We start from the raw sequence: 62,638 nt of genomic DNA on the forward strand, positions 1-62,638 counted from the left end.
CACCGGGCCTTTCTATCCTTCACTATCTCTTGAAGGCATATTCATTGTCAAAAATCTCTCTTAGTCACAGACTCTCAGGGCCTTTTGAGGGATAAGGTATATTTAGTGCAGAGGGGATTCTTTGTCAAGTCCAGGTTGGACTAGATGGCCCCCAAGGCCCCTTCCAACTCAGAGCTTCCGTGATCCTTTTTTGATTCTGGCACTCTTGGTGAATTCCCTCATCCCCCCGGACTATTCCTTCCATTGTTCACGTCTTTCCCTCTCATTGCTAGTTTCCCAGTGTCTGTGTTTTACCCATTCCTTTCTACAGATATCCTTTGGCATCATAGCCTTGGCATCATGCTCCTTCTCAGGTAGGAAGCCCTTCTAGAGGGAAATTGGTTAGCTTGGCACGTTACGTGCCCATTAAAGCTGTAGTCATGTTCAAAGATGCAGAGATAACCATCTGGTATTTGTTCTTTTCTGAAGATTTGTCAAGTTAGTAACACTTGGTAAGTTTTTATGATGGTCTCAAGAACTGAGTGCAATTGGGTTCATGATTGACTCATTTGGATGCATTTCTTTTCAAGAAGGTAGCACAGAGTTCTTTTATATAAATATGATCTTCCTGGAACTTTCCCAATAGCAAAGGTATTTAGTGAGAGATGAGAGAGCAAGAAAAGGGTGGGAGAGCACTTAAAGAAACAAGTTCCTGAAGGAGCTAAGATGGGATGGGATCAGTGGCATAAGTAGAGGGTTTGGTCTGGACAAAGAGAAGAGCCGCCTCTTTGCCAGATACTGGGCCAAAAGAGGAAAGAAGCCAGAATGGTTACAGAGGGGTTCTGAGAGATCGGTGTAAAGTCTTATACTTAGATTGAAATAATCAACATCCAAAGTTCAAGATAGAGGAGATGTGGTGGTGTATTTCAGTCATTTCAGTTGTGTCTGACTTCTTATGACCCCATCTGGGGTGGTCCTGGTAAAAATACTGGAGCGGTTTGCCATTTCCTTCTCTAGCTCATTTGATAGCTGAGGAAACTGAGGCAAATGGGCTTAAATGACTTGCCTAAGATCACACAACTAGTGTCTGAGGCCAGAATGGAACTCAGGAAGATGAGTCTTTCTGACTCCAGGCCTGGCACTCTACCCATTGCACCGCCCAGCAGAGGAGATGTACCTTTTGTAAAAACTAAGTTTTATGTGAACCAAACAGAACTCCCTGAACTTCTCTATTATAGTCTGCCCAGTCAGCCAAGCTCACAACCTCAGTGTCACTCTTGGCTCCCTACTCTCAGCCCACATATCCAATCCATTGCCAAATCTTGCTTCTCCCTCAGAACATCTTTCCAATACAGTATGTTCCCTTACTTCCACTCATCCTACTTCAGGCCTTCATTTCCTCTCATCTAGACTGTTATAATAAGCCAATTGGTCTCCCTATGTCAAACACATCCCTTCTCCAATCCATTTTCCACTTCATTGTCAAGGTGCCTTTTCTAAAGGTGGATGTCTGCCCGGCGTTGACCCTCTGCTCCTGAATCTTTGGTAGCTCCCTATTGTCCTCAGGAGAAAATGCAAACGTCTCTTTTGGGTATCTAAAGGCCCTCGAAGGCCAGCTCCCACTTGCCTTCCCAGACACCCCCATTTCAGCCATACTGGCCCACTTGCTGCTTGTGCCTATGCCCATGTCGCCCCTAAACCAGGAATGTATGACATATTCCCTCTTCACCTGGGCCTCTTAGAAACCTGAGTTCATTTCAAGGCTCACCTCAGGTGCCTCCTAGAGGAAGCCTTTCCTAAACCTTCTAGTTGCTAGGCTTCTCTTCCTCAAATAATATTGCATTTACTTCTCTGTTCAAATGTTATATACCCCAGGAGAATGTAAGCTCCCTGTAGTCAGGGACTGTTTGGGGGTTTTGTTATGCAGTTCCCACAACAGACAGCTCATTGGGCCACTTGCCTGGGCATCTCTTGGATCTCCAGTCTGGTGGTTTATTGGAAAGAGCACTGGATTCGTAATTGGAAGAACTGAGGCTGAATCTTACAGTACTTGTGTGACCTGGGTTAAGCCAATGTGCTTCTCTGGGTTTGAGTTTCCCCCTCAGTAAAATGAGGGGGACTGGAATAGATGAACAACAAGGTTTATTCTGGCTCTAATGCTGACGATCCCTTGCTCTTGGCTCAGTAAAGGTAGTAGAATCGAATAGAATAGAAATCAAATCGAATAGAATGGTAATAGAATAGAATCATACAAAGTTAGAATTGGAAAGTGCCAACCCTCTCATTTTACAGAAAAGGAAACCAAGGCCCAGGGAAGAGAAGAGACTCACTCAAGGTCATACACGTAGACCCTCTGCTACCCCATGAAATACATAGAATGGTCTGTATGTTTCTCCCACTATCCTATGAACACCACTGTCCAATGACATCTATTTCCTACAGTGTCAGCTTGGCTCCACCTCCTGGAATGGTGCCCAAAGACACAGAGCTTCAGGAGACCATTTCTCCCTGCCAATAGCCCAGCATTCTCAGATCCCAGCCCTGGAAGTGGCAGAAGCTCTCCACACCTGGAAAAATGTAGCCAGTGGGCAGGTATTGCAGAGTGCAGCTTCAGATCCTGTTCTGAACAGAGGAGGCCAACCAGAAGGGTTCCCTGACCAAACGGCAGCTATGGAGGCATGGTGGTGCTGCCTAATTTAGCTGGTGGCACTGGCATCTATCCTCCGCCTTCAGAGATTGGATTGTACCCCTCCACTCCTACATAGCAGCACCTTAAGGGATGAGTTCCCTGGGCAGGCCCAGAAAGAAGGAAGGATGGTGCTGTGGAAATCAATCGACAAGCATGTATTAAGCACCTACTATGTGTCAGGCACTTGTGCTGGGAATAAAGAGACAAAAATAAAATCCCTGCCCTCAAGGAGTTTACACTCTGTTGGGGAAGTGGAAATAGCAATGGTTTTTGAGTTGGAGGACATGGGTTCAAATCCTCCCTCTGACACTTACTACCTGTGTGATCTTGGGCAAATCACTTACCCTCCCTGAGCCTGTTCCCTCAACTACATAATGAAGGGGTTGGACAAGATGGCCTCCAGGATCCTTTCCAGCTCAAGATCTACAATCCTATGATTTGGTGTATTCACTAATACCTAGAGGAAAACAAAAAAGCCCTCATGTAAGAGAAGGCACTGGAGCTAAGCTCTAAAGGAAGCTAGGGATTCTAAGATGTGGGGGTCGGCACATCACCGAGCATGAGCCAGGCCCTGTGCTAAGTGTGGGGGATACAAAGAAAGGCAAAAAACAGTCTCTGTTCTCAGGGAGCTCACAGTCTAATGGGAGAGATAATAAGCAAATAACTATATGCAAATAAGATATATGCAGGACAATTTGGAGAGAATTAACGGAGGAAGGGGGCAGCTAGGTGGTACAGAGTGCCAGCCCTGGAGTCAGGAAGACTCATCTTCCTGAATTCAAATCTGGCCTCAGATACTTCCCTAGCTGTGTGATCCTGGGCAAGTCACTTCACTCTGTTGGCCTCAGTTTCCTCATCTGTCAAATCATCTGGAGAAGGAAATGGCAAACCAGTCCAGTATCTTTGCCAAGAAAACCCCAAATGGGGGTCACAGAGTCAGACACAACTGACTCAAGAACAATAAGAAGGGGAAGGCACTAGAATTAAGAGGGATTGGGATAGACTTCCTACAGATGGTAGGATTTTAGCTGGGATGTGAAGAAAGCCAAGGAATTCAGGGGGCAGAGGAGAGGAGGGAGAGTATTCCAGGCATGAGAGATAGCCATCAGGAGATGGAGTGTCCTGAGTGATGAACTGCCAGGATCCAGTATCACTAGATCACAGACTAGTGGAAGGGAGGAAGGTGTAAAAAGGCTGGAAAGGTAGACAGGGCCAGATTCTGAAGGATGTCAAATGCCAAACAGGATTTCATATTGGATTCTGGAGGTAAAGGGGAGGAATTGAATTTACTTATTGTTTATTGAATGGAGGGAAGGGTGACATGATCAAACCTATACTTTAGGAAGGTCAGTGCAATAGCTGGGGGGAGAATGGATTGGAGTGGGGACAGACTTGAGGCAAAGAAGCCAACAAGAAGGCTATTGCAATAGTCCAAGCAAAAGGTAGTGAGAAAATACTTTTCATGTACAGAAGACAGACCATGAAAAGTTATGGAGATGGGAGACAGAATATTGTGTATGAGAAACAGCAAGCAGGTCAGTTTGGCTGGACAATAGAGCTCTCAGAAGAGGGTAATGTGTAATAAGCCTTGAAGGGTAGGCTGGAGTCAGGTTTGTCTTTACATGTCTAAGGAGCTGGTATTTGATCAGAGGCAACCGGAAGCCATTGAAGTTGCTTGAGCATGGGAGTGACTTGGGCAGCCTGTGATTTAGGAATATCACTTTGGCAACTGCGTGGAAGATGGACTGGATAGAGAAGAAATTGGGGACAAGGAAATCAATGAGAATGTTGCAATAGACCAGGCAAAAGGTGATACGGTTTTGACCAGGGTTCTGGCCACCACGGAGAGAAAAGGTCAGAAGCTAGAGATGTAATGGAGTTAGGAGTCAATAAAATTTGGAAACTGATTGGATATGGGGGAGGATTTGGAATCAAGACTGACTCCACAACAAGCTTGTGAACCTGGGTGACCAGAAGGATGGTTGTACCCTTGACAGAAATAGGGAAGTTCAGAAGTGGGTTTGAAGAGGAAAAGAATGAGTTCTATTTAGGATATGTTGAGTTTGGAGATGTTTTGGGGATATTCATTTTGAAATGTCCAACAGGTAGCTGGCGGTGTGACTGTGGAGCCTGGGAGCAAGAGCAGGCCTGGATATATAAATCTGGAACTCATTTGCACAGAGATGGTAATTGAACTTACAGGAGCTAATGAAGTCATCAGGAGGGTATAGGGAGAAAAGAGCACCTAGGAAGGGGGTTGGTCAACAGTGCCAAATGCTACAAAGAGGTCAAGAAGGACGGTGACTGAGAAAAGGTTGTTGGGTTTAGCATTTAGGAGATAACCAGTTACTTTGGAGAGGGTAATTTCTGTTGAGTGATGAAAAAGTATTTGGTTTAAAATTCAGAGACCTCACTTCAAATCCTACCAGGTCCATTACTTATTAGCCAGGTGAGCTTGGACTAAAGCAGGGGTGGGGACCTGCCGCCTCGAGGGCACCTACAGCCCTCTAGATCCTCAAGTGGAGCCTTTGACTGAATTCAAATTTCACAGAACAATTCCTTTTACTAAGGGCATTTGTTCTTTGAAGTTTGGATTCAGTCAAAGGACCACACTTGAGGATCTAGAGGGCCTCGGGTGGCCTTGAGGCCACAGGTTCCCCACCCCTGCACTAGAGGTTCTTTAGTCCCTTCTAGCATGAATATTCTTTGGTTCTAATCATAATACATGATCTCTGCCTCTAAGGAGCTTAGACAAGCAACTATAATTCAATGTAGTCTGTTAATGGCATCAACAGGTCACAGAAAGTGCTGTGTGTTCAGCTAGGAGGGCTCACCTGGACTAGAGGCAAGGACCTAGGAAGGGAAGGGGGAGGTGGCACTGGAGCTAGGTGTTAAAGGATGGGCCAGGGGAGATGGGAGGGCAGGGGCTGTGTTCTTGTTCTACTTTTCAATCCTGTGAAGTGGGGCACAAGTGGTTGAATAGGAAAAAAAAATCTGTTGTAGGCCTAGAGCACAAAGAGCAATTTAACACACCAATTAATGTGTGAACCAAGGTATCTGTTGACCCGAGCCTTTCCCCACCCTCTCACTCAGTTTCCTCATCTGCCAATTGAAGATATTAGCCTAGGTGATTTTTAAAGTACCTTCCGGCTCTAAATCCCAAGATGTATTTGTTGAAGAAACCAACCATGCCTTCATAAATCAGGAGTAACCTTACTAGAACAAAGCATTGCCCAATCATGGCATCATGGTCATTCTGAAACTTGTCTGTTTTATTAAGGCCCGCTGAGCAGACTTTATCTCAAAGTGAAATGCCTGGCCTAGGGAGGGGAAAGATGGGTTGTTTTTTTGAGGAGCCTGCTGATCACCGGGTCAGATCCCAGAGGCTCACATGATTGCACCAGCTCTTTCCAATGGCCAGATCTCCACCCTGTTCCTCCTTTCTGGTGCCGTAACAAATAACTCTTGGGAAGTGGCTGCTCTGAGGAGCCAAATCAGCCTGGTGGCGAAGCATTCTAATATCTTGCAATCAAATGCACTCAACCTCCCTCCGAGCCCCAGTTGTGACTCAGTGCCTGGAACAGACCAAAGGCCCTTGTTATTCTTAAAGACCCAAGCCAATGGTAACAGTTAGCTTTCAGGCCTGAGCTCCGTGGGGGTCCAAAGGAAAAACAAATTGCCCTTCTTTTCTGCCAGCACGCAGCTGAAATGCTAATCAATTGAAATAACTGTGACAGAGACACCCAGGAGGCGGAGAGGAGAACAGGGCTGGAATTCAGACAACCTGCACAATGTCATTACAGAATGTTTACTACACCTCCACGGAAGGCTCAGTTTAGAAAATGTGCATAACACATTGTGCAGAGGATGCGCAAAGGCTAGGCACATTTCCCAAAAAAGAAGATATGAATGGGATTAAATGCTGTATTTCCACAAGGTTTCCCATATGTGCTGCAGCCACCCCCCATCCCTAATCACCAAAACAAGGAGAAGGGCTCCTGATAAATCATGTCCACAGCACCCAAAGCAATAAACCCATATTAGTGGCTTGGCATTAACCAAGCTGTGGTTACATTAGACCCACTGTGTACATCCCATGCCAGAGGACTAAGATTTCATTGACAACAAAGGTGGTGATTCCTTTACCTCAAAAACCCTTGGAGGGCCCCTCTTCCAGTTCCTTCTCTTCTCAGGGTCCTAGTGTCCTTGCATGATGTTCTAGTCATCTGTAAAGAGAATGTTAAAGATGGAAGACCCATGGAATCTGGAAGGGTCTTGGGTATATGGAATGTCAGTGCTAGAAGGGACCTTAGAATACAGAATACTAGAACTGGAAGAGAACTCTTCACATGAAATAGTTCAGTTCCATTTCCAAACATGCTGGGAAACCCTAACTACAGGGTCTTTCATTCAGTTTGCTGCACCTTTGACATTGCTGATGGGTTAAAAAAACCTCCAGATGATGATTTATTTGCCTGATACTGTTTTCACATGTTCAGTCAGGTTGAGTGGTAAATCAAGTAGATGGTGTTAATCCTTGACTTCTTCATACACCCACTGTGGAGCACCAGGCTCTCTAGAAGAGTAGATTCCCCCCTCTTTCAACAAAGCAGTAGCATTTGAGTCTTATGTTCAACTAGGCCTAGTTACACCTGGTTGCTTGTCTTTCCTGTTCAATTCCACAGTGAAAAGGTAGTGCTCTGGGTCAAGAGCAAAGTCATCTGAAATCACCTCCCTTCTTGGAGGAGTTCCAAAGCACAAACACAACTCAAAGTACCTAACAGCCAATATCAGGCATGAATCCATCATGGACTCACAGAGGATTGATAACATGCCAAAGTAAAGCTGGAGAAGAGAACCCCGAGTATCTACTTTGAAAGGATTAGTACAGAGAGGAGGGAAAGATACCCACAAAAAAACAGGATTTAAAATGACTATCACTGGTTTGCATTTGACTTTAATTTTGCAATCCTGAGATAATCAATTTTACATCTGACAAATGAACAAAGACAAAAGCAGCACTGAAAGTCTCATAAAAGCATGTTTCTTCAGTTTTGGCACAGCTATATAAGAAGAGTTCTTCTGGGGGTAGGAGGAGGGTTACTACATTCTACAGGAGGGAAAAAGAGAATTCAACAGGTTACATAACATTTGAAGGTCCAGGAGAATTCTTGGTTTGGATAGAAACGATTATCATTCTCTGCTGGTAAAGCTGTTCCAACAAGAGTCCTCTGCCACGAAACAGAAAGAGTGGGCAGCTCAACAGAGTGTCTTGTGAAATGACCCCTCTCTGGCTTTTTGGCCTTGCTCTTCGTCATTGTTCCAGGAAACACCTTGGAATCTTCTGATGCCTCTTGTTTGGTAAATAACTAGGGGTGCCAAGTGAGCTTGGTGATTACACTTCATTTTACACATTGATAATTAGTTTAAAAGCTTCATCTAGTTTAAAACACTACATTTATTGAGGAGACAACAAATAAAATCAAGTTTAAAAGAATTTTTTCCCAAATAAACCAAAAGGATGAGAACACAAATAACACTCGAGACATTATTGCTTTAAGTTGCTGTTTATGTTAAGTTCCCAAGCTGAAGGGACCTTAGTTGAAGATACTTGGGAATTCAGAGTCCCATGCTGGAGCATAACAGCATAACATTCTCAACATCTGCAGTACTTTGTATATACACTAAATGAAGTCATTTAAATATTTCTGTCTCAAGCGGAAGCAAATGCTAACCTGAAGCTACAATACATCCCCAGTGCAGCAAAAACAGACCAAGAGTTTGTCATGCAAGACAACACTTAAAACCTGTAGAAACGGGGGGAGAAAACCCTGTGTGTTTAAAATCAAAGGGCATCTCTGTCACCAAACCAAGTCTAATAAGAAGCAAAAGGATAATACGGACACATAAGAATGTGTGAAGTCTAATCTGCCAGGGGAACTCCCAAACCACAAGTGTTTGTCTAACAGGTAGAAAGCTACAGACATAGAGAACCTCAGAGCTGCCCTAAGCCAAGCTGCGGCATTAACCTTGTGTGGTTCAACTAATAAACCAAAGATGGATCTAAAGGGATCACTTCCAAAACATGCACAATGGTGACGTTCAGAATGTCTGTCAGTAGTCATCCAGAACACTAATGTATGAAATGAGCCTCAATTCCCCTGTGAGGTAGGTCCAGATTTGTTATCCTACAAGGACATGAGGTACAGAGGAATTAAGTCACTTATCGAAGAGAACTCAGCAGAGCCCTGAATTCGGCCAGGAATGACTTGCATTTGGATTTCTAAACCACTTGACTTTCCATGTCTCTGTAGCACCCATCCCATTCCTATGATCCGTAGGGTGTGGTTCTTTGAAAAAGTGAGCCAGATGCTAAGATGTGAAATTCTTACCCTATAAAATGTCCAAATGGGTCTTCCCTCCCACCCCCATCTGCCCCTGTCATCATAGTTGGGATTCTTGCCTGGATAGTAATTGGCAGCTGTGAATTCAGATCCCAAAGACTCAAGGAGCCAGAGTCCCTCAGGGCCTTAGCCCCTCCCTGGTGATGAGGCCCCTCTAAAAGAGGTATTAGAGCTTACCACTAGGGAGGGGCCCAGGATGAGGGGGAGGGAGGTAAGGGGATGGAGAGGAACTTCAGCTTCCTCGGGTCTTTGGAATCTAAATGTGCAGCAGCCACTGTACACTTAGTTGATCACCAAATATCTATCTACTCAGTGGCTACTAAGTGGGAGGCATTGACAACTGAAGCTATGGGTGGCAGAATTAGGGAGGACCCAGGTGGTGGTGATGGTTCTTACTCTTCTTCCTCTAGGGTAAGAATTCAGAATGAAGTATTCCACTCCTGAATTTCCTATGATCTGGGGGACTGGAACCAACAAAACAGAAAATGTGTGCTCAGAGTCAGGAGGTGGAAAACTAGAGGGAAAAACATAAAAACTCCCTTCCCTTTCATCTGCAGAGCACAGATCCCAACCAGTCTCTCCCTTCTCTGTGGAGAAGTCTTACAATCCACCCAAGCTGTGCACAGTCCTTGATAAAGGCCAAAAGGCACCTGCCTGCCAGGCTATCAGAGGCCCTCCCTCAGGCGAGTTTCACATCTGAAACTTAAATGAATTAAAAAATAGCCCCATGGGTCAAAGTGCTCCAATTAACTAGCTGGGAGTAAAGTTCTGCCTCCCTGGCCTGGCCCAGGCAGGTTAATGCAGTAAAATCTCAAGACAACACGCTTTTATGATTTTAAGCTCAAGTAGTAAGGGGCTACTTTATTTAAAGTGTCTTTTTTTACTTGTAAACAAAAGTGTTAAGAACTGGGAAAAATAAAAACTATTTTCTGAAATGTACAAATCTTACAGCCTTTTTCATTAGGAGAAAAAAAATACCCCTCAGACCTTAAAAACAACTTCAAACACAGCTCAGTAGAAATGGTGAAGATTGCTGATCACAACTAACAACGATGGGAGTTATTGCTTGAAGCTGGGTGATGTAGCCACAAGTGACTTGTTAGGGGTCACTCATATGAGGCTCGATTTCCCAGGGCTTCTCTTTCTTCCAAAAGGAAGTGAAATGCCATTCTTCCATGCTCAAGAATTGGCCTGAACACTGGTTTATTGGGCACATGGAAATGAAACTTCCTTGAGTAGATGGCAAATATTAGTGAATTGCCAATATTTTCTGACACTAACATTCACCATATGATTGAACTTTCCCCTCAAAAAAACCTCCCAGAGAAGGGACCTTAAAGAAGAAAAGAATAATCTATAGCTCTTTGAGGAAGGTGATTTTTTTAGCCTATCTGTATATAGTCCTATTGACCAATCTGTTTTGCTTCTTCCCCAGCCCCCAGCTTTAGCCTAATATCTTTATTCAAGATAGACAAGGCACTTTTCCAGCAACACCTTTAATACCTCTACTGGTGGACTCTTATGGTTGCAATCCTAATCTAGTACAGGGAGGGGAAGATGGGAGAAGGGAGGTATGAAGCACCTGACCCCTGACCAGGAGAACTATAACCTCGGAATGAATGAACATTTGCCTGTTTTGGTTTGTAAAACCATATAAATGGTTTCCCTTGCACCAAAACTGAAATATAACCAGGTGTGCCAAACGATCCACCCAGGGCTGGGGGAGGGAGAGATGGGCAAGGACATCCATCCATCCTGTCCTCACTGTCCATGAAGACATGAATCTCACTGAGTAGAGAAGCACACACAGTGTGGAGCCTCAACTACTGTTTCAAAGTGGGGAAGGGGGTGTTCAAGGGAGAAAGGAGAGAGGGGTTTGGAAAAAAAAGAAAAGTGATAGGAAGGCAGGAAAGATAAGCTTGGGGAAGGACAAATATCATACACCCTCTTGGACAAACCAAACATTACTTTGTCCTTTCTCCTCACACTGTTTTGTGAAAAGAGCAGCTAGCTGTGTGAGCAGGGAGTTCCTTTGGAATTCCATCAAGCTGGCTCCACTTTCCACAAAACATGTGACAAACCCAAAGGCTAGATCCTGGTACAATCAATGAGAACTGGATTCTAACTCACTCTGAGGGAGCAACCAGCAGCCACAGTGCTCCGGTGTCATCATCAATCAATAAACCATCATGACAATGTCACTGAAAAGAAAACAAAATCCCTAAATGCTTGACTACACCTAACTTTTTTGGCTGACTACTCAAAAGCCATTTAAAAACACAAAGAAACACAAAAAGGAGAGAGAGAAAGAGGGTAGTGTCTGGATAACTTCAGAAAATGAGCTGAGCATGACTAATGAATTAGGCAATTCTAATGTAATGAACAGCAGCATTAGAAATACTTTTATAAAGCCATCAAAGTCTTTACAATTACTTCTGCACCCCACACTCGCCCCTTCCTTGCAACAGGCTTCCCTCACCCTGGATGACTTCTGCTCCTGGTTATCTACATTTATGTGTTCCAGGTTTCATGGAAACAATTCCAAACTTGCTGTCATTGTTCAAACAAAATCAAGGGGGGGAGGGGACTTCTAAAAATGACAACCAAAGGGACTGACCAAATTTCAATTCCTCAAGGAAAATGAGACTTGTGGGGTTAACCCTCAACAGCTATTATTATATTAATGAGAACCAGACATTTAACACTAGGCTGGAAACCAATTTTTGGTATTCAAATGTCACAGTCCCAAAAAGTGGCATTTGGATGATGCTGGTTGGAAATGAAACCACAGATGTCATTTTCCCTAACCCCCATAGGAAAACAAAACATGTTAGGTGAATTTTCAGAGGTATCCACCTTATTACCTTGGCAAATGAACCTCTGATTTTGCAGCAGGCAAACATGTAATAATTAGCAGGCACACGTAAGCATATTTTTTGTTTTGCTTTTTGTTTTTTTGAGGGGGGAAGGAAGAGAATAGAGCAGAAAGGCAGGAGGGTGTCTAAACAAAATATTTGTAACATAAAAACAGTTGGATGCAAAAATCTTGGCCTTTTACAGTCTCTAATAGAAAGTGTGCCTAAAGGGCTCCTGATGGCCACTATTATGAACATCATGGACCAAATAATGCTGTTCAATTCTAGATGTTTGTTCCTTATCACTGTGCATCTCCTTATGCAACCCTATTAACTTGATCTGGGCCTCCCAATATTTCATTTTTAAACTTCAGAAGAGTTGGGGAACAGGGTTCCTTCCTCTCACACTTACTGGTGTCCCAAGTACAGCCCAACCAAGTACCCTGACATGGAGGATGCAGAAGCTACAAAAAGCTTCAGCTAAACATATGCCTCAAATTACTGATATTATCCAAATGTTGAAAACAATTTTCTAATTTCTTCTTTGGGGTAGTTTGAAAAAAATGGCCTTAAACAAGGATTTGGGACACTCAATCAGTTCTGAATCAGCTACTGCCTAATCTTAAACTGTAGCTTCTCCATTTCAGGCTAAGCAGAGCACCGAAAGAGGAGGGGTCAGTGGCTCACAATGGTGCCTTCCTAACTCCCCCAGACACTGTCATGAGGCAGCACATATATAGGGGAGGCCTTGGGGTTTTGTTTTCTTTTTTCCTGGTAGGGGGAAGGCAGAGAGAAAGAGGCAGGGACATGGCTGATATCATTTGGGGAAGGGAAATTTGTGTGGGGAAAAAAAGAGAGCAAGCTAGAAAGGAGGCCGCAAAATGTCCTGGATGGCACAGGGATGTGTGTGTGTGTGTGTGTGTGTGTGTGTGTGTGTGTAAACATGTAGTCCAACCTTTCCCAACAACTAAGGTTTTTGTTTCAGAAATGTGTGTGTGTGTGTGTGTGTGTGTGTGTGTGTAAACATGTAGTCCAACCTTTCCCAACAACTAAGGTTTTTGTTTCAGAAATGTGTGTGTGTGTGTGTGTGTGTGTGTGTGTGTAAACATGTAGTCCAACCTTTCCCAACAACTAAGGTTTTTGTTTCAGAAATGTGTGTGTGTGTGTGTGTGTGTGTGTGTGTGTGTGTGTGTGTAAACATGTAGTCCAACCTTTCCCAACAACTAAGGTTTTTGTTTCAGAAACAGTGCAGAACATCAGTACAATTATGCATTTTAAGTCGACTTCTTACACAGACAACTTAAGATTGACAGCTGAACAATCCCAAGACAATTTGTTATGGCTTGGCCATAAGCTGGCATACACGGGTCTGTACAATCAAGAGGATGCTTCCAAATGTCATTCAGAGTTTACAAATCTATGCAGACTCATTGGCAACGCAGTAAAAGCAGTTTTACATTCTGGAAACCATGGCATATCACAGTTTAGATTAAGCAAGGAGGCAATATTTACAAGTCCTAGGTTAGGGCTTAAAGAGCCGACTCACTAACACAGGCGATGATTTTGCAAAGTGCAGGACCAAACCAGTGCTATTGATTGCATGCCCTTTCCAAGCAGGGTAGCGTAAAATGAGCTCTAGTTTCCAAAAGCTTATCTGTAAGGGTTTACGGGAACACGGTGCTTTGAAAGAATGTCCTAGACAAATGAAACATATTGAGAAACAGACAAGGGCTATACAAATGAAAAGGCAGCATGCTCAGAACAAGCTCTGTTTGTTTTAAATCAGCACTGATGTTAGATCCTTAGTGGAAACTATTGTTTATGTTAAAAACTCTGAGTGCAAAACACAAACCTCATTTAACAGGGGAAAAAATGTGCAAATTGCTTTCTTCTTAAACCAACAAAAATAACTGAGTAAGGAGACTATTCTAGCTAGCATTGTAACATTCTAAACACAACAAAATAGACCATCTCCTTTCCAAAATCATCTAACAAGGCACTAAGGGTAGAAAATGACAGGTAATGTGAAAGTGATCGGATTATGATGCTTTAGTCAGGTCGGAATATGGGATACTTTGGTAGGAATTCTATTAGGATTACCTGCAAAACAACCAAAAAAGAACACAGTGAAAAAATGATTTCCCATTTAAACATAGACATCTATCCTAATTTGGACTCAGTTATAAATACAATGCAAACCCAAGTCGATTTGAATCAGTCTCTCACAAATGAGTTTGTCTCTAAAGAGTAAAGTCAATGATCATCACCGTAGAGTACATGTGGTACAATTACAAGGGCACACAGCCAAATCATCCCCCCTTCTCTCCAGACCATAGTTTTCTCACCTGGTTTCTCAGGCCCCTTACAACTCAAACTCTCTATAATACTATCAATACTGAAAGTCTTAATTGTCTAACTAGATGTTTGTTTACACTCATCAAAACAACACCTTTAATGTGATTGCTGCTCTTTGGGGGAGGGGGGAAGGCACTACAGAGGGGCTCAATATCGACAAGGAGAAAAATGTGCTTTTTACAAGGTAGACTGGTTTGTTAAATCTTTTCTTAAATGAAGATTCAAATGGACCGGTCCCAAGTCTGAACAGGAGATATGACAAGGCAATAATACAGCCCAAGATACTCAACTGGGGAGCTGTTTATACCACAGCTGTGATCCTAGGTGAAGTCTCATCCTACAGTGAATTTTGGATTTATGATCTTGGGTGGTTTTTTTTTGGTTCAAAAGGGCTCAAGGGAGGGAGATTATAGAATTATTAAGAGCTGGAAGGAATTTTAGAGACCATGTAGCACAGGGTATTTTTAACCTGATGAATGAACTTTTTAAAAAATATTCTGAAAACTGCATTCCAATAGAATTGGTTTGCTTTGTAATCCCATGTGTTTTATTTTATGCAGATAAAACCTGGATTCTGAGAAAGGGTCCACCAGCTTCCCAAGGGGACCATAACAGAAAAAAAGTTCAGAATTCCTTCTAGTCCAACATCCAAATTTTACAGAAAAGGGATCTGGTGGGGCCCAAGAAGTAAAATATCCAAGGTGACAAGAGCTAGAAATTGCAAAAAGGGCACCCAAACCTTGGGACTTCAGACTTCGTGGCCAGTGGTCCTTTTTCCTCCACCACACCTTTTCATAATTCACTTTAAAGTCCTCATAAAAATCGATTTTTATTAAAACATACACTGAAGGATAGCAATTTGCTGTTCTGGACATAGGAAACCTAATACTTCAAATGTAGTTAAATGGCTCTTGTGTCTCTATGTAACTGACACTGGGGTTTCACAAGTTGACCATATGTGGGGATCAGTGGTTTATGAATTAAGAACACTTAAGCCCATCTTCAAGTCAAAAACCCAATTCACAATCTGTTTTCCTCTGCTTTAATCAAAGCTAGATAGCCAAAAGAAGAAAGGGCCCCCTCCACAAAGACTCCAAGTCCAATAGGTATTTTTCATGCATGTTTGCACAAGATGCCATTCCCAAATTCTGCGTCAGGCCGCAGCAGCTGTTGCTGTCACATCGACTTTGTTGCTATGGCTTGGGAATGTTTCACAAGTGGATTAAACTGGTACAACACTGTTTGTACCAGCAGAGACTTTTCTAAGGCATAACAATTGGTTGTAACTTTCAGGATAATTATGTTATTACCCATAACTCTAAAAGGGAAGACTGATGTTTACAGTAAGCAGTTCAAAGTAAAAGGAAAATGGGGTAGTCAACAATATCTGCTGAATTACACATTTTAAAATGGACACCCTCAAAGTAATGGGGAAAAAAAACCTATTTTTATACATACTTACATATTCCACCATATTACTACTTTCACATTTCCGTTTACTCAACTTCCAGTGCAGACCAAGCTAGGAAAATAAAATTGGTTAAAGGTGATCTCAGTTTCCTTCTGCAGCAATTTGGTCAGGTGACCTCTCTCAAAACTCTTCAGGGGCTCCCTAGTCCTCCCTGAGTAGAGGAAACCCCTCCGCCCAGCTTGTGGGGTGCTCCCTAATCTGGTATTCTGCCTTACCACCCTTACCTCGTTCTACTCCCATGACTGCAGCTGTGCTCTTGGCCCCAGTGGCTCCACCATCCAAATAAACCTCTGGATTCCTCCTCATCCAACCCAATGCAACTCAAATGCCCTCCCTTCTAGTCAGTGGAGAAGCACTTGTTAAACTCTTACTATGTTCCAGGCCTTGGGCTAAGCACTGCAGTTAAGAAACGCAAAAAGTCTTTTAGTGGTGAGGTTTTATTCTTCTACTAGACTCTAAGCTCCATGAGGCCAGGTATTATGTCTTATCTCAGAAGTTCTTCTATACAGAATGTTTGGCAACACACTAAGAGCAGGCTTACATTCTGGAAACCACAGGATACCACATTTTTCACTATGCAAAGAGGCAGTATTTACAAGTGGGGGGGAGGACCCTAAGTAACTTAACCATTAACAGAAGTAAAATGATTTTGCAGAATACAGGGCCAAGCCAGTGCAGTTAAATTGTGAGTCCTTTCTAAACAGGTTTGAATAAAAATATATCTAACTACCAAAAGCTTACGGGAATGGAAGCAGTAAGGGTTTACAGGAACATGATGCTTTGGGCTAAAAAATCCCACTCACCATTTCTTACCTTGTGGTATAATCTGTTATTTTCCCATTCCAACAACTTCTGAATCGACCTTCTTGTCTATAGGAGGAGAGAGAGGGAGAAAAAAAGAGCCAAGAGCGTTTTAGAATGTGGTTTACATACATTTTAATCCACTTAGGAAACTGTATTGTTTAATGTTTTCTACCTATCTAGAAGAACCCACTGCCCCCTTCCTCCCATTATCCCTCCCCCTCCCATAATGCTAAGTCAGAAAAATGCTAAAATAGTTGGTGCTTTTGGAAAGATCGTATTTACATGAAAAAGCTCTGTTCTACCTTCTCAAAAAGAAATGCATCCAAATGAGTCAATCATGAACTCGAATGCACTCAGTTCTTGAGACCATCATAAAAACTTAACCAAGTGTTTCAAACTGATAAACAAATCTTTAAAAAAGAACAAATCCAAGATGGTTATCTCTGTATCTTTGAACATGACCGCAGCTTTAATGGGCACGTCACATGCCAAGCTAACCAGTTTCCCTCTAGAAAGGCTTCTACCTGAGAAGGAGCATGATGCCAAGGGTATGATGCCAAAGGATATCCGTATCAAGGAGTGGGTAAAATACAGCCACTGAGAAACTAGCAGTGATAGCGAAAGTCATGAATGATGGAAGGAATGGACCTGGGAGATGAGGGAATTCACTGAATTTCCATCTAGGAAAACGGAGAGATTTGGCAAAAGTACCAGAATCAAAAAAGGGTCATGGAAGCACCGAGTTGGAAGGGGCCTCAGGGGCCATCTAGTCCAACCTGAACTTGACAAAGAATCCACTCTGCATTAAATACACCTTAAACCTCTAAAGCCTCTACTGCTTCCTTCTTTGGCTCAGTATGCCAAAGACAAGAACTTGCCTGTTCAATCATCTGTTCTTTCTCTCTCCTCTTCAATCTCTCCCTACCTAATGGCTCCCCTGCCACTGCCTACAGACATGCTCAGGTCCCCCCAACCTGAAAAAAACTTCACTTGACCCTATCATCCCCTCAAGTTGGCCTCTCCTCCAGAACAAACTTCACACTTCCTCTTCTTCCACTCCCTTCTAAACCCTCAACAGTCTGGCTTCTGGCTTCAGCGTCCAAGGTTACCAAGGACATCTTCATTGCTAACCCTGCTGGTCTTTCTTAGTCTTTGTCCTTCATGATCTCTGTGCAGCATTTAACATTAGAGGCCACCCCTTCCACTGGGATACTCCCTTTGCTCTCAGGTTTTCAACAGTGCTCTCTCCAGTCTCCTCTCTGGTCATCCCTTCAGAACACCATCCTCCTCTGGCCCACTAACTGTAGACGTCCCCCAAGGCTCTCTTCTGGGGCCTCTTTTCTCCTTCTACACCCTTTCTCTTGGTGATTTCCTAGGGTCCCTGGGGGCTCAATAATTATGCCTATGGTGGATGATTCCCAGATCTATAGATTTAGTCCCTGTCTCTGCCCTGAACTCCAGACTCCTATTACCAACTATCAGACAGCTACAGGCAGATGTCCTGTAAACATCTCAAACCGACACACACACCGACTTCCCTACTTCTGTCCAGGGCACCATCATCCTTCCCGTCACCCAGGTTTGTAACCTAAGAATCGTCCCTGACTCTTCATCCCACCTCATGAGCTCAACCCTCACCAATCAGTTTTCATCTTAATAATTCAACCTTCACCACATCATTCACACCCATTCATACCACAAGCACCCCAGTTTAGGCCTTCCTTACTTCTACTCTGCACTGTTGCACTAGCTTCTTCATTGGTCTCCTCTATTAACACTCTGTCTAATCTATCCTCCATCCAGCTTCCAAAGTGCTATTTCTGAAGCAGATGTCTGACCCTGTCACTCCCCCACTCATGAAGCTTTGGGAATTCCTTATTGTCTCTGGCCTAAACTACAAACTGCTTTTTGGGGCCCTTCAAACCCTTCCCAGTTTGACTGCCAGTGACTTTTCCTGACTAATTTCACATTACTTCCACTCCAGTAGTACTGAGCCCCAGCTATGCTAGCCTGCCTGCTCCTTCCTCTACTGGCTCTGATGGGCCGCAGTGCCATGCCTTCCTGGCCTGCCCCTCTCACAAGCCCTAGCTTTCTAGCTCAGCCATAGCATAGCTTACTCCAGGCGGCCTTTCTTGAGCCCCCAGCTGTGAGGCATCTGCCCACCAACATGACTTGCTACTGACGTGGCATCTATTTTAGACTGACTTATATGCTCTTTATCTCTAACAGAATGTAAGTTTCTTGAGAACAGGGGCTACTTCAGTTTTGTCCCAGTACGCCCAGTGCTTGGCACAGAGCAGGTATTAATAAATATTGGTTGAATGAATATGGTAACAGACCCTGGAATCTTGAAAGAAGTAATAGCTCTCATTTCCCAATTTACTTACAAAGTTACAGATGAGCAAAGGGAGGCTTCAGGAAGTGAGGTGACTTATACCCCCTATCACTGTCTTTTATGCGCCCAAGGTTTATGATGACAGGTGTGAGCTGGCTCTGACAACCAAAACACCCCCCAGAGCAGAGTATGTGGGGCCCTAACCCTCCAAAACCCTCCGTCTGAAGCTCCTTCTTGACTCTAAGTACCCTGGGTCACTTCCGCTCTGTCAGAGGAGCACTAGCGCCAGCCAGGCACTGGGGTGGGGAGTGGAGGTGGCACAGCGTGCTCCTGATCATCTCTTCTAGCCTAAACCAGTGAGGGGACTCCAACAGACAAAGACAGGTCTCTGCCAACTGTGTATGGGTAGGGGAATCTCCCAGAGGCAATCTAGGTGGCAGTCAACATATGTGGGATTCAGAGTTACTAGTGGCATGGGACAAAGAGCCCCATGAGGCAGAAGGCCTGGATCTGGGTGGCAACCCTGACACTTAGCAACTCAGTGAGCTGTCTAGGGAGCAGCTAGGTGGTGCCACAGTGCACAGAGTGCTGAAGTCAGGAAAACTCATCTTCCCAAGTTCAAATGTGGCCTCATACACTTATTGGCTGTGTGACCCTGGGCAAGTCACTACACCCTGTTTGCTTCAGTTTCCTCATCTGTAAAATGAGCTGAAGAAAGAAATGGCAAACCAAGCCAGTATCTTTTGCCAAGAAAATCCCAAATGGGGTCACAAAGAGTTTGATACAACTAAAACGACTGAATGACAACACCCCAGGGAAGGTTATGTGGAAGATGTCTGGCTCTTGTTATGTTATATAAACATAGCTACAGTTCTAAGCCCAGCAAAGGGACAGACAATTCATTCCTTCAGTTGCTTGACAGCTATTTATTATGTGCAGGGCACTGTGCTCAAAGCTGGGGGATATCAAGATTAATAATGAAGAGGGAGGTATTTCATGGAGCTAACACAGGGATGGGGAGACTAGATGAGAAAGGCTAGCTAAGGAAACTAGGGTTTGTTTGTTTCTTTTGTCTAGACCTGTGCTTCATCCATTCAGGGAACTTTGGGTGTGGAAATTCCCTCCACTGGTGCAGATGAGCAACTCCCTTACAAGCCAGGCGACTGCCAAGAGCATGGGGTATGACAGGACCCGTCACCTAAGGAGTATGTGGCAGAAGCATGAGTTGGCCTCACTGGCCATTGTTCCCCTTCCCCCTCCCTGGCCCTCTCCCCTCCCCCAGTCAGGCCTTCTTTCTCTTCTTCACTTGCGATGCTCCAGCCAGCATTTCCATGCACTCTTTCCCTCTCTCCTTAGCTCAGGCTCACTGAGTCCCTGTCTTTCTTTAAGGTGCTGCTTAGGTACCATTTTCTATATGAAGTCACTCCTGAGCCTTGCAACTTTTCAATGTCTTCCCTCCCAAACTGCCTTGTATTCAAATGCTCTGTGTATGCATGGGCACATATGTATGGAGATACACCTGCATTCACTAACTTTATATCTATATAATATCTATATCTAATAATATCTATATTAACTTTGTATCTACGCTGTATATATACTTGCATTATTTACACATGTGCACGCGCGCACACACACACACACACACACACACACACACACGAATGCAAGCTCCTTGTGAGAGAACAAATGGTTTCCTTCTTTGTCCCTGATGGAGCTTTATTGATGTCAAGGCTTTAGCCCATAGCACTAGTTTGTAGCCTTTGACTATTCTGCCCAAAAGGATGAAACATGCTCTGTAAGGCAAGACTATAGAACATACTTAACTCTAGGCAGAACTATTTGTCTCTCATTTCAAAGACTGAAGGTGGGGGGTCCAAGGGTTTTTTTCTTTCTTTTTGGACTTTAATCATGCCAACAGGACCAGAGCTAGACCATCCTATCTATACTTAAAGGGTCAATCTCCTCCATCTGCATGTGTACATGCAGATCCATTCTCTCTGTCTGCCTCCCTCTGTATCTCTTTCTTTCCCTCCTTCCATCTCTCCCTCTCTAAAACTTAGTCATGATAAATGAAGACAAGTTAAGAATAGGTGACATAATTAGGTCTAGAAACAGACCTATAACCACGAGTAATGGAAAATGTCTCAGTTTAGGCAATAATCGCAGGCTGACTGACTTAGAGCTAGACGAAGAAGTCCAAACCCCTCACTGCGCAGACAGGGAAGCTAAGGGACTTGGTAAACATCAGCCGTGTGGTCCATGGAGAAGCCAGGATTCTTGGCCAAATCCTCACTCCAAATCTCGTGCCCTTTCCACCACGCCATGCTGCCCTGGATTGGAGATTTAGGAAAAGGCCCAGGCACGGCTTGCTGCCAGTCAAGGCGGCTAATGACAGGCTTTCAGCAGGAGTCACACATTAAAGAGTGTTGTGTCCTCAATAAAACCTTAGTTACTCGATACAAGAAATTCATTTAGGCATGTTAATGAACAGAAGCATGTAACCCTAAGAGCCTTTCTATTTTAAATCACTAAGTACTTAAGTTTATGTATTAGGACATTTATGCTGCAGGTTAAGAGAGAAGGCCCAATATGTTTAACTTGGACTACCATTGGTAAAAAGTATGGAGCAATGGGCAAAGTTTGTAGTACACCCCAGGGAGTCATTGTGTTTGTCCTTCTGCTGCAGCCTAGGAACTGTGATTCCTGCAGTGGTGGGATTCAGCTGGTTAGCACCGGTTCGGTAGAACCGGTACCTAATTTTAGGTTGTGTTCGGCCAACCGGTTGTTAGCAGGGACAGGGCCTGCGCCCACCATGTCAGCAGCAGCAGCGGTGCCTCTGCTTGGTTCCATGGAGAACTGGTTGTTAATTTATTTGAATCCCACCACCGGATTCCTGCCCAAAGAGCAGACGGATCTCAGGGACAATGAAATATTCTTTTAAGAAACTAAAGAGCTTCAAATTGCAAACCAAGAAAAAGGCTCTGAAGAGGCAGAGAGAACCCTTGCCCTGGGTCTGAAGCCTGGAGGGTAAAAGACTATGACACAGAGAAAGAGGGAAAAGGTCTACAGAACACCAGAAGATTGACAAAAGAGTCCCCCCCCAACCCCAAGGGAGTCTGGGAGGAAGTATGCTGCTTGTTCTTCAAGGAAAGATGCTGTGGAGCTCACCCGCAAAGGGCCAGGGGAGAAAGAACTAAGCAATGGTGGTTGGTGACTCCCTAACCTGACAACAAGAGAGAGATCTCTCTTTCTGGGGAGTGAACCAGAACAGGAGTGAGTCCTCAAGGTTTGTTAAAACAGATGACTACTACTCATTCCTGGCAACTGTACAAGGAGTCATCTACAAGGAGGTATGGCACAGCTGGCCTCAAAGTCAGGAAAGCCTGGGTTTGAGTTCCTCTTCTAACACATGCACCAGCTAAGTGACCCCTCAGGGCATCAGATGATACCCTGAGATTCTAAGGGGCAGAGAAAGTGCCAAGCTGCACTGGTAGAGCTTCCCATACCAATGACATTCCTTGCCCTCTGGAAGACAGTGGGCTTGGAGCAGGGCTAGAACCAAGAAAGGCAGGAGCTGCTCCATTTTTATGTGGACACTGTTTTCTCTGTCAAGAATGATTTTTGGATTGGAAAGGACAGGCAAACAATGGCAAGTCAAGAGGGGAAGGCAAAGATACATAGGAAAAGAATAAGCGAACATTTCCCTTGTCAGCAGGCCATACCCTGGGGGTAAGTCCCAGAGCACTGAAAGAACAGGAGTACATAACTGTTGTGGTGGTTGTCCAGTCATTTCAATCGGGCCTGACTGTCCAGTCATTTCAATTGGGCCTGACTTTTTGTGACCCCATTTTGGGTTTTCTTGGCAGAGATACTGGAGTGGTTTGCCATTTCCTTCTTCAGCTCATTTGACAGATGAGGAAACTGAGGCAAACTGGGTGAAGTGACTTGCCTAGGGTCAAATGCCTAGGAAATGTCTGAGGCCAGATTTGAACTCACTAAAAGGAGTCTTCCTGACTCCAAGCCTGGCACTCTGTCCACTGAGCCACCTAGCTGCCCTAAGCCGCTCTCAGGGACCTATGAACCATCATGAAGAGCAGCAGAGGGATCACAGACCTGGAAAAGGGCACATATTTCCCAATTTTCAGAAGACAGAATAGACTGAATTCAGCAAACCAGAAGTCAATGAATTTGACTGCAATTTCTGGCCATTGGCCATCTGTGTGATCATGGCCAAGTCGCTTCCCCTCTGGGCCTGATCTTTTTCATCTGGAAAAGAGGAAGGGGGTGGGAGTGGTTGATCGCTAAGGACTCTTCCAGGTCTAAACCCCTTGATTGTTCCTAGGATTAAAAACTCTTTAACTTAGCATTTCCAACCCTCTACCATCTGACTCCAACATACCTTGCATGACCAACTTCCTATTATTTTGCTTCCATACTCTATGACATTATGGCTGAACTAACCCAGTGGTGGGGAACCTGTGGCCAGGTGTGATCACATGTGGCCTCGAAGCCACAGGTCCCTCACTCCTGATCTAGCCTATTCTCTCATCCCCCCAGGTCGTGTTCCATTCCTTCATGTTGGCCCACATTACCCTCCCAGGATAGAGTGCACTTACTCCTTGCTTCCACTTCAAGGCTCAGCTCAGGCGCCACCTCCTAGGGGAGGCCTTCCCCAATGGCCCCCAGATGTTAGTGTTCTCTTCCCCTTGGCACTATTTTGTATTTATGTTCCTGGGCACATTTGCCATCCCCTAGTAGACCGGAATCTCCCAGAAGGCAGAGGCTAATTCATTTGTCTTTGTGTCTCCAATGCCCAGTACAGAACAGAAACTTCATACATACTTGGTGGCTTGTTCTGAATAACTGCGGAGACTGATAACTCACAGAAGCCCTACCGAGGCTCAGACTAGTGGCAGAGTGCTTTAGGGAAACTACAGTTGTGTCCAAGGAATAACTGTACTGGGATTAAAATGAGGCCCAAGAGGGCCCCAAAGGTGGACACACACCTCTGCTGTAACAAGTTGTACTCACTCTTTTATTAAGACAAACCACAGGCCATAGGCTGCACCCCAGGGTGCAGCAGCAACACAGGCAGCCGCACAGTAGCCACTTGACGCTGACCGGAAGGTTCTTTTGTAAGCATCCGTTCACGCGGCCGATACTGGTCTTGAATTCTTCGGGGGCCACCTGCGGGAGAAGCAGAGCTCTTGAGTGATTTGCAGATGATGAGTTCCCAAACCAAAGTCTGTCACCAAGGCTCAACACGATTATTTTAATCACATGCAAAACAAATGTGTCTAGTGGCCTCTTCCATCTCCCACATAATTATAGACAAGACTCTTAGAGGATGTTAAAAAGTAAAAGGATCTAAGGCCATTTCCACAGAAGTTAGTCAACTCTTCCAATAATGGAGGAATGAAAAGCAAGCCAGAAGAAGAAAAGTAACCATTAGTGATATTTATAGTAAATAATAATATTAAATAACCCCCTTCAGATCCCAGGAAATGGGCATATGCCTGTTTTCTTACCATTTGTCCTCACAAATAAGAATCTTTTTTGTAGCATTCATTGATTCTAATTCAATATGCCAGACACTGCCAAAGGAACAGGAGTAATAACTGAAAAAAAAATCAAGCTTTTGGTGGTCTCTCAAAATTCAGGGGGAGAGGCAGCCTGACACAGAGGAAAGAAAACTGAACCAGAAAATAAGACAGGAATCCAAGCTTCACTCTACTGCTGAACAGGCAACGCTGAGCAAGTCACAGGGACATAGAGTTACATATTCCAAGCTGGAAAAGACCTCGAAGGTAAAGTCCAACAACCTCCTAATTTTGCAGAGGTGGAAACTGAGTCATGTTATCTCTCTTCAAACTGAAAGGGGAATGTCTTTAAAGTCCAGAACACAGATATCACTGATAGGTATTAAACTATAGGCAAAATTCTCTGTGGGAACCTAATGAAACTTACAGTACCTATGAACAGCTGTCAATTTTCTCGTCTCTGAACTGTAGATTACAGTTACCTGCCTATCTCATAGGTTTGGTTTGATAATCAAATGAGATTAATGGAGAAGAATACAGTGCCTTGTAAAATGTGTTATATAGATGCCAGCTAGAATTATTATTAATGTTGTTTGTAGGCTGCCTCAAAAATAAGGTGCTCCTAGGAAACATTTTCTCCCCCCAGAAAACCTCTGCCATGCCAAGTAAACAGTGCTAAGCATTCGCCGAGGATTAAATCCATGCATGTTTTGTTAATATGTAACGTGAGAAGCTGCTGCTTTGGGTCTGGTAAAGGACACTGAATCCAGAACCCAGAGAAGCAGGTTTGAAGGCTGGCCAAATGAACCCGTCACCTGCCTTCTGTGGGCCTCAGTTGCCTCTGAGTGGGTTAGACTAGATATAAGAGCTACATCCTATGAACCACAACATGGTTTCAAATTCTTAGGCCTCAAATTTCTCTAATCACTCTCCTCTTCCTTTCTTGCAGATAACCTCTGGGGGTCTCACCACTGACAAGAACAGAAGCAATTTAAAAGTGGTAGGCACTACTGGTTTCATTAGATTTGCGTGGAAAATGTAACCTCACGTTTATGCAAGTTAGGGGTACGCTGAAAGCCAGGCACCTCAAGGTGAAATCTTTATTCTGGACTTGAGAACCAATTCCCTTTCAGTGGCAACTTGTCCGTCTTTGTGAGTTTGGGGCCCAAAAATCCCACGCCTAACTATGGAATGAACAAGTGGTGAAATGATGCCTTTGGAAAAGGAAAGGCACAAAAAGACAAATCAAGGAAGGTAATTTTGGTGTCAAAAGGGATTTACTAGCCCTCCAAACATTGTCCTACCACTTGGTACATTTCCATCATTAAGCATCAAGATCACAGGCCCGGTATGAATTAAGAGGATGGCAGAGACAGATAATTGCCATAGAACCTAGCACCATAATTTGCAGTTGTGGGGCCATCTAGGATATTAAGTATATAAATAATCAGACAAATTGTTTTGACTAGCTCATAACAACCAATTTGCTTAATTGCTTTGACTATGATTTGGTACACTGTCTACTGAATCAACTGCCTGCTGCTATGACAGGTAGGTAAGAGCTTGAAGCTTTATTTGCAGAAGAAATTTCAAACAAGACATCCTTTGGATTTTCAGCAACATTTGCAGAGCTAAATGTCTTAAAAACATTGAGCTTAAGTGTCCATTAAAAAAATAAGGTTCATAAAAGTACATTTTTATATAAACACAAAATCTGGAATTGTTCATACAAACACATGTAATTTAATTTACACAAGTGTTAGACCAGCTGAAGACCTGTAATCCTGTAATTTAATATAAAACTGGAACCAGCTTGGAGTGATTTTAATATTCTAAGTACTAATTAGAAAGTACAGTCAAAATCAAATTACAATAAAACCAATCTTGGTAGAATTTTTATTTTAGGTAATATTATGGTGATCAGAAAACACTCTACTTACTTGAGTTGTACTTACTTAAAAAGGGCTGTGCTTTCAGTGGTACGGATACTCCTGCCATGCCTTCGACTCTGGTCTTCATGAACTTCCTCCCCCCACCCGTCTCTCTCATCAGTAGGGAGCCAGCCCTGGTGGCCAGCCTCTGCTGCTGGGCATGTCCAACCTTTGACTGGCCCCATTCCCCAGGCTTCCTAGCTTTCTCCCTTGTCGGAATACAATCAAGTTTGTGCTCTATCAGCTCAGCTTTTAGGAACCCAGACAGTCATGATAAGACTTAAATAGCATCATGTGTTTTCAGTTTGTGTAAGGCAAAATACATTGCCAACCTCCAATTGAGAAAGTGGATTCCTATACCTTGAAGAAGAAAATGTTTAGAAAGTACTTAATATTTCAAGTACATGAAAAGGTCTTCTCTCTGCGGGAAGCACTATTGTCACAAAAGGAAAGCATTAGGCTAGGGAGTCTAAAAAAGATCTGCGTTCTCATCCTCAACCTGTCATTAACTAGCTGGGTGACTATGGGCAAATCACTTCATTTTTCCAAGATTCACTTTAAGAAACAAGAGTCTATAAAGTAAGTATCTGCGCATCCATCTTATCTACCCTAGAAGACTGGGAAAACCCAACAGTTAGGTATGGGAAAGTGTTTTGCACAAAATGATATAAACATATAGGCTTCCGACTACTATTATCTCCTGGAAAGAGAACAAAAGAGGGATGAGCTTCCATTACAGCTTGAGGGCTAAGGAGCTGGATGGTAGGAAGAGTGCAAAGTCTCTCTGTAGATAGTCAAGGGAAGGAAAAGCAAGGTTATCTTCTGTGGGTGCTTTGCATCCAGTCTCACCCGGAAGCACACAAATGGCAATACACTGTGGAGGCAAATACAGCACTAAACCTGGAATCATGAGGACCTATGGTTGAATCCCATTTCTAACACTTATTAATTATGTAACCATGGGCAAATCACTTTAATTCTTTGAGTCTCCATTTCTTCATCTGTAAAATGGGAATAATAAATATCTAAAGTATCTACATTTACAGAGTTTTGTAAGGTTCAAATGAGATAATCTACAAAGTACTCTATAAACTTTAAAGGACTTCATTACCAATCTAGGTTTAAAAGGAGCTAGATAAATGTGGACAAGACCCAAATAATCTAGGTCTAGACTGAATGAAGGGAGAAAGGATCGGGACTAGATAGCTCATATTATTAGCGTTGATTTTACTCTCTTTCCCCACTTTTTCTTCCTTTTAAAGAAAGGCATGGGCGACAAAGAGAAGAAAGAATGGAATATATAAGAGGGAGGGAAAAACAAAACTAATAATCATATCCGTGAATATGAATGCAATGAATTAGCCCATAAAGCAGAAACTAGAAGCTTGTTATTTACAAGAAACATATTTACAACATAAAGAGTCACAAAGAGTAAAAATGAGGGATTGGTCTAGAATCTATTATATCACTACTGAATCGTGGCTACCATCATCTCAAACGAGGCTACAGTGAAAACAGATGTAGTTAAATGAGATAAACAGGAAAGAAGCTACACTACACTTAAAGGCATCATAGAATGTGAAACAACATAAATGCTAAATATACATGCACCAAATGGCATGGCATTGAAGTTCTCAAAGAAAAAGTCAATTTAATTACAGGAAGAGATAGACAACAAAACAATAATTGTTGCGGGATTTCAGATCCACGAAAATCTAATAAACAAGTTAAGGACCTAAACAGAATTTTTGAAAAATTAAATATTCTAGATTATTGAATGGATTCATAAGGAATAGACCAATTTCAGAGCTCTGCGTAATGTTACCTTTATAAAACCTGACCATGTGCTAAGATACAAACAACTCATAAACAAGGGAAGAAAAATTAAATGTCCTTTACAGGCCAAAGTGAAAAAAATTACATTAAAATCAATAAGGGGAATATGAAGAAATGAGTCAGACTTAAATGGAGACTAAATAATATAATCCTACAGAATGAGTGGAGCAAAGAACAAATTATGCAAACAATAAACAATTTTATCAAAGAAAATAACAATGAGACAACATACAGCCCAGGCAATCCTTAAGGAAAAACTTCTACCTCTAAACACGTTCATCAATAAAATAAAGAAGTCTATTAATTGAGCTTGTAAGTAATGCTTTTAAAGCCTAAAAAAATCAAGAAAGGATAAACCTCTGAATAAAGAGAAAAACAGAAACTCTGGAAATCAAGGAAGAGAGAAACAAAATTGAAAAAAAAACTATTGTATTGATAAATAAAGGTAAGGGCTGTTTTTCCTAAAACAATAATAAACTTAGCTAATTTGATTTCTTAAACCATAAAGCACTATAAATGTTGGTTATTCTTTTCATCATCAAGAAATTGACATAATCCCTTTTACAATGAGAAACACATATTAAACAGAACTATGCTGGCTGCATTACAGTTAATTCTTGGCTTTTCAGGGATAATAACATAATTGGAAATAACATCTGGGACCACGAATACAAAGCAACAGTTCTAATAATAATGCTAACTCATATTTCTATAACATTTTAAGATTTACAAGCATTTTCTTTACAACAGTCCCGTGAGGTCAGGAGTATAAGTATATAAAGAAACTGAGGCTCAGAGTAGAAGTAACCTAGACGTATGGAAGTAGGAATTTGAACCCCAGCACCTTTTTTTCCTACACAGCTACTCAAAGCAAATAGAAACTGAAATGTGGTAAAGGGGATGAATGCTGAAATCTGGAGTCAAGAGATTTAGGTTCAAACCCTAGCTAATTAAATGTGATTTTCTTTCTCATGAACTCTACGTTCTAGTAGAGACCACTTGTCATCACCCATACATGGTATTCCGTTCCTTTGCACAGGCTGTCCCTGGGACAGAAGGGAATGTTCTCCCTTCCTCACCTTCACCTCTTGAAATCTGCTCCCTTAAGGGCTCCACCCAAGCATCTCCTCCTACAAGAAACTTTCCCTATTTTCCCCAGTTGTTTACACCGCCCCTTTTCCCATGGAAATTTATTTCTCTCTCAATAGAAATAGCTATAGATAGAAATGAAAATATTTATCAGTTTATCTGCAAAGACTCATATACCTGCAGAAGAAAGTAAGTTCCTTGATTTCAGGGACTCATTTCTGGCACATGATAAGTGCCTAATAAATGCTTTCTGAGTGAATGAAATGAAAATAAAAGTTTCCAAAGAGGAGGTCAATGCTGGAGACAACCCAACTGCGAGGGTATCGAGAAATCGATTCTCAAGGTATTTGAAGGCAGGGAAGAAGCCAAAGGCATAGAAAAAAATCTCACATATTATTCTTTAAAGGCAACTGAGAGAGCATTACTAACTGCTGACCCATGTACCTATTTGCAATCTATATAAAATTTTTCTAAGAATAGTCTCCACGTTTGAATGCATCTTTGATGAGAGAACTGGAGGGGATCAGGCAGGTTTTTGCTAGGCATAAGACACAGCAAACAACATCTTGACCATCACACAACTGACTAAAAGATGTAGAGAATGCAAGATCCCAAGATCCCACTGTGTTTATTGTTTGCTGGCTACAAGAAAGCTCTTGATTCAGCACAGCAAAGCCACCTTAGAGCTAGGCTCTCCTCCAATCATGTGTCTCCCAAGCAGATGCCAAAAATGATGCAAGATTCCTTCAAAGAGATAACAAAAGAGAAAACTTTGCTCATTGAAATGTGGTTTTAAGTGAAAAATGAAAGAGTAAAATAAATAAGTCAAGTTCCAAACACTCTTCTTAAGTCTCTCTGGCTAGATTCTCCAGAAGAAGCCTGGCACAAAGTGACTAGACTGAAGTCAGGGTGCTGAGGTTTAAATCCTTGTTCTCTTACTTCCTACACAGATGCCCATAAATAGATCCCTGCCTCTCCAGGCATCTGTTTCTCTATGTGTAAAATGAAGAAGATGGACTAGGTGATCTCTCAGGTTCCTTTCAGCTCTGAATTCTATGAATTAGGCTTTCAGATTCAAAGTTCTTTGAAAATAACAGATTCGTCACTTCAGGTTTGGGGGTGGCATGACATCATAGTAAAAACAAGCCACTAATATCAGCAGACAAACTTGGTCTCCAGAGGCCTCCATGTGCTACTAGGTCGGAAGGAACTGGGAATTCAAAGGGACAGGAAATGACTGAAAGTAGCAGCTCCAGCCTTGGCTGCCTCTATATGGCAGATTGTCTACATTTCTCTCTGAGATCTTGTAACAATCTCAAAACAACGTTTTAATTCACATTAATTTACAATACAAATATATGCTATAAAAAACTTTCAGGAGAAAAGAAGACCAGTTCAAAGTCAATATTTCTGTAGCCCTTTAAAGGTTTACACCACGCTTTGTGCACACACACACACACACACACTCTGCAAGATAGTTCCTATCAATCATGTAATTTAGTGCGGGAAGGAGCCTGGTGAGTGACCCGGTTCAATAAGCAAGGATTATTAATTCCATTTTACAGATGAAGAAACTGAGGCTCAGACAAATTGCTCCTTGCCTTCACAGTGTTAGCACTAAGATTTGAGACCAATTCTCCTAAGTCCCAGCAATCCAATGCTCTTTCTACTACACAGCACCCTCAGGTGCAAAAACAATAACTGACATTTTTATGGTGATCTAAGGTTTGCAAAGCACTTTTCATACATCATCTCATTTGAATCTTCCAATACCCTTATGAGTTAGATGCTATTATCAGTTCCATTTGACAGATGAGGAAACTGAGGCTCAGATAAGTTAAGGGACTTGCCCATGATCACACAGCTAGTACGTGTCCAAGGCAGGATTCAAACCCAGATTTCTCTTGATTACTGGTCCAGCACAACAATCTATATATCCATTGCTACACAAAAAACCAGATTAGCTCAGAGAATGGATCTGTATGAGGGAAAGGGGAAGGGGGGTGGGTCTGGTCACATGATAATGTTCTAAAGATAAAGAAATGATGGCTGCGGAAAAGGGGGATTTAGGCACAATAACTGGTCAAGGGACAGCTGTTGCTAGAACATAGACATTCAATGTGTTTGTTCAGTCTGAGTTTATAAGCAGCGGGCCGAGACATTTCTGAAATGGCCATCTTCTTACTTTAGTTTGATAGTCCTTGGCATTAAAATGTTGATACTTTTAATTTTATATCATAACTCATTTCTCCTTTAACCATTTACCCCTTCATTCTCTCTCTGTCTCTGTCTCTCTCTCTCACACACACACACCTACACCCAATACCACCCCCTCCCCTCAAACTTCCACCCACCCACAAGCCCCCCCCGCACCCCTACCCATACCCATAAGCACACACACAACTGAACTCTCCCTTGTAACAAAGACAACCATTTCAGCACAAGCCAAAGGCCCAGCACACGCTACATTTCACACCCAGAGTGTGGTAGGTGGTCAATTTCCTCAGCTTTTCCTTGGGGCTGAGATAGGTCATTACAATTAAAGGTTCAAAGGCCTTTTGGGGCTGTTTTCCCTTAGATTATTGCGCTTATTGTGTATACTGCCCCTGGTTCTGCTTTGTTCCCAACAATCTTTTTTTAATTGAAAAATTCAGTATAAATTGTTACTTACCTTCCCTGTTAGAACTGAGGGAAATTCAGTGTCAAACTTGTTGCTCAAGCCAAACCTTGAAAACAAAGAGACAAAACATATTCTACTCAATTTCTTTAAGTTTATTTTTAAAATCCTGTTATTTTAATAGGCTGGCCTTTAAAACACACACACACACCAACAAAATCCTTGGCTTCGATTTTTCTGGATAAATCCATTGGCTATAATTTTGAAGATTAGCTGAGATAATGCATAGTTCAAAAAATTAATCTAGAAGTTTTAAAAATTATACCATATGAACTCAAATCCTCGAATGTTAATCCTAATTAAGTGCATGAGCATGGCAACAAGGAACAAAGTCATATTCTAACTAGTCTGCTTTTTCTAAGTGAGTTAAAGAAATGCTGATGTGCATGTAGCAACTTCCCAATATCAGAATAAAATGCTTTTCCTTCAACGTCTTGTTTCCCAAGTGGTAGCCAGGCATTCTTAGGGTCTGGGGGAAGGACCAAACCATCCAGTCTGCCCCAAATACAGGAGGGCCTTTTACTGGCCTACCTGCTCAATTTTGAAGGCAAGCATCCCACCCGATCTCCTCCCAAAATCTGTCAAATGTTCCTGAAGAAACCCTTGTGCAGTCCCTGGCCCCAAGGCTACACCTTCATCTTCTCATCTTCTACAGTAATGAAAAGTCCAGAATCATGAAGAAATTGAGAACTCTGTACGGAAAATGATTATATTCTACTAGACTGGACTAAATTCTACAACACAGATTGCTGGATTACAACCAATAACAAACTGTACTAGATTGGAAATTCGAGTATGGGAGGTATACGTTTCTAATTCCTGTGACCACCACAGCACTTCACACAGGGCCTTATGGACGTATGAGGTATTCAATCAATATTTGTTGATAAAAACAAATGTTAAAAATTGTTTTTACGTGTAATTGGAGAAAAATAAAATACTAAATTAAAGAGGAATAACAGAAAAAATACTTGTTGAATGAATGACGACAGTATTGCCTCCATTTAATAAATCTAGGAAATTGTATGCTTTATATATAGCATAGAAGTATCTCATTTATAGTAGATTAAATATGGTATTTGTGGTCAATTCTATTTTTTAAATGGGCATCAGGCCATTGTTATGGTCGAGAACAGGGGTGGGGAACCTAACCCCCTATTATACTATTGTTTCTGAGGGAAAAAAAAATCAGGTCCCACTTCAAACAATAAAGCCTTCTTGCCTCTCTGCCTCCTGAACCCTTTGCCATCCATCCCTTAAAGTCCAATTCAAATAGCACTTCCTCCTAGAAGCTTCTCCTGATTCCCCCAGCCCTCAGGCAGTACCGATGTGCTCCCCACCCACATCCCTGACCTTCATATCGAACCTTGTTTGCACCTACCTCCCTTATGCATTGATGTACTATTTTAGGTGGCATAAGCAGAGGGCTGGGCCTGGAGTCGGGAAGACTCAAGTTCAAATCCCACCTCAGACACTACCTGTGTGACTTGGCCAAGTCACTTTACCTCTGCTTGACTCTGTTTCCTTATCCATAAAATGGGGATAACAATAGCCTGCCTCAAATATAACCTACCTCAAAGGGTGGTTGTGAAGATCAAATGAGATGTTTGTAAAGCACTTTGCAAACCTTAAAAGCACTATGCAAGTGCTAGTGATGAACTCCCAGAGTTTTTGCTCCTCGGGGACATGAGCTGATTTCTTGGCATTGTACCACCATCCATTACCACAGGGTCTGAATGTAGTAGGAGCTTAATAGATGTCTGCTGAACTGAGAAGTCCAAACAACCTTCCCTTCCCCAGGTGCTCACTCAAGCCAACCCACATGACCTCAATCGTCACCTTAACATGTCCAAACTGTGGGCTTCTACGCTAAAAGAATGGACGACCCTGTCACCAGGCCCCCAAACTGCAATCCAAAACATAAGAGGGCCCCAGAAGCATTAACCAGGAGCCATAGGCTTGGTGGGGATCTGAGAGGGATTGTTCTTTCCCAAGCATTACCATGGGGATCAAACCAATGCTATCACTTTCCTTGTAGATGGAGCAGCAGAGGCAGAAGAAAGCACATCAGCCTCCAAAGAAAGAGATGAATCTAAGAAAGAGCCATGTGGCAAGTCCAATGTGTCAGGCCAGCCAAACTTTCTAACCATCATGTCACATTAAACTTCATTTCATGAAAAATGGTGTCAAAGCAATGGACCGACAGGTTTTCTTTATTGGAAAAATAAATTTCCCAATCAAAGAAGGGGTATTTTGTGTTTCCTCAAAGGAGGAAAGTGACAGAAGTTGGACATTTTGAATAGCTGAAGGAGGTGCATGAAAATCTCATGTTTAAAAGGGACCAAAGAACTTTGGGGAAACTACAAGACAGAAAATGACCAAGAAACTGTCAACGAGCTTTTCAAGTCCTATAAAAGTTATGGGATGTTACATGTCACTCAAGAGCCATTTCTTGGATTCACATTTGAACTTTTTGGAAAATACAGGCACAATCAGTGATAAATCTAAGGAATGCTCCCATCAAAAAAATGCCCCCAGTGGAAAAGCTAACAACAATACAAGGGAGCAAGTGGAGTCCAAGCATAGCATGGCAGAGTTCAAGTGGGCCATGGCCTCCTACTGGCTGCCTCCTGCTGGACTTAGAGTAACACACCATACTAAGGCAAAATACAACGGGCAATCATTTGTAGCTACAATTTAGCTAAGTTCAATAAGCAATTTTGATTAGCTAAAAAAACAAAACTGTGAGTTCTGTGAAAATGTTGTGTGGGTGATGGACAAAATCTGAAGCTCGTATTTGAAATCTGAACAAAAGCTGCATTTAAAAATCAGAACAAAAAATACTATAAAATTCACCTACAATCCCAGGACCTACTTTTTATGTGTAACAGAAAAAAGCTGTCTAGTGCTATAAGCTCACATCACCATGGTATTTTGAGGTTTACAAAGCACTTTCATCACAACAACCCTTTGAGGTAGAGAAACAGAAAGTAGCCTCCCAGAGCTAAGTAACTTGTCCAGGGTGGAACATCTCACAGGGGGCAGGGTTCAAACCCAGGTCTCCGGTGTTCTTTCCACTACCATACACAGCTCTTAACACTATCTATAAATGCTCAGAGTAACAAATCTAATATCAAAAAAAAATCCAAGGCCTAGGGTTTGCTTTGTGGAGTCTTTAGACTTTATTTCACAGTGTGAGGAATCTATATTATAGTACTGAATTTACAATGACATACTAATCCGAGAATCTGGAACACAAATATATAACTGAATAAGTGCAGGCCATTCAGTCTAAGGTATGATACAAACATTTTAAAGCATTAATCAAGAAGGCTTCATTTAATCTACTTTCCCACAAAGAAGCTTTTTATGTGACTCGACCTCAGAGATAGCCCTGGGCTCCATTCTGAGAAGGTCAACACTACATATTTAAAGCATTGATATATTTTAAATTCTTCCTAAATACTAATCACACCCAAAGGTAAAAATTTTAATAAAATGGGTTCATACAATTTCGAGCTAAGAAGGAACCTTGGGGAGTATTTAGTCCTTCGTTCATATTTTACCGAGCAAGAGCATGAGACTCAAAAACTTTATCTCCATGGACTCGGATTGCTTTAAGACAATTTCCAAGAATTCAGTATGCTGCAAAACCCAGCACTGCCTGTACTTTGATTAACAAGCATCTTCTCTCTGGAGGCAAATTTACAGCTAAAGAATGAAAAGAAGCATCATTTGAATGGTTAGTGAGTGCTCTGCACTGGCTAAACACCAACTCCCAATGGAAATGGGGTTTTGCTCATCTTTCTAAATAATATATAGATGAGTCCTTCTAATAAGATATATTATGCTCTATTTATAAACCCTATACATTTTTGGTTCAAAAGGTTTGCCATGGACCTAATACCAAACAATGTCATTTGCGTTCCTTTTCCGGGGTGATATTTGGGCATTTCAAGCCTGTCACAATCTGGCTCCAGCCTGTCTTTCCAGGGTGATTACACATTACTTCCCCCATTCACTACATTCCAGTCAAACTGGTCTGTTTTAGCTCTCTATACAAAACAGGACCTTTGCACAGGCTATGCCCCCATGACTGGAATGCTCTCTCTCTTCAATTCAAGAGGTCTTTCCCAATTTCCCCAGTTACTCGTGCCCCCTTTCCAAATCAGTGTACTTTTGAGTGCCATATATTCTGTATCCTGTATAGGAGAGGCATGCTGCAGACTGGATAGAGGGCCAAGCATCAAGCCAAAAAAACCTGAGTTCCAGTCCTAACTCCAACTGGCTGGGAGACCCTAGGTAAGTCACAGCTTCTCAGAGATGATAATCTCCAAGGTTTATAATCTCTAATTACAGAAAAATTATCGACCTACATTGACAGACATTGCCTATGCCACTGAAATCCCAAGCCCGACCAGCCTTTCTCCCTTCCCCCTCTATCTACTTCTCTATAATCATGTTACATCTTCCAGGAGAATGTAAGCTCCCTGAAGGCAGGAGAACCCAGCACAGTGCTTGGCACATAGTGAATGCCAAGCAAATGCTTGGTGATATTTTAAGCCTTAATGTATTATGGACATATTTTAAATCATCATACTAGACTTATTTCGCAAAATGATTTTGTGAAGTTGCTTATTCTGATCTCCCACTAGTGATAGTTAATGTCTAAAACACACTCTCATGGTTGAATTTTCAGAGGCTTCTCTAGACCTTCCTTTTTCTTCACCCTTTACCTCTCCAAAGATCAGTCACACACAACCTTACTCTCCCAGACCTTAACTCTTCAAGATTGGTTCATATACTTATTCTCTTCTCTCCACGAGTTTCACTTTCTTTCTGTTTTCCAATAAGCACAGGAGTTCGCTTCCCTTCCTATAAAAAATGTTCCCTTATTTCTAGTGACTGTCTTAATTCTCTCCTTCCTGTTACTGCCAAACTTCTCAAAGAAGTAGCCTGTATCTGCTGCCTCTCCATACAGCCATCACTTTACTAAAACTGCTGAGGGCATCACAGTGAGGACCTCAATGGACAAATTCAAAGGCCTTTTCTACCCATGGCACAGTGACAACATCCTCCTTAAAACTAGATTCTGTTATCACACCCCTCTTCTGCGGGTTTTTGTTTGGATTTTTTTCTTTTTCTTCTTTTTGCCTCCTCCCGAGCCTAATTCTGGGTGTTATCCAAAGCTCAGTCTTTGGCACTTTCCAAACTGTGTTTTCTCAGGATCATGGAGCTAACCGAGCCCATCCCTAGGCCATCCCATCCAAATTCTCTCCCTTTGGCTGAGAGTAGAGAGGTCAACACCCTGGTTTGTCCTGGGAGGCCTTTATTGCCACGTGGCAGGGACAGTAAAGGTTTCTGATGGGGAAAGGCAGAAGCCCGAGCAGGATGGAGTGAAAGAAGAGCCAGGGCTGACCTTGGGGAGCCAGAGAGAGGTGAAAACAGATGAAACGGAGGCAGGCATATATGGAAGAGTAGAGGGGCACAGCCTCAGCCCCAGCCACCCTCCAGATGTGAAGCTGCAGTCCCTTCTTTGATGTTTCTCAAAAGTATCCCATCAGATAGGACTCTATGGCTCATTTTCAGTTACCTAGCTACTAAAAAGTCCATTATCTAAGTCCCGCGAATGAGATCAGCACAACATAAATGAGAAGGGGAAATACCAAACGCAGAGATGGGGCAGTTTTGAGTGTGACCCAGCTCAGACTCTAACATATATACAGAACCCAGGGATGGAACGCTTAGGCCAGTGGGTGGGAACAATACAGTCTGAGCACCCTCTGGTGAACAGTGCAGCCACCGGGAATGCCAAGTCATACCTGCTATCCTCTGATATATCCACCTGGCTGGTGGCTATTGGGTGGTGCTACCTGATGACCAAGAGAGATTTTGATTTTTTTGTAGTTAATGGTCTTATCAGCCCCAGTAGGCCAACAAGTCTACATGACACTCCCTAGATGGTTAATTAGTGAAGTGACAGCCTGCTTCTCTATATTCTACAGAAATCAGAACTGGTCAGGTATGGATGGGTAGAGTTTGGCTGGCAGCACTAAGTGTCCACCTAGGACACACACCATCTGTCACAATGGCATCAACCATGACTGCCAAATCTCTCATTCCAGTCTTGTCTTTTCATTTAAGCTCCAGTCCCCAGCTTCAGCTTTCTACTAAACATCGTTATTTGGAGGTACTACCATCACCTAAAACTCAACATGTTCTTTGCCTTGATCAGACCATATATGGAATACTGTGTTCAGTTCTGGGCACTGAATTTTAAAAAGGACACTAGCAAATTGGAGATTGACCAAAGGAAGGCAACTGCTATGGGGAGATGCCTCAAAGTCATACAGCACCAATACTGGATGAAAAACCCTGAGGAGGCGTCACCTAGAGAACACTTGGAGGATCACAGCCTGCAAGTATTTCAAAGACTATCACATTAAAGAGGTTTATTTTGTTTGGCCTCAGGAAGGAACAGGGGAAAATGGCCAAGGCAGATTTCCCAGGGAGAGAAGAAAACATTTAGAGCCGTCCAAAAGCAGAACAGGGCTGCGTCTAAAGGTGGTGAGTTCTCTGATATACTATACCAAAGTCTAAACTCCTTTGCCTGGCTTTCGTGGCCTTCCCATAATGTGGGGAGCCTAACTTCCAATTGTGCTTCCTACTACTCCTCGATATGCTTCTCCCACTCCACTCTGCATTGTTCTTTGAACAAGGTGGGCTCAGTGTTTGGACTTTGCATGGAGGTTATCGCCCTCACATCTACGGGCCTCCCCAAGCTCTCCTCTCTCAGAATGCTCTCTGCTTGTGGCCAGAGTCCTATGATTTCACTCAATTATATAAAATGTTCTAATTGTATGTACTGTTTGTGTGTGCACCCTACGTGAACCCCTACCCTACAGCCTCCCTGAAGGCAGGAACTACTTTCAGACTTTGTCTGCATCCTCACGGCATCTAACAGTACACACCAAACATTTTCACACTGGTTCATATATTCAACAAATATTTCATCTGGAGGTGGTAGGCAGCAATATCAAGCAAGCATTTGGTAAGTACCCATGTGGCAAGCAGACAAACAAGAAAGCAGTCCCTGTCCTTAAAGTGCCTGCATTTATGAGAAAGCAACATTAACAAATACAATTCAATAAAATCTGGATAAGGTAGAAAAGGCATCCTACAGACAGAGAGCATTTTAGACATAGAAGCAGACCAGTCCAAAAGTACAGAAGCAATGTGTGGAGAACAGCAAACAACGCCAATTTGGGTAGACCCTCGGCTAGGTGAGGGAGAGCGGTATGTGCCAAGGCAGGAAAGGTAGCCTAGAGCCAGACTAAGAGGGGCTTTAAATGCTAGAAAGAGGAGTATGTATTTGATCCTGGAAGCAACAGGAAATCCCTGAAATTTCCTGAGCAAAGGAGTAGCACAGTCAGACCTGTGCTGCTTTAAGGAAGAAGAAATACGAGGGTTATCTAAGACTCTGACCTCATAGATTTTTGTTCTGATGGGAAAGGTCACAAACTCAGAGAGCTGTAATACATATTACATAAGTGCGATTGAGAATTATAAAACAAAGTGTTAGGTAAGGTTCAAAGGGCAAAGTCATTATGGACAGCTGTGATTAGGAAAGGCTTCCCAGGAAAAGGCCCCATCTGCGTTGGACTTTAGAGGACCAGAAGAAATTTGCCAAAGGAAGAAATACTGCCTAGAGAACTATTTCAACTCTTTGTCAGATCTAAGTCAGTTCTATGATTCCAAAAAAGGCAAACTAATCCTCAAGCGATTAAAATTATGATCACTATCCAGCAACAATTATTGAAGTAACAGCCAAGGCCATGATATTTCTGTTAATGGTCCTCATTAGAGACTATTAGCTACCAAAACAATGTTGAACACAATTAGCCTTGGGGACCAAAGCTTAAGTATCACTTTGCCAGGTTCAACAAACAGTACCAGATAGATGGACCTGCCCTATGGAAAACTTCCTTGGCACCACAAGTGGCAGCAAAGGCTAACGGCCTCTCCTATGAATTGCAACATCACTAGAGATCACGAGAGAGCACAAGGGATACCAAGGCCATTTGTTTATCACTACGTTTTACTTATTCAAAACAATCTCAGACCATCTTGAACCTAAGGCCAGTGGTTCTCAAGAATATTATCTATGTCCAGGCTCTCGTATAACAGAAAGAAAATGTACATGGAATAAAGAAATTGAAGGCATGGTTCTCCCTCATCCAACCATTTTGAAAACAGCCAAGATCAAGCTATTTAAAAAAACTGGAATAGATGAAATGTCACCAATTCCTGTTTGCTCATGAAGGGTGTCTACTCTATCTAGAGATTAGATGGCCAGAAGCAATCAGGCCAATCCCAGCCCAAGAAGTTCTACAGAAGCCCTGCGTGGCCGCACTCGACTCCCTGAAGCCAGTCTATACTAGTGTTCCAACAGTATGGCACGGAAGGGAGTGCTGCTAGTTCTGGTTCTGTTCTTTACGGCTATTTCCTCTTCCCCATGAAAATAAAGACACGTGTTTCACCCCACTGTAGATGGCAAGACACTGCAGATATGATATTCCTCAATTCTCAGGAACCTTGCAAAATATCTACCTTGTAGAAACATGCCTTACTCAGATATTGCTGTAATGCACCCAAGACAGTGGTCCCTCTACCACAAGAATCAAATACTTGAATCTGTACAGAAATGCATAACTGAGGCAAATTCAGTCATCATTCTTTATTCTCTATTTGATGACCTCGCTTAATTAAATTTTCATGTTCCTATTTTATGTATTCTCCAAGAACTGATTCCAATTCACTGTAAAAGAGTATAGACCATTAATGGCACAAATCTATGAAAGCAAAAAGTAATTCTCAAAGATGATTTGCAAATAAACATTACTAAATACAGGGCTAAATGTCTACCAAGTGGGAAGAAAAGCAACCAAATTAAAAGAACTTTCTTTTTATTCCAAGGATTCATAGAGTCAAAGGAGCCCCTTAGAAGTCCAACCTACCTCTGATTAAGAATCTGTGACAAATGGACACCCAGCTCCTGCTTGAGCACTGGTCAATGATGGGGAACTCACTACCTCTCCAAGCAGCCCACTCTGCTTTTGGATAGCTCAAGTTGCTAGAAACTGTTTCTTCTCTTTCAGTTGCAGTTCTCTCTGAAACTTTCCCCTGCTGCTCATCATTCTGCTCTCTAGGACATTAAAAAGCTGGAGCACATGGTGGGAGGAGGGAAAGGGTACTGGATTGGCGAGAGGCCTGGAGATAGTGCCATTCAGGGTTCATCTGAAGGAGCTGGGGATAAAGTGAACCCCACTTCAAATTCCTGAAACAATCATATCCCCCCATGTTCCATTCTCCAGGCTAAATGTCCCCAACTCCTTCAAATGATCCCTGAATGGAATTATCTCCAGGCCATTCACCAATCCAGTACCCTTTCCCTCTCTCCACCATGTGCTCCAGCTTTTTAATATCCTTCCTAAAAGGTGGCACCTAGAACTAAACACAATACCCCAGATGTGGCACGGCCACAGCAGATGATGGGATTATCAATAAAATAGACTTGTTCCACATCGATCATTATGGACTGTGGAAGTCTTTGTTTTATACCCGCTTTAGATTACCAACATGCTTTGGGCCAACTTTATAATGACTAAGTCTCACAAATAACACCACCAATCTCACACATGGAGAGACTCTGAACCAGTTTTTATTTGCCCTTTCCCCAAATTAATATTCATGATTGAGAGCATGGAATTAAAGTACTTGGTAGTTCCATAATAGGGCTCCATTCTATACAATTTATTTGGTGATGTGGAAAAGGCCCTGGTCAGACGTGACTTTTGGTTAATAGGGGACCAGCCCAGAATTTCATCTTCTCTGCCACTTACTTCCCTCCTCTGAATCTAAGCACCACCTACCTCACAGGACTTTGGTAAAAGTTCTCTCAAAACTGGCAAGAACTCTATGTATGGGAGCGGTTTCCCTAGACTGTTCTCAGGACAGAAAATGCTCCCTCTGCCAGCCATGGGCTCTGGGCCTTTTCAGCACTGCAGAAGCTACCACTCTTCACTGTGTTGGCAGAACCTCTGAGAGCCCAGGACCACCTGCCTCCCTGCCTTTGGGGGAGGCACACAGTCATCATTATATTACGTTATGCTATATTCATCAAGGGGGTGCTATGTTATATGCTCTTTCTATATAGAGAGTACATAACATACATTTGAGATAGTATACCCATTTTTTTAAAGATGAAGGAATCAGATGCAAAAAAGCAACTTATGAGCATTTTGATTCAATAAACCTTAATTAAGCACCTACTATGTGCAAAGCACTGTGCCAGGCTCTCAGAAAGGTACAAAGACAGGGTGCCCACCCTTAAGGAGCCTACATCAACCTGTGGGGAAATAAATACAACACACTGATATTCACAAAGAGCTCTAAATGAAGCAGAACACCAATGGCCCCTTCTCTGCTGGGCTCCCAAATCTTCAGTGGCTGCCTGCCCACTGCTGCCCAGAGTTCAAAATCTCTTGCCTGGCATTCTGTGCCTCCATAACGTGGTGCCCTCTGACCGCTCTAATCTAGCTCTAACCACACCCTCCTCTCTGCCCCTACAAACATATCCTGGGGTTTCCTGCCTCCCACTTCTGGGACTTTGTTCATTCCTCAGGGAACCTGAGTCCTCCCTTTTTCTGTGCTGAATTCCAACCCATCCTCTAAAGCCTACCTCAAATGCTACCTCCTCTAGGAAGCCTCCTGCCCTCCCTGCTTGATGAGGACCCTTCCCCAGAACATCACCGAGCACTTGAGTGTGTCCCTCCTAAAGAGCTGAGGTCCCATTTCATACAGGAAAGCACAGGCACAGATCCCCTCACACACGACTGCCAGTTTAATAAGATTGCTTCAAGTACAGCCTTAGCTCCATTCCTGGAGGTGCTGATACTGGTATTTCCTGTGCATAAACTGCTTCTGATACAAGAACTTGGCACAGTGACTCAACCAGCCAATAAGCATTAACTGAGTGCCAACTATGTGCTCAGCCCTGTAAGAGGGCCTGTAGGGAACCTATTCATAGCAGCAGTAGACAGTGCTGACTATGAATGTAATTGGAGTTCAGTGATGCCATGGAGCTCAAGTGGATCACAAGAATCAGGGGCTGGGAAGGACCTTACCTATCTTGCGTTTTCATAGAGTGCTCTTAACATACCCACAACCGTTTGGGGAAACAACTCTTCACCCATGAATTAACCTCTAGCCTACCGCTACCCCTTGGTCTACTCAAGTCCTCACTCAGGCTTCAAGGCCCAGCTCCAGAAGCGCCCCTGCCGTGAAGGCTGCTGCTACGACTTCAAGAGCCACTAACTGAGACCCCCTTTCTCTAAACCACACTTCCAGTCTGTACCAAACAATTTCGCCCTTCATTATATGCTATCTTATACTGTTTTCTAATTGTTTCGTGAGTTTGAATCTAATCCCTTCAACTACATGGCAGAGGTTCTTAACCTTTTTTGTGTCTTGGATCCCCTGGGCAGCCTGAGAAAGCCTATGAACGAACCCTTTCTCAGAACCATGGTTTTTAAAAGTATCAAATAAAATACAGAGGATTTTGAAGGAAGTCAATTTTACTGAAACACAATTACCTATATGTACATATACTTATATAAGTATATGTGTGTGTATATATATGTATATATGCTTATTTTTTAATTTCACAGACCCCAGAGGTTAAGAACCCTTAATCTAGACTGTCTATTCTCTGAGAAGGATGATGTTTTAGACGTTTTCTGTGGAATCTGTCACCTAGTTCATTAGCCACTAGCCCCAGAAGGGCCCACTGAGGCCATGTGCTCTCCACAAACCCCCAAACTGGCTGAAAGCCAAAAGCACCACCATAAAACGAGTGATCAAGCATTGGGGCCACTGTGTTGGTGGTGGTGACTGACTAGATGGGGAGCTCAGAAACCGTGCTGAAATCTATTATGGAGAGTATGGAACAGCTACAGTCTAGTTATATGGTCATCAGATTTAGAGCTGGAAAGAGGTCAGCTAGCCTGAAACTCTCATTTTAAAGAGGAGGAAACCAAGGCCCAGAGAGGCTAAAGAACTTACCCAAGGCCACACAGGGAGTAAGTAGCAGAGCCACAATTCGAACCCAGGTCTTCTGACTCCAAAGTAGGCAGATAAGGCTTCATGAGGAGGTAGGACTTGAGCTGGGCCTTGAAGTGGATATGGATAGGCAGAGAGGAGGAGGACGGGCACTCTAGGCAGGAGGAACAGCATGAGCAAAAAGCAGAGAGGCAGAAAAGAGCATGGTATGTGTGGAAGACAGTAAGATGGGCCTGAATGGAATAGAAGGGGAGTGCTGAGGAGTAGCCAGAAATAAGGGCGGATGGCAGGGTGGGGCCAATATTATGGAGGGCCTTGAAAGCTGGGTGGGGGTATTCATATCTGCTCCCCCCCAGGTTAAAGGGGAGTCAGAATAGGTTCTTAAACATGAGAAGGGGGTTATTTTTTAATTCTGCCAGCCCTACTGAGAAGTGATTAATGAGGGAAGAAACTGGAGGCAGGGCAGATAACAAAGGCATCAGGGGAACACAGGAGGTCCCAGGGAGCTGGACTGTGATGGAAGGGAGTATGGAGAGACCTTCTAACAAGGCATCAAGGGTAGGTATTAGACTAGAGTCAATTCAAATGGATCATGGACTTGGGAGACAAATTCAAATAGGAACTGAAGGAGAGGTAAAACACAAGAGTCCAAAATGACTCCTAGGTCTGTGGCCTGGGAATCTAGGAGAATGGAGCCACTGGGACCAAAACAGGCTCTTCTGGAAGGGGAGCCAGCATAAGGAAGGAGAGATGAAGAATTTGGCCTGGGACATGCTGAGTGGGAGGTGATGGTGCAACACCCAATAAATGTTAGTAAATGACTAGATTTGGAGAAGGCAGATTTCGTGGAGTTAGGCAGGTGAAGAAAGATTTCAGCATTTCTAAGTCGTCTGCTTTATACCCGAGCACAGTCCTCGACACACAGCAAGTGTTCAACAAAAACTTAAGCTGAATTTGCTCGGAGGTTTTATTGAATGCTTGGGAGAGGCAGAATAAAGCTACCTGAGAGTCACCAGCACCTTGGTTTGAGGCTGAAATGGCCTTGCACACAGAAAACAATCAATAACTATTTACTCTTAATTGATGGTGACAAACGGGGCTCTAACAATTCCTCCAAACTTTGAGTTGCTTTTTCTTTCTAAGGATATCTGGCTGGATCATAATTATAGTAAAAGCCTAACCGTTTGGAACCATGTGGAGGCAAAGTCAGTCAAAACTAGTAAAAGCTGCTTCTTAAGAAAGTTAGACATTCCCCCAAAACATTTTTTAATACTACATTAATTTGCTTAGGAATCCTTTCTTTTAGAAAGTCCACAGACAAAATCTAGTGCAGCACTGCATTCTGAACCCGGGGGCCATAGGGCAGGTCCCGGGCCAGCCAGGTCTTTGCTGTGTGGTCCTGGGCAAGTTACTCCCCATCTCTGACCCTTGGTGCCCTCGGCTATATGGCCCCAGTAATATCACCTAAGTATTTTAATGTAAAATGAAGGATTTTACCATGCACAGTTGCTACTAGAGAGGGGGAGAATTAAAAGAGAACAATTCCTTTCTACCTAAGTTGATCTGAAAACAATCTGGGGTCTTCAGTGGCCCACAGGCTCCAATGAGAACACAATGTGATATGGCAGCCATGATAGCGAAAGCAATCTTCCAGGCCGGTCCAGGGGCACCCGCTGGCCAAACAATCCCTGGAAGATGGCATTCAGGTCTGGGTACCAAACAGAAGTGACAATGATAAGCTGAGGTGTCCGAAGGAGGGCAACTAGGATAGTAAAAGGCCTCAAGATCAGGCTGTACGAGGAACCGGGGGTGCTGAGGCAGGAGAGAAGATATAGGGAGAGCACAAGAGCTCCCCCCAAGTATCTGAAGATTTGATTTAAGGGGAAGCTTAGGAGAGAGTGGGCCCCCTCTCATTGGAAATTCTTAAGCAAAGGCTGCCATAGGGGATCAATCCCCCATCTCAAGCTGGCAGGGACCCCAGAGGGCACCAAGCACAACCTTCTCAATCGGCAGAGGAGGAAACTCAAGGCTCAGAAAGTTAAATGACTTAATCAAGCCACAGAGGTGGCCCTCCCTCCCTCGTCAGAGGCAGGTTTTGGACCTAAGGCTCTTTGTACTGTGACCTGCCTGATGGGTAGCTGCAGAGGGCAGGGGCAGGTCACATCCCAGGGGTTCTGGAGTCCTTTTCAACTCTGAGATGTGGGATTCTCTTTATACCACACAGCTCACGAGGCGGCTGGGAGTCTTTGACAAGACTTTTCTAAACCTCAAAACACTACAAAAAGTTGTTATTAGCAATAATAACAATCTTTATGTGAATGATCCCAATTAGCAGAATACCAATTAAGCCTTATGGTATCAGAAACTGTAGCAAAATTAAGGAAGCAAAATGTTTATGGTGCAACTACTATACGGAAATAGCACAAAATCAAGGTTTTCTACGGCCAGTAAGACCCAAAAGCCTCTCATCTTTGGCAGCCTTTTCTGAAAACATCCCACTCAGGAATCTGAATACCAAAATGGAGAGACAATCTCATTTGGTCACTGGCTTCTTAATTCAAAGATAATTGTGCTGTTCAATGTTTGTTTTCCTTCTTGTCCAACCTTTGGATTGTTTTCCACATCTTTCTAAAAAGGAGGAAAACCAGAATAGAGCATCGGGCTTTGGAGCACAAAGAGGCCTTGGAGATCATGTAAGCCGACCAACCCTTTCTTCACGTGCCAGGGAAAGGGAGCCACAGGGACTTAACAGCCAGGATTGGAACACAGTTCTTTGGGCCTCACAGTGACCTAATCCGACTCCCTCATTTTAGAGACTGGCTGGCTACCTGAGGCCCAGGGAACTCAAGTAACTTGCCCAGGGTCACAGAGGTGGTTGGTAGCTTCTCAATTTTTAATTCAAGTCTATAATTCTGTATTCTCTACTTCCTACATACACAGCACTATGCTAGGTGCTGGGGGAGATATGATAAATGAGTATATAACCCAGTAGGGCAATATGCCATACACAAATATTACACAAAACAACATGAGAAGAACATAAGAGAGGTGCAAACAAAGTACTATTCAAGGTCTGGGGGACAGAGAAAGGAGAGATCATGCTTAGGGGTTAAGTAACAGTCCTTATCTCTCGAGCACTTTACTTGTCATCAAATTTTCAAAAAGATAACTTTTCTTACCGTGTCAACACAGCTTTCTAAAAAAGGTCCTACTTGGGGATTTTAATTCAAACTTAAAACTGTGAAAAGAAACAAAGTCCTTTTCAGCATAAAAAAAAGTACAGACAATAGAAAAGACACAAATCTTGGGAATAAAAAAGAAACCTGTTTGGATGGCCTGCACACGCATATACACACATATGCACCCATGCACGCACGTACACGTACACACACACACACACACACACACACACACACGTTTATTCTGAAGACATCAACACAAGATTAAATATTTCCTAAGACTATCAGGGTGAGGAAGGCTCATGGTAAGGTTATCCCATTCCTCACAACTAGCGAAACTTGATTCTAGTAATTTAATGTGCTGATCAAAATTTTCAATCCAAGATCCGGCACAGCTGACACATTGTACACAAGGGTACTAAATAGTTTTTCAAACTGCCCAGCAACCTAACATCAGGCTCCTGGTGTTGGCTTCCATCCTGTAACACATCTTATCACTTCCCCCGCCCCCTTTTAGCATCACAGAAGGAACCTTGCACCTGTCATTGAAGAAAATTCCAAGCAAAAAAAAAATGATTTCTATTCCCTTTTAATGACAGAGAAAACAGAAAGGTTGACTGTTTATCCACGTGTGGAACCAAGACAAGGTCTAGGAAACAAATTCTGCCTCCTCGCTCCTTCTCCAGTATCTGAACTTACCAAAAGAAGAAGTGCTGGTAAGCAGAGTCATGGCTGTTAGGAGCAGCCTTTGACAATGTCAGCAGGGCAAAGTGGAAAGCACTCTGGATTTGGAGCCAGGGAAGCTAGCTGTCAATGCCTGCTCTTCCACTAACTACTTCCAGGATCGTGGGCAAGTCACCTAATGTGCCCCCCCCCCCCGGGCCTCAGTTTCCTGAACTAGATGACCTCTAAGGCCCTTCCAGCTCTATATCTAAGAGCATATGATTCTCTCAACCCTGTGCATAAGTCTACATGAAAGCAATTTGTAGATTTAAAAGGAGATAGAATCATAATTTGTTTTCGGAATAAGTTCTGTCACTGGTGGTAAAAAGTAATGAAAATAAAATGGCACAGTAAGCTCACTCTCCATTTGCTGGCTTTCTGTGGCTCACTGCTATGCAACATTCCTGGACCCAAAAATTTGGGATTCAAGTTGCTTCATCAAAAAGTTGTCCCAAGAGTGAAACAATATGCTGTCTCTCCTATCTCCACCCAATTCCACAAGCTTTGTTCTTATATCTTTCATTGAAAGAGAACAAAGTACAGGACAAGCCCAATCATAAGCCCTGGACCATAAAAAGCTGCTAATGGGGAAGTGTAAGTATATAAATTCATTGAAGAGTCAACAGCTCTGAGGGTATCACAAAAGTAGAGCCATGATAACTTGACAGAAAAAAGTCGGTCTCTTCCTGAAAACGTAGCAAAAGATAGTGAAAACATGATAAAAACATGATCCAGTATGAAAAGTTCCAAGTATTTACAGTCCAGACACATAACAGTGAAAAAGTAGCCTTCAAAATTTCTCATGCCCCTTAGAAAAACTCCTTGGTAGCCCCTGAGCTGTGAGGATCTTTTTTTCAACTTTGGTTGATTGTTTAATTTTCCAGGGATGACTCGGAGTTTTACAGAAGGAAAAACTAGCTTGTCTAGGTTTTGATAAGCTCCCCTTACTCCCAGAGGGGTAATTTCCTCATTGACCTACATGGATATGTGCTCTTGGGGCCTAGTTCCCTCTTAAGCTGAAGCCAGCACTTAGAAAACATATGCAGCTGGCCACTTTTGTAAAGTAGTGTCATCCTGAAAAAAGGCCGAGGCAGGGAGAGGGTCATTTTCTTCATAGATGTGACTCTTCATAGAGACATAAATTATACATAAAATCCTCTCATGTTGGGGTTTAAAAGGGTTCACATAAGTGATTTCAACTACCATCAGAAATCCCAGCAGGTCCATTCTGCAGTTTAGAGATGGCCTGCCTCACATGAAATTGGCAACCACATGGAAGGGGCAGTGTGGTTGGCTCAATGGGCAAGTCTGAGCACCTGGGTTCAAGCATCATTTTGCCTCATCTACACTCTCTCTGAGTCTGTTTCCCCTGCTTTCCCAGCCCTCCCTCCCCACCCCACCCCACCCCCCCACCCCCCCACCCCCGTATCCTCCCAGCCTGCTTGGCTATCCCAACACAACCCCCTGAGTTCTCTCAGCTCCACCTCTCTCATCAACTGCCCCCCCCATTCCTCCCCCCACCCCCACCCCGGGCTGCAGTCTCCTACCACTCCTTGGGCTTGGTCACACAGCATTTCATGAGAGCAGCCCCATCTCTCCTCCTGGTGGCCAATGCCCTCCAGTCTAACCGTGCCAAAGGGGGCTGCCCTCAATTCTCTCAGCTTGCTGGGATTGCAGCCTCCTGTCCCTCCTCCCCCTGCACTTTTTTAGCTGCCCTCCCCAAACTTGGTCCTCTTTCAGGGAGTATTGTCCTTTGAGCCCCCTCCAAACTTGGCTCCCTTCGGTGTTCTCAGTGCTCCCCACCGCCTTCCTGGCTCCCCTCAATTGTCTCAGGCCCAGCCCTCCAGCCTGGCTCCCTTTCAAAGGAAGCAGCCCCCTCTGCACTCCCCCCCTCCAGTTCTCCGAACTCCACCCTTGTAACTTGGCTCCCTTTGAGAGGAAGCAGCCCCTTTTTTTAGACTCCTTCAGTCCCCCCTCCACTCAAGTCCCCTCAATTCCCTAGTCCCTCAGCCCCACCCCACCTTGGCTCCCCTCAGTTCTCTCCAGCCCCCACCCTGGCTCCTTTTCAGAGAAAGCAGTCCCCTCCCTCAGTACAGCTCTACCTTTCAGAGGAAGCCGGCCCTCTTTCTAACCTTCCCTAACTTGGCTCCCCACGATTCTCTCAACACCCCCAAGTTAGGCTCCCCTCCCCAATTTTCCTTTCCTTTCAAAAGAAGCAGCAACTTTTTTGGACCCTCTCAATCCTTAGACACCTTTTCAATTTGATTCCCCTCAGTTCTCAGAGGCTCCCCACAACCTTGGCTTCCCAAGACTCTCTCAGATGCCCAACTTAGCCCCCTACACTTCTCTGAGCTCCGCCTCCCTAACTTGGCTCTCTTTCAGAGAAAGCAGCCCCCTTTTTTAGAACCCCCAGACCTTGTCAGCTTGGCTCCCCTCAATTATGAGCTCAACCTCTGCAATCTGGCTCTCCTTTTGAGGAAGCACCCCCCTTTTCTTAGATTCCCTCAATCCTTAGTCCTCCTCTACTTGAGTCTCCTCAACTCCCTCATCCTTTCCCCAACTTGGCTCCCATTCAGAGGAAGCCGCTCCTTTTTTTTTAGTCTCCCTCAGTCCTTAGCCCACCCCCACCCCCACTTCAGTCCATCAATGCCCTCAGCACCCCCCACCTTGGCTCCCTTGATTTCTCTCAGCTCTACTCCCCAACTTGGCTCCCTTTCAGGGAAATCAGTCCCTTGTTTCAGATTCCCCCCCCCTCAATTCAGTTCTCTCAGCTCTTATCCCCAGTCTGACTCTCTTTCAAAGGAAGCAGCCCCTTCTTAAGACTCCCACAGTCCTTAATGCCCCCAACTTGAGTCCCCACAATTCCTTCACCCCTTGTCACCTTAGCTCCCTGATGTCTCAGCTCTACCCCCCAACTTGGCTCCCATTCAGAGGAAGCAGTTCCTTTTTTTTAGTCCCCTTCAGTCCTTAGCCTACCCCCACCCCTACTTCAGTCCATAAATTCCCTCAGCACCCCCCACCTTGGCTTCCTTGACTTCTCTCAGCTCTACCCCCCACCTTGGCTCCCTTTTAGAGAAAGCAGTTCTTTGTTTCAAATTTCCCCTCTCCTCAGTTCAGTTCTCTTGGCTCTTATTCTCAACTTGGCTTTCTTTCAGAGGAATCAGCCCCCTTTGTAGAACCCCTTGATCCTCTTAATGCCCTCAACCTGACTCCCCCCAATCTTTTCTGCCCCCCAAAATTGTTTCTCCTCAGTTCTCTCAGCTCTGTCCCCCCCAAACTTGGCTCCCTTTCAAAGGAAGCAAGTCTTCGTTTTAGAGTCTCCAATCTTTGTCACCCCCACACCTTGATTCCTCTTAGTTCTCAGTATCACCCCCCAACAAGGTTCCCTTTAAAAGTAAATGCTCCCTTTTTCTAACCATCATTAACCATCTAACCATCATTCTAACTATTTTCTAACCATCTAACCATCACCACCCCCAACTTGGCTCCATTTCAGAGGAAGAAGCCCCTTCATTTAGATTCCCTTAATCCTCTTTTAAATGCCCCCCTCAACTTGACTGTACTCCGGCTTTTCAGTCCCTTCACCTTGACCCTCCTCAGTCCTCTCAAACCCCCCCCCCACTTGATTCTCTTTCAGCAGAAGTAGCCCCTTCTTTTGGACTCCCTTGGTCTACTTCATCACACCCTCAGTCCTCTCAGCCCAGCCTCCTCTTGGTCCTCTTTCAGAGACTGCAGTTACCCCCCCCCAACCTATCAGCCCATCCTCAAACTGGCTCTCCTCTCAGCTTCACTCCACCCCCCACCTCCAACCACCAACTTGACTCTCTTTCAAAGTATCTCCTTCTTTTGGACCCCTTTGGTCTACTTAACCTGCCCTGAGCCCCCCCCCCCCACCTCAGTCCTCTCAGCGTCATCCTCCCCTTGGTCCTGTTTCAGGGATTGCAGTCCCCTGCTTCATCCTGTCAGCCCCTCCATCCTGTCAGCTCACCCTCACCCTGGCTCCCCTCTCAAATGATGGAGGCTCCCTTTCGGGGGAAGTACCCCCTTGTCCAAGACCCCCTTGGCCCACTCCCCCCCATCCCTTCTCAGTCCTTTCAGCCCCGCCCCGCCTTGGTCCTCTTTCATGGACTGCAGGACCCCGTCCTGTCAGCGCCCCCAGCCCCATCTCGTCCCCTCTGTTCTCCCCGCCCCCCACCGCCGGCTTACACCGTGATGTGGCCAGTACCGCGCACCGTCACCGGGTCCGGCGCCAACCGCCGCAGGTGCTCCTCGCTCACCACCCGGCCCGGCGGCGGCAGAGGCTGCTGCAACTCCAGATCGTCACCGTCCTCGTTCCCCTCGTCCTCGTCGTCGTCGAAATCCTCGTCGAAGTCGTCGTCGAGGCCCGAGGACACGGCGGCCGCGTCGTCGTCGTCCTCCTCCTCCAGCTCGGAGATGGTGTCGAACTCCGCCATGTTGGGCAGCAGGATGCTCATCACGTGACCCGCGGCTCGCGCCGCCGCCGCCGCCGCCGCCGCAGCTGCAGCCGCTCGAGAGAGGGAGAAAAAGAAAAGCTGCCAGAGACACCGAGGGCGTGCGAGCCGACGACGGAGCGGCCGAGCGAGAGAAACGAGCTCAGCGCGTCCGCACGCCGGGACCCGGAGCTCGGACTGAAGAGACGCGGCCTTGGGGCCCGGCCAAAGGGCCGGCGAAAGCGCGCCTGCGCGCTCCGCCGGGGGCGGGGGCAGCACGTGGGGGCTCGGGGGGGGGGGGGGCGCCCAGGAGCGGTTCTGCTGTACGCCTGCGCGGCCCGGGGGGCTGCAGAGGGAGGGGGCAGAAACATAGATGCTCGCTAGCGGTTCATGGTAGTGCCCTGGTCCTGCTCGAGCCCAGCTGCCACCCCTCCCCCAGTGTGGCTCGGGGGAGGGGGTTGAGACCACACACCTCCACCCCCCCCACAGCTTGAAGGAGGGTCCCGCTTCTGCCCCACCTCCTCAGTTGACAGCAGGGAGAACTGAGACCCAAAGAGGGGATGGGATTTAGGATTCAATTTCAGATGGCATCTAATGCAACACCGCCCCCCCAAACATTCCCATTTTACAGATGGGGAAATTGAGGCCGGCCCAGAGAAGAGAACGGATTTAGGATTCAATTCAGCTCTGGAAGGGGTTTTTTGGAGCGTATCTAATCTAATACCACCCCCACCACCCTCATTTCCCAGATGAGGAAACACAACCTCAAAAAACGGAGCAAACTTGCCCAAGTCCACAAAGGTAGTGACAAGTGGCAGAACTTGAAACCCAGAGCAGAGGATCCTGGGTCTCTCTAGAGATAGAAGACACCTCAAAAACCTTAGGTTAAGGCCCTCACTTTGCAGATGAGGGAAGAAGCTCAGAGGAGTCACTGTGCAGATGAGGAAACTGAGACCCAGAGAACTCAAATGACTTTCAGCATAGCTCCACAAGGAGCAACTCTGAGAGGCAGGACTCAGCCCCAGATGACTTGTCCTTCATTTAAGTCCTGACTTTGTAACCATCCTACGGTAAGGACAAACACAACAACAATCCAGGCCAATGCTTTCCTTTGACAGAGGAAGAAACAGGCTTAGGGTATAACTTACCCGGAGTTCCACAGGGGAGTAAGTGATAAATCTGGGATTTGAGCCATGAACATGAGAATATTGAGGTTCCAGATCAGCCCTCTAATTTTACAGATGAGGAAACAGATGCAGAGAATTTCAGTGACATGGGTGGGATTCGAACCCAGGGCCTTGAACTCCAGAGCCAGTTCTTTTTCCATGGTGCTGAGCTGCCTCTCCAACAAGCCACTGCTGAGGCACTGGGAATAGAATAACAGAAACCAAATTCAGCTAGGCCTCAGTTAGTACAAATAATGAATCCACTCATGTGGTCACATTATTCCAATTCCTACTGCCTATTTCTATTGGACTGGAACCAGTTTCCATGTTTCATATAATTATAACTTCAAATAGCACAAAGTCAAGTGTGGGACCACTTCAGAGGATTTGTCTTTTGTTCTAATCAGGAGCTGGCTATCATCCCTATCCCTGACGAGCTTACCTTCCAGTGGGTCATAGAATCCTAAGATCTTAGAGACCATCTAGTGTAACACCCTTATTTTACAGTGGAAGAAATTTAGTCTGAGATAGGTGAAGAGACTTATCCAAGGTCACACGGCTAGTAGATTGTTAAACAGGTCTTGAACCCAGGTGGCCTGATTTAAATTTAATGTTTGACATAACACTCTGGTTGGTGGTTCCATACAACTCACAGGGCCTCTTTCTGTTCAAATAAATGCTTGACATTTTCCCTTCCAGGATTTGCTCAGAACCCAAGGTCTGGGTATAGGGAGTCTGATGGAAGCTGGAAAACCAAGTAGTTCTTGAAATCAAAGGTCCTGGGTTTGTGACCCAGATGTAACCCTCACTGTGTGACACTAAATAAGTCACTTCCTTCTCTCAGTTTCACTTACCTTACCTGTAAAAGGGATCTGTGCAGACCACCTTCCACATAGGGTTGTTGTGGGGAAAGTGCCTTGGAAATCTCAGGCAACATATAAATGTCAGAGAGGATTCAGAGATAAGACAGCTCACAGAGATCATCTAATCTACATATGTGTGTATGTGAATATGTACCCATCCATCTATATCAGGAGCGTCCATCTAGCTGTCTATATCTATCATCTACCATCCATCCATCTATCCGTCTATCTTTCATCCATCCATCCGTCCGTCCACCTATATCTATCTTTCATCCATCCATCCATCCATCTATAGCTATCTTTCATCCATCCATCCATCCATCTATATCTTTCATCCATTCATCCGTTCATCTATATCTATCTTTCATCCATCCATCCATCCATCTATATGTATCTTTCATCCATCCGTCCATCTATATCATCCATCCATCCGTCCATCTATATCTTTCATCCATCCGTCCATCTATATCATCCATCCATCCGTCCATCTATATCTTTCATCCATCCGTCCATCTATATCTATCTTTCATCCACCCATCTGTCCATCTATATATATCTTTCATCCATCCATCTATCCATCTAGCATACATCTATAGGGTTCAAGCTGGGAAAGAACTCAGAGTACGTGGGTTGTCAGGGATACAAAGTCCTTAGAAATCATCTACTGAAACCTGCTCATTTTACAGAGAGGGAAACCGAGGTTTCCCTTGTTTCCCCCCAGGTCACCTGCCTTAGTATGGAGCAGAGCTGGAATTCCAGCCCAGTCTCACTCCAAAGCCAGTGTTCTTTCCCCTGGGCCACTCTGCCCATTTTTAAACTAAGACTCTTTTCTAGTAGCACCAGAGACAGTAGCTGGAACTCATAAATTCCCAGAATGTCCTTGTTAATGCCCTCCCTTCCCAACTACCTACTTGGTATTCATTTGTCTTTATTCTCCTCACAGTTACGCTGTATGTATATTTATATATGTCCTTGCTGTCTCCTCCATTAGAATATGGGCTCCTTGAGGGCAGGGAGTCTTTCTTTCTTTGGCCTTGCATTCCTAGGGCCTAGCACAGGGACTGGCAGAGAGTCAACGATTAAAAACGCTTGTCAATCGCTTGGTTGATTGATGAGCAATTGCCCGGAATGGCTGGAGCAGCCATTTAGTCCCTCGTCCCAGCTCCTCGGTGATAATGGGGTATCCTGGGGACATAGGCTGTGTGGATGTCCTAGAGAATGGTGTGGAGCCAAGACTGGGAGTACAGATTGGGAAGAGAAGCCAGATTTGGCAGCTCTGGCCTTGCCACACTCACATTTACTCATCCTGTCTCTGCTCATCACCTCCCCCTCCTGCTCCACATTCCTTGCTTGGGGCTGGGGCCAGGTCCTTTACCATGACTCCTCTAAATTTGCAGGGGGGACCCTGAAAATTCTCCCAGGCCTGGAGAACAGGGGCATCAGGGAGCATTGGCATCAAGGTGGGGGGGGCAGCTTGGAAGAATTAAGATCCAAGGGAATTTGCCAAAGGCTATAGGGGGAGGGAGAGAGGGGAGGGGAGAAGATGAAGAGAAATTGTCATGCATCCAGAGTTCCGGATAGGGATGCTGCAGAGGTCAGACAATTCCCACAAGCAGGCTAACAACTGGCCCCTTAAAACTGTGGAGGAGCAGCCTGATGTCATGGTAAGAACATCAGCTCCAGGCGCCTTGGTCCAGAGACTGGCTTGAGCCTTTCATTGTCCGTATGACCTTGGGCAAGTCCCTTCCACCTCTGGGCCTCTGTAAAATGAAGGGATTGGACTTGATACCTCTAAATCCTGGGATTCAGAAAACTGGGGTTTTAATCCCAGTTCTGATACTTGCCAGCTGGGTGATTATGGAAGTCACTCCCTCAGTTTCCTCCTCTGTGAAATGGGAGCAATGATGCCTATGCTAGCCCCCTCATGGGGTGATAAGGATCAAATGAAATAACATATGCAGAGACAAGATGGTGTAGTGTAGAAGGTGCTGAGCTTACAGTCGTCAGCCCATAGATTTCAAGCTGAAAAGAACCTTTGAAGATAATTCGTCTCACACCCTCATTTTAGCAACAAAGAAACTGGGGCTCAGAACAGTTAAGTGATTGACCCAAGATCACACACACAGCAACAGAGGGAGCATTTGAACCCTCAAAATCCCAGATCCTATGCTCTTTTCCAGGGTCCCTTACGGCCTCTGGGTTTGAATTCTGCCTCCTCCTAGCTTCTTGACCCTGCGTGAGTTACTTGGCCTCATAAGCATAATTTATCTCTCTGTCAATTGGGAATGGTAAGAGCACCCTGCCACCCCAGCATCCCAGGAGTGCTCCTGGGGTTTCATGAACCCTGAATTGCTTGAGAAAAGGGAGTGAGGATTATCTAGAGACGCTAAAGGACAAACAGACACATTTAGAAGCTGGAGAGCCCTGTGTGCATAGTCAAATCTGCACATCTGTCTCCATGCATATACATTGTGCTAAAACAGCTTGTTTGGTTCCAAAGGTAACTAGCTTTTGTGAAACATAGGAACCCATGGTATCAGGCAACTGTTACCTCATTTTCCCCAACAGAGTAAAACACCCTGGTATCCAAACAATCCCTATGGAGGACATAGACAAGCATGATGACAGATGCCCACACAAACAACCAGCAGGGAGATAAAGGGGTCCTAACTACTCCCCCATCAGGCTGAGCTAAGCAGGGAATGGGTGTTGTTTACCTGTTGGGTTATGGTGCCAGTGAGACAAGAAGAGATGTTCTCCAGGTGACTTGATAGTCAATTTAGGGCTCCGAAGTCATGTCTATCAGTGATCTGCCTGATCTTCTGAAGGGCCAGGAGCGGGTAAGTCTGTCTAGGTAATTCAGGTAGGGCTACTCATAGGAAGCAGAAGATAAGGGCTTCCTCCTTCCTGGCGTGCCCATGAGAGATGGACCGAAGGAAGCCTCAAGAAGGGTCTCTCTCATCACTGAATTTACTCCAGGAGACTCTGCAGGAACAAAGAGAAAGGACTGAGGAGGCAGCCCCTTTAGTGCAGGACTTCTCTAAAGATACCCGCATTTTCCTCCCTTGAGAAGGGGCAGCCAGGATCGACGGCTGCAGTACTTGATTCTCCGAGATCAAAACTGGATGAAATGAAACTGAGCCCAAGAGAAATGTACTAGACTAGGTGGTACCAGTAGACTGACCAGATCTCGTTCACAACGTCCCTACACGGTATCCTCCCACAAAAGATACCGGAATGCTTTGTCCGCCTCGTGTACAGCTAGCTAACTTGTTTAGCCTAAAAAGAAACAAATGTTTGTAAAGTGAAGCCAAAGCAGAAAGATAAAATTTGAACAGCTTCTATATTTGAAAAGCTCTACTTGAGAGGATCTTCGATTTCATTGAGATGAGGAAGAAAATTCCTTCTACCAATGCCATAGGCACCTTCTCCTTCTTCTTCTTCTTTTTCTTTGTCTTCTTCTTCTTCTTCCTGATTCCTTATACCATGCCTCGGCAATATCCAATAATTTCCTAGTTCTGCTTTCTGGGAACACGCAAGAGAAGCCTATCCCCTCTTTCAAATCTAGCCCTTTGAATATTTGAAAAGACTTATGAGGATCCCCATGTTTGAATTGTCTCCTATTCCTTCTACCGGTCTTAGCATAACATAATAGTGTTCCTGCCTTCCTCCAGAAACCCTTTAGCTTGGCAGTGTACCTCCTAAAAGGTGATGCCCACAATTAAAGGGAGGAGCCTGTTTCTAGAGCCTACTGCCTCTCTAGGACTTGGGGAGCTGGCTGAAATCCCCCCTCCAGAGTACCTGACTTAGGACCACAGGACCATTGAGTTGTAGCTGATGGGATCTTAGGGGTCATCAAATCCAACTTCTCATTGAGAGTGAGTGAAGGATAAAGTGGAGACCCAGAAAGGGGAGGTGACTTGTCTAATATATCATGTAGGTGGCAGAGTCAGGATTCAAACCCAGGTCCTCTGACTCCAAATCTAATGCTTATTCCATTATACCACTTACAGGTGAGAAAAATGAATCCAAGAAAGGGGAAAGAACTTACTGAAGGTCATAGGATCATAGACTCGGATCTAGAAGGGGCCTTAGAGGCCATCTAGGCCAACCCCCTCAACTTATAGATGGGACAACTAAGGCCCACAATGGTTATGTGACTTGCCCAAGGTCAAACAGAGGGTGACAGAACTAGGATTTGAACCCAGGTCCTCTAACTCTAAGGCACAGCTAGGTGGCACTGCAGACAATAGAACACCAGGCCTGGAGTCAGGAAGCCCTGACTTCAAATTTGACCTCAGACACTTACTAGCTGTGTGACCCTGGTTAAGTCACTTAACCCCTATTGGCTTCAGTTTCTCATCTGTAAAATGGGAACACGTTGCGTAGGAAATGGCCAACCATTTCAGTATCTTTGCCATGAAAACCCCATAGACAAATTATGCTCTTCATTGTAAAGTAGCCCCTCTAAATTATTAGGGATGAAAACCACAAAATTCAACTCCCCAATCATTTATGGCATGAATTAATCAAGGAATCTGTCAGTACTGTAAAATAATGTTTAAAAAATACCACCTACCTCACAGGTTGTTGAGAGAATTAAATAAGATAACAATTGCAGAAAGCACATAGCATAGTACCTGGCACGTAATAGGCACTAAGTGCTTAGTCCAGGGGTGGGGAACCTTCGGCCTCCAGGCCACATGTGACCCTCTAGATCCTCGGGTGTGGCCTTTTGACTGAGTCTAAGTTTGACAGACCAAATCCTTTTGTTAAGGGGATTTGTTCTGTGAAGTTTAGATTCAGTCAAAAGGCCGCACTTGAAGACCTAGAGGAGATTTGTTCTGTGAAGTCGGGATTCAGTCAAAGGGCTGCACTTGAAGACCTAGAGGGAATTTGTTGTAGGAAGTTTGGATTCAGTCAAAAGGCCACCCTCGAGAACCTAGAGGGCCACACATGGCCTTGAGGCCTCAGGTTCCCCACCCCTTGCCCAGGCAAACTATTGCCAGAATTAAAGATCCTACTAAGCCCATGGGATTCTCAAAACACATAGGAGTGAAATACAGTTCTATGGGAGAAGGTCAGTAATACCTTGGGGGACAACTTCAAAAGAGAGGAGTCCTACTAATGGGCAGTGGAATTGGGGGACCTGAATCTTGGTAGCCTTACTCTGGTTAAGGGCCTGGTCCTCATCTTTTCAGATTGAACAACTCTGTTTTGATCAGTTCACACAATCTCTGGGCCTGAAGTTAGGAAGATCCAAGTTCAAATACAGCCTCAGACACTTTCTAACTGTGTAACCCCAGATGAGTGATTTGACTTCAGTCTGCCTCAATTTCCTCAACTGCAAAACGGGGATCATAACAGAACAGAACATAATAGGACATAACAGGGTTATGTTGTTGTAAAGATCAAATGAGATAATAGCTGTAAAATGCTTAGCACATATGAAAAATGATGAGCAGGCAGACTTCAGAAAAATCTGGAAATACTTATATGAACTGATGCTGAGTGAAGGGAGCAGAACCAGGAGAACCCTGTACGCAGTAACAGCCAGTGTGCGATGACTGACTTTGATAGACTTAGCTCTTCTCAGCAATGCAAGGACCTAAAACTTTTCCAAAGGACTCATGATGGAGAATGCCATCCATATCCAGAGAAAGAACTATGGAGTCGGAATGCAGAGCAAAGCAGACTCTTTACTCTTTTGTTTTCTTTATCATGGCTTCTTCTATTCATTATAGTTCTTCTATGCAACATGACTAATGTGAAAATGTGTTTAATAGGAATGTATGTGTAAAGCCCATATCGGATTGCAAGCCGTCTTGGGGAGGGAGGAGGAAGGGAGGGAGAGAAAATTTAAAACTTACGGAAATGAATGTTGAAAACTAAAAATAAATAAATTAAATATTTTAAAAGAAAATTTCAGAACTCAAAATCTTTCAGAAAATGAATATTGCAAATTGTCTACATATAATTGGAAAAAATGCTTAGCACAATGTCTGCCACATAATAGGCACTTAATAAATGCTTGTTCCCTTTTCTACTCTATCCCCTTCCCACTAGCCAAGCTCACCAGAGATTGGGTTGATAAACCAGAATGCTAATTTATTACCTTTCAAGGGGGAAGGGATAGTGGTGGTAAAATCCGGCCCAAGAATGAGGACTGGCCATAGCAAAGCAATATGATCTCCCATGGAAAGGTACTTCACTGGGAGTTAGGAAGATTTGGATTTAGATCCTGCCTCTGATACTTACTGATTGTCTGACCCTGTGCTCCATTTCCTCATCTAGAAAATAGATATGGTAATGATACCTGTTACACCAACTTCACATAGTTCAAATAAAATAATGCATGTGAAGAATTACTTAATGCACCATACAAACATAAACTCTTGTTATGTATAAAGGATACCATCTCCCTAATAGGTTGGTCCATTTAGAAAACCACATTACAAAGAAGAAAATCACTTAGGAAGTATGAAGTTTGTATGAGGAGAGTTGGATGATCTTATCTTAGGCCATCTAGGCCAACCTCCTCAACTTACAGATGGGACAACTGAGGCCCACAATGGTTATGTGACTTGCCCAAGGTCTATCTGTCTTTCCACCAATCTGTTCTAGCCCTATCCATTGTCCATCTCCATTTTAGGGCTATTTTTACCTCTTTATTGTGGTACTATTTTTAAAAAAGGTCATAGATTGTCAATTTAGTGCCTCAAAGTTCATCCAGGCCAATCCCCTCACTTATAGGTGAGGCAACAGAGACCTAGAAAGCTTCAATGCTTCAAGTTGACACAGGACATCAGAGAAGTTCGGTTTGAATCCTGTCTGTGCCACTTAGTCCCTGTGTATGCTGTGGGAAAACCTCTTAACCTCTTGGGCTCAGTTTCTTTCTTGGTTAAAAAAAGGCAATCAGGAAGGGATGTTCGTGGATCTCTAAGGGTCCTTCCAGCTTTCAAGTCTATGAGTCAAAATAAGTAAGATCAGTTATCTAAAATCAGAATTCCCTTGTCCCTGGACGATGCCAGAGAAACGCTGAAAAATGCTTGCTCTCTACTTTTTAGTTTCTATGTTTCCTGCTAGAAATCAAAATCAGCTTCATGGTAGTCTCACCTGCCTCATTTCTTCAAGACCGGTTGTGATTTCCTGATTTTGGAGCATCGCATGTACCTCCCCCTTAATCACATTCGAGAGAAACTGATTCCTGATGACACTGAGCAGGCACCTGCATCTTTCCATTAGGCTATCTCCATAGCTGACCATAGAAGGGTTTATTGCTTCAGGGGATTCTCAAAGAGAACAAAATCTACCCACAAAGCATTGTAGGATTTGAGTCTGCAAAGGACCCAAAGGGAAAATGGAAAATTCAGGGATTCAGTTGTCTCATTTTACAAATGAACAGAGACCCGGAAAACTCCAAGTGACCCCCTCAGGACTCCTGTTTCAATTTTAGGTTGACACAGTGCCTGGCACATGATGCATACTTAATCAGTGCTTGTCGATTGATTGACCATATAGACAGTAAATATAAGAATTGGATTCTGAACCCAAGTCATGCCTCCAAGTTTAGACCTACACCATATTCTGGCTTTGTCTCTTCATTTGAGGGTTCCCAGCCCTTTATCCATTGACAACAGGAACTATTGAACGATGTATATTAGTTTACTAGTTCAGAATTGAACATATTTCCCACTTTGCCCCCTGGTTATCATATTGTTCCCTATCCTCAGAATGCTACCCCACTCCTCCTATCTCTACCTATGGATATCCTACCTAACTTCAGTTCAAATGCCCAAAGACCCCTTGGGAGGAAGGAGGGAAGGAAAGAAACCAGTAGTTATTAAGCATCTATAAGCACTTTACAAATAGGATCTCATTTGATCCTCAAAACAACCCTGCAAGGTAGGTGCTAGCATTATACAGATGAGGAAACTGAGACAAACCAGGGTTAGGTGACTTGCCCAGGCTCACACAACTAGGAAATGTCTAAGGCTGGATTTGAATTCAGATTTTCCTGCCTCTAAGTCCAGTGTTCTATCCACCAGTCAGCTAGCTGCAGGGAGAGAAGGAAGGAAGGAAGGAAGCAAGGAAGCAAGGATGGGAGGGAGGGAGGAAGGAAGGAAGGAAGGAGAAAGGAAAGAAAGAAAGGAAGGAAGAGAGAAAGA

The 62,638-nt window shown here is 44.0% G+C and overlaps 1 protein-coding gene across 1 annotated transcript; it reads right to left on the minus strand.

Annotated features, from left to right (window-relative positions):
• Nucleotides 1-7,607: 7,607 nt before the first annotated feature.
• On the minus strand, nucleotides 7,608-52,689 carry CHIC1 (cysteine rich hydrophobic domain 1). Its single transcript, XM_036740400.1, has 6 exons — nucleotides 52,197-52,689; nucleotides 31,963-32,017; nucleotides 23,927-24,082; nucleotides 16,567-16,623; nucleotides 15,745-15,804; nucleotides 7,608-14,027 (listed from the first exon to the last, which is right to left on the minus strand). Exons 1-6 carry the CDS (start codon nucleotides 52,463-52,465, stop codon nucleotides 13,977-13,979), a joined length of 648 nt encoding a protein of 215 aa, XP_036596295.1. The 5' UTR covers nucleotides 52,466-52,689; the 3' UTR covers nucleotides 7,608-13,976.
• Between the last annotated feature and the right edge of the window lie 9,949 nt (nucleotides 52,690-62,638).

The sequence above is a fragment of the Trichosurus vulpecula genome (assembly GCF_011100635.1).
Source record: "Trichosurus vulpecula isolate mTriVul1 chromosome X unlocalized genomic scaffold, mTriVul1.pri SUPER_X_unloc_1, whole genome shotgun sequence".
Lineage (NCBI taxonomy): Eukaryota > Metazoa > Chordata > Mammalia > Diprotodontia > Phalangeridae > Trichosurus > Trichosurus vulpecula.

Bases quoted from the DNA above. Each gene is read 5' to 3' on its own strand.
- CHIC1 (XM_036740400.1), bottom strand. From the start codon at position 52,465: ATGAGCATCCTGCTGCCCAACATGGCGGAGTTCGACACCATCTCCGAG. The intron at 24,083-31,962 runs GTAAGTAACAAT...CTTCTCCCGCAG, and splicing joins CCTCAGTTCTAACAGGGAAG to GTGGCCCCCGAAGAATTCAA. The intron at 16,624-23,926 runs GTGAGTACAACT...CTCCTCCTATAG, and splicing joins TGGTTTGTCTTAATAAAAGA to ACAAGAAGGTCGATTCAGAA.